General features: G+C 41.2%; 3 protein-coding genes across 4 annotated transcripts in view; 2 read left to right on the forward strand and 1 right to left on the reverse strand.

The window, feature by feature from the left end:
- Nucleotides 1-7,746, forward strand: part of RFTN2 (raftlin family member 2) — a 45,439-nt gene extending 37,693 nt beyond the window's left edge. Inside the window, exons 8-9 of one of the 2 annotated variants that reach the window (XM_089523239.1) lie at nucleotides 762-840; nucleotides 5,300-7,746. In XM_089523239.1, coding sequence (XP_089379365.1) covers nucleotides 762-840; nucleotides 5,300-5,566 — 346 coding nt within the window. In that variant the 3' untranslated portion in view covers nucleotides 5,567-7,746. The remainder of the gene's footprint in view (nucleotides 1-761; nucleotides 841-5,299) is intronic. The other variant, XM_089523240.1, reaches the window with a different exon arrangement.
- Nucleotides 7,747-36,989: 29,243 nt separating this feature from the next.
- On the forward strand, nucleotides 36,990-39,956 carry LOC149313628 (SUN domain-containing protein 3-like). The gene is made up of 4 exons (XM_089523016.1): nucleotides 36,990-37,044; nucleotides 38,096-38,263; nucleotides 38,516-38,611; nucleotides 39,748-39,956. Exons 1-4 carry the CDS (start codon nucleotides 36,994-36,996, stop codon nucleotides 39,847-39,849), a joined length of 417 nt encoding a protein of 138 aa, XP_089379142.1. The 5' UTR covers nucleotides 36,990-36,993; the 3' UTR covers nucleotides 39,850-39,956.
- A 6,922-nt stretch (nucleotides 39,957-46,878) lies between these two features.
- On the reverse strand, nucleotides 46,879-60,259 carry MOB4 (MOB family member 4, phocein). Its single transcript, XM_089519502.1, has 8 exons — nucleotides 60,071-60,259; nucleotides 55,986-56,048; nucleotides 55,177-55,277; nucleotides 52,781-52,823; nucleotides 52,530-52,616; nucleotides 51,245-51,324; nucleotides 50,024-50,135; nucleotides 46,879-49,233 (listed from the first exon to the last, which is right to left on the reverse strand). Exons 1-8 carry the CDS (start codon nucleotides 60,128-60,130, stop codon nucleotides 49,102-49,104), a joined length of 678 nt encoding a protein of 225 aa, XP_089375628.1. The 5' UTR covers nucleotides 60,131-60,259; the 3' UTR covers nucleotides 46,879-49,101.
- Between the last annotated feature and the right edge of the window lie 7,913 nt (nucleotides 60,260-68,172).

The raw sequence follows: 68,172 nt of genomic DNA on the forward strand, positions 1-68,172 counted from the left end.
GAAGGCCCTTCATTCTACTTTCACAAACATTGCTGTGGATTTAGGGCAGCCTTATCCCCTGAAATACACTGGAATTCCCATGGGGACAGTAAATACCTCAGAGGTCACACACTGCAGTTATCTTGCTGTTGCAAATCAGATGATTTTAGTGCCTAGATGGGAGGCTGTAAGAACCCTATAGACCAATGGTTCTAAATACTGAGTTGCTGATGTTGTTGGACTTCAGCTCCAGGTGCCCTAGTGAGTATGGCCAGGTCAGGGACTCTGGGAGCTGCAGTCCAACATTTGGGTGACCCAAGGCTGGGAACCACTGCTACAAATAGTGCCCCACATGATTAAAGAAAAGTAGAGAACCAGCATGGTGTAGTGATTTGAGTGTTAGACTACAACTCCGGAGACCAGGATTCAATTCCCAGCTTGGCCATGAAACCCACTGGGTGACCTTGAGCAAGTCACACTTTCTCAGCCTCCGAGAATAGCAATGGCAAACCTCCTCCAAAGAAATTTGCCAAGAAAACTCCATGACAGGGTCACCTTAGGGCTGCCATAAGTTGGAAATGGCTTGAAGGCACACAAAAAGAATATAAATGTATTAAATGAATGCATAAGTCCTTGTATGTGAATAATATATATGACACATGTCACAGAACATTAGCCTGAATCAGCCTTGCCAATTTCAGTTACAAAGGTAGAACTGTGATAGATGTGTAAAAATAGATACATTCTAAAAAAAAAAAAAAAACAATTCTTAATTTTTCCAGTGAAGGCAATCTGGCCACTAAACAAGTGGTTTTCCTTCAGAGGCCTGTCATGTGGAATCCAGCTACTCAGACACCTGAGGTAAGAATGATGATCTCTTTAAGTATGGAGACACACACAAAACCAAACAGATGTGGAAACATGTCCATTAATTAACTTGCTGCATCATTTGTTCTTAATGGTACTAACTGTAATTGTGCAGAGGTTTCTGAAGAAGTGGAGTTCAAAGCAAAAACCAGAAGGTGGGGTCCAGAGATGGGTGAGTTAGTCTGCAGAGCTTTTCTGAGTCGTCCTTTCCTCCCATTTCAGCACCCTGCTTCCCCAAAAGCCACTCCTGAAGGTCAGAGGACCTTCTCAAATGGTATGTGAGAGGGCAAAGTGAGTGGCGGTGGAAGAGAAAAGTCAGAAAAATCTTGTGCATATCTGCTTTGTACAAGGATAATTTTTTTTTGGCATGTACGAGACGGCTCGGGAACCATCTCAGAGCATTTGATTCAGATAGCCTTGTCTGACTTGTGTATCTTTTCTCCCGCTTTCTTCTGAGAGGAGCTTGCTACTTAACAAACAGGCTAAAATATGCTGGGGAAATTCTCCTTGGTTTGTTTCTAACCATTTGGCTTCCAAAGGTTTTAGTTGGATGTCCTGCAAAACCACTGGAAAAAGGCCCCTGCAGTCCAAGGCAACTGTACAAATTCTGCCTGCCCTGGCTGGGAAAGAAAGGTTTTCATTATCAGCAGAGCAGCCGAATCTCCCCTCCCTCCCCCCCCCCCCCACCTCCACAATAAGGAGCATATTGTGTGAAGTTATGCAACAGCTAGGATGAGCTATCTGACAGACTATTACCCATTTCCTCATGGAGTGAAAAAATACATTAAAAATGAAAGACTCAGAATAGCCTTTGCAGTTGCTGACCTCAGATGATCTTGGAGCCAGCTGGGTGCATTCCCTGTAATTATGATCAGAGCAAAACCCATCCTTACCATTGTGCAGCTGTTTGATCCGGGTGTGAGGCTAAGGCAGCAACAACTGCTTTTGTGGCCTGCAGTAACCCTCCAGACACAGAATCACCACGGGTCAAGTACTGCGTTATTCACATGATCTTTCCAGGGCATCTTTACATGCTACAGTTATGGATCTCTAAAAATACCACCGCTACTTGCAAATTCTCCTTGCTATATTGTTATTTGGCAGCATACTAAACTGGTGTTTCTTGGCTTAAACAGCCAAAATACTTTCAGAAGCATTGGCAAATGAAAAATTCCACAGAGTTTTTGTACAATCGCTCCCTTTCTCTGTCTCTGTCGGCCGTCGATTATTCAACTGCTACCCATTTGAAGTCACAGTGGAGACCTCCCTGGTATTGCCAGTTCACATTACTGGAGAGGTTATCCTTCAGTTTGGCTCTATTGATGAGTTGCAACTAAAAAGGACAACTGAACATAGCTTTCTTGCTCACTGCCTTAGGCTGTGGAACTCACTGCCGAGGGAGATGACAAAAGAGTTTTTTATTCTTGCACATCTTTTTAATTTAAACTGGATTGCTGTGGAAGGAGTGTTTTTCCTCATGTTATTGATCGGTTTTAATTATGTGTTAAATAGTTTTATGGTTTAAGTGAATCAATTTGGTTTTATCTTTGTTAGCTACCTTTGGGGCCACTATTTGAGAGAAAGGCAGAGTATACATCCAATAAATTGTTGCTTGATGTTAACTACCTTCAAGTCAACTTCAACCCATGGCAACACTATGAGTGAGGCCTCCAAGTTACCCTGTCCTCAACTGCCCTGCTCAACTCTTGCAGATTCATGGTTGTGGCTTCTCTGAGTGAGTCTATCCATCTGGAATACAGTCTTCCATTTTTCCTATTGCCCTCTACTTTACCAAGCATTATAGTCTTTTCTATTGAGTCCTTTCTTCCCCTGATATGGTCAAAATATGACCACCTCAGTTTAGTCATCTTTGCTTCCAGGGAGAGTTAAGACCTGATCTTCTCGTAAGACTCATCCATCAGTCTTTTTTGTGGTCACTGGTATTTTCAGAACTCTTCTCCTGGACCATATTTCAAATTATTTTCTTCTTGTCAGCTTTCTTCACTGTCCAGCTCTTCAACCATACATAAAAATGGGAAATACAATGGCATGGACAATCCAAACTTTAGTATTTAATAATGTAGCTGGAAACCTCGTGGATTCCATAATGTCGCACCAGGGTTGTTCCTTAGCAGGTGCACCAGAAATCGATTCACTGCAAAACTGAGAAGTTGTGACTCTGTTTTTTCCAGTCATGCTTGTTCATTTGTTTCCTTGTGCTTGCAACTCAAGCATACAGTATTTAACAGTTTTAGAACTGGGCACCCATTACGTATACTAACTGAATGTCAGTAGCTAGGCTTATATAGCTAGAGACTATGCAAATCAAGTGTTGCATTCATTGCTCTGGAAAACTCTGATGTAATAGCCAGTTTTTGGGCCCACAGCTTTCTTTCTGCCAAATAAAAAATACAGTGGAAAAAACACTGGTATTATGTAGCACAAAGAGCCAGCATGGTGTAGTGGTTTGGATGTTGGACTATGGGCGAACAAGGTTCAACTCCCCACTCAGACACAAAAACCCATTGGGTGTCCTTGGACAAGTCAAACTCTCAGCCTGCAAGGTAGAACTTTATCGTGGCTTTTAAACTGCCATAAAACTGGCAGGACAAACTTCCCCTTCTAGTGTTCTCAACAAAGCTGCTACCTTACTCAACAAGGATGCCATGAAGAAGAAGGACAGGTTGCATACCTGAAACTGTAGTTATTCCAGTGTTCATCTATGAATTCACACAAACCTGCCCATCCACCCATCTGATGTGCCCTGCATCTACCACCCAAAATCTTGCCCAGCTATTCTAGAAAGGCACAGGACCAGCTATGTGAATTCAGATTACATCTCTTTCTCTCTCCCCCTCTCTTTCTACTTCTATTTCTATTTCTTCGTCTTCTAACTTCAGGCTTTTCCTGAAGGCTTACTGATATTATGTGGTCTGACTTTACATTATATCCCTTGGCTGCTTTTGCTACATTTCCTCACTATAAATGCCACCTCATTTCTTCTTAGAATTTTCATTTCCAGAGTAAAACACAGTGTAATTGTCCGATTTAAAATGTCCCACTTACCCTAATGTTTATACATTCCATTTCTTGTTTTACTACATCTACCCTCCCTTTATTCATGCTTCTCACATTCCACATTCCTATAATATGTATTGCACAGCCTCTGATCTCATCAACAGTTGCACACCCCCATGGTTTGAGTTTAGCCACAGTACTACTTGTAGTTATTCTCTGCTGTACCCCAGTAGCTCATTTTGTATTGTCTCATCATAGGTTTTTTGTGGTAAAAGATCTTTCAAAGGATGTTTACCATGCCCCTCTCTGCATGGTACTAACAAGTGTTAGCTATGGTGCCACTACCATTGTCTCTGAGAGATTATCAACCAGTGTCACACAAACACACACACACACGTTGTCCAGTAGCTGTTTAGCATTGTTAATGTGTCTCCTCAGCAAATGTGTTTGACAAAGAAGACCCTGCAGCAGCACTGCTGCCACCAGCAAAGCCTTTTGCCTCACAGCAACATGTAATCTCATCACCATAAAAAGGTTGTTCCATCCATGTCAAACTAGATCCCTTTATAAATTTTGCTGTTCATTGAAATAAGTCATTGTTTTTCAGACAAGGATTTCCTTAATTGACTGTTATAAATGACTTATTAATTGTGCTAATAATAATTTGCCTTAATAATCCAGATAAGAATCTATATGCACATATATCCAAATCAGTTACAGCTTTCTGTTCCTGGCTAAGAATGCCCTCCAAGAATGGAATTATTCTGAACATGTAGTATTTTTAGGTCACTCTAGCTCAAAAATAGGCTTTCAAGCCCAACCTCACAGGGATATGCAGTCTGGTGCCCTCTGGATCCTTTGAGCTACAAATCTCATCACTCCCTCACTGACCATTGCCATGCTGGCTGAGTCTGATGGGAGTTGTAGTCCAAAGCATCTGGAGGTCATTTGACTGGCTATTCTTGTACAGTATAAGACGTCATTAAAGATCCTTTAGCACAAGAGATGGTGTACACTTGTGCTGGAGTGCAAGGTTCAGTGCTTGTTGAATCAGTTGTCGATCTCTACTACAATGTAAGAGTGCTGTACAAAGTTACTTCTTGGCAGAATTCCCTCCAGCTCACTTACTCAACATTGAAAGGCTTTTCAGTCTCCTGGGAACTTGGCTCTATTTGGTGCTGGCCACACATAATTATGAAGACAGGGAGGAACAAGTGCATGCCAGAATTGGATCTGAATTTAGATGCACACAATAAGTAATTATGTTCTTATCATTGCAAAGGAAATGTATAGGATCAGACTGTAAATTCTGCAGATCTTCAACTGGTGTCCATGGTTCTAAAATTCAGCTCATGTTTCATCAGATCCTTGTCCTTGCAAATAAATTTTCTGCAGTTTAACAACTTTCTAATTCAAAGTACCATTTTTATTTCAGAAGAAAAACACCAGGCAAGTCAGAGGAGAAAAAGGCAAAGTTTCAAGCAGAAGTGTTGGATTAGACACTACTACTTCCACACCTGCACAAAACACACACCCCACAGATGAGTTTCTTCTGTCATCACCTACACAATGCTGGGCTAAGGATGAATCTGCCCAATATGGAAGCTTCCATGGATTCAGCAGAAGTGATGGCATGTTAAGGGAACTGGATGATGGACAGTTTGACCAAGAAGATGGAGTCACTCAGGTCACTTGTATGTGATCAGAAACTTGATTAGAGGGACTTGTATATATTTCAGTGACATGTAAAAATAGAATTTACATTTTTATATACATTGGCAGTTTATGAAAACCTTGTACTTCTATTTCGCTCTAAATTTGTGCCCATAGAAGACTCCATTTGTGTAGTGTGTAATGAAGGGTTCAGTTTGAATTAGTCTACTTTATTGCTCCTAGAACAGTACTATAAGCCACTGATAATGATTTCAGCAAGCATCTTTGACAAATGGACAAGAAATAACTGCAGATGGGTACTGGCTTCCACTCTCCTGAAAAACATAACACTTTCTCCAGAGTGTTGAAATAAAATACAGTAATTTTTTTTGTAAAAACAGGCTATTTTAGATTTCATAAAATTTAAAAATAAAGCTGTACCTAAAGATCTTGTGTCCTTTTCAAGTTTCTGGTTTAACCTCACACTGTGTTTGAGTCCAGCACTCAATAATATAAAATTCATACTTAAAAGTCATTGGAGTGGCGCTATGAGACTGTTAGGCAATACACTCTCTGTGTCTAAAGATCATGACCACATTTTAGCCTGACACCTTCATTCACTTTTCATGAGTCATGTGAACTTGTCTTATACTTCAGGTTAATCAAGATGACAACTATAAACTTGAATCTATTGCACAGTAAAATGTGAAATACACCAGCTGATTAGGGGTGGGATAATTATTGGGATCAGAGCAACCATGTGAGAAATTTAACCAATGTGATATCTTCTCAGTGCAAATGGTACCTGTAGAGAGTACCTCAGTACCACAGAAAAAGCTACATCTCCTCTCAATGAGTGTTCCAGTTCATTCCCAGCCCTCCCTCCCATTTGAATTTTTAATAAAACCAACCCTGCATATTAGCATGCGATATGCCAGGTCTATGTCAGGCTATTGGTCTCTTCATCTTACCACTGTTTAGTTCAATGGTCCCTACCCCGGGTCCTACACATTTAAAAAACCTCTAGCCCCTACTGTACCTGATCATTGAGAACGATTGGAACCCCAGACTCTAGCTTCCACAAAATGTCTTTAGTAGCTCTGTCCTCTGTTTGGTATCAACAGCACCTTTGTTTACTTTGAGAATAAAGTAACATCAAGACCTGCATAACTGCTACTATTGAAATACACCACTTCTCATCAGCTTAAAACAGAATATCTTCTATTCTGATTACAAATGCTTAAGTAGGAAGAAATATTTACATATATTTCTGAGGAGCACTGTGTTCAAGGAGAACTATTCCTAAGTAAGAGTACATCTTAGTTCACGTCACTAAATGAAGGAAGCTAAGAGAATGGCAAAACTATATTGCATCCTAAACCTGTATTAGTCAAGCCCAATAGATTAAAGTGTTCTGTTAACTTACAGTAAAGGGGGGGGGGAGAGGATTAAAGTGAGAAGGCAGAAGTTGACATACACGTTCCAGTACTGTTACTAACATCAAAAAGTAAAGGTTTGCAATACTTTACAGTTATCAGCTCAGCAACAGTTCAAACGTGTGTGTGTGTATATATATAATAAATCTTCATCACACTGTTTGAATACTATTTAAGATGTAGTTTTTTTAATATAGGTTAGAACAGATTCTAGTATGCTGTATCCAAATAAAAGGCCTTAGGTTTTTCATAGTTAGAATGTATTGCACAGATCATGTTGTCTTGGTGGACTACTTTGACTTCAAATAAAATTCTCACGAATTGAATGTGGGACAAATCAAATCTCATTTGAGTTCCACCCAGATGCTTTTCACCTTTCAGGTGAAGGGTCTAAGGACCTGCTAAAAGCAAACATGGTGTAGTGGGAATTCAAATCCAGGAGAATTCAAACCCAGGATATCAGGATTTGAATTCCTACCCAGCCATGGAAGCTACTGGTTGTCTCTGGGCAAGTCAGACTCTTTCACACTTACAGAGTAGTAGTAAACCTACTCTGAAAATATCTTGTTGATAAAGCCCTGTCATGGGCTTGACTTAAGCTTGTCATAAGTCAGAAACAACTTGAAAGCATACAACTAAATAGCATCTGTTAAACTTGTCTATTTTGCACATATGGGAAAGGTCAAATAACTTTCCTGTAAGGTTGCACTAGTAATAGTAACTAAGATTTGTTTGAAAACCACTAGTTTATTTACTGTAAGTTTAGTAGCATTTAATGTATTGTTGGACCTAAAAAGGCTCTTTAAATTCTGGGTTTTTTGTTGTTGTTTTTTAATGCTGTATTTAGGCCTGAGCTAAATAAAGAAAAACTGATCCCACTTGTCTTGCTCTTGTCATTCTTAAGAACACTTTCATTTAAGTGTCCTCCCCTGATTAGCAAAGTGGTTCTCGCTAGTTACACTGGATCATTTCAGTAGCATACGAAACATATTCTGAATTCAGTAATCCCATTTCATTCAAAAACTATCTATTACTCAAACAGGGTCTACTCCTTCATACGAAATCCTTCAACTTATTTGCTACACTAGTATGTCCTATTTGTCTTTGACTAATTTTTGTAAGCATATACCAATTTAATGAAATATACTACACTTTTTGATCCCATAACACAGATTCTGTTTCTTCTTTAAGAGCAGATGATCAACTGATGAACAGAATTAAAGTGTTCTCATAATGACAGTGTCTTTTATTGACACCTCACTCAGTACTGCATAGTGGAAACTATACTATCAATGCCACTGCCCACTTTTTCTTTTTTGCTACTTCATATTGTCACACAAGTACATATTTCCTTGTACAGTGCACCCACATTATATGCAGGCACGCTATATGCAGCTTTGAGCATATGCACAAAACCTCGCAGGGTGCAAAGGATGAAGTACGCACTCTTTTCGACGAAGTATGCACTCTTTTGACTGAGGGTGCAATCTCACCTGTTGACTCCTCTGAAACCCCTAGATGTTTCTTTTCCAGATACTTTACAGTTCCCAAGGCCAATGGGGGCATTAGACCAATTTTAGACCTGAGGTCCCTCAACTCCTACTTGGTCTATCGTCGATTCCGCATGGTAACCCTTGCCTCTATTCTGCCCTTGTTGCACCAGGGTCTGTGGTTCGTGACGGTCGACCTGAAGGACGCCTACTTCCACGTGGGGATTCGAGAGAGTCACCAGAGGTTCCTATTGTTTGCCATCGGTCTCAACATGTACCACTACAGCGTCCTCCCCTTCGGCCTCTCCACAGCTCCAAGAGTCTTCACCAAGTGCATGGCTCCAATCATGGCCTACCTACACCAGCAAGGCTCCAGAGTCTTCCCGTACCTGGATGACTGGCTCCTCGCAGCCCCTTCCATGGACGAGTTGCAAAGAGATGTTGGCTTCACCTTGTCACTCCTCTCATCCCTCAGGCTCATAGTGAACTTGGAGAAATCTCATCTCACTCCAGCCAAACAAATCGAGTTCATCGGCACCGTCTTCGACTCTGAAGACTGTGTCACTTATCTCCCTCAGGACTGTTTCCACGCTCTCTGTTCCTCGGTCAGGATTTGCCTCGCCCACAGGCGAGTGAGGGCCAGGGATGTCCAGGTAGTGCTGGGACACATGGCTTCCACGACGTTCGGTTTAGGCCCCTCCAATCATGGTTCCTGTCTACCTTCAACTCAGTGACGGACCTTCCCCCCAAGTGGCTCACTGTCCCGAGACCTGTCGCTTGCTCCCTCCGTTGGTGGCTCGACTCCTGGAACATCTGTGCCGGCATACCTTTTTCTCCTCCTCAGCCTCAGGTCACCCTGACCATGGACGCTTTGATGGAAAGATGGGGCGCCCACATGCCAGGACTCCTCATCAAGGACAAGTGGTCCCCGGATGAACAGTCTCTCCACATCAACGCCCTCGAAATGTTGGTGGTGGAAAAGGCCTTGAGAGCATTCGAGATGAGCCTCTCTGGCAAAGTAGTGCTGCTGTTGACAGATAACACCACAGTCATGTACTACCTCAACAAGCAAAGTGGCACCAAATCACAGACCCTGCTAGACATCACACTCCAGATCCGGGAATGGTGCATCCCGAGAGGGATTCTGCTCCAAGCAATCCACTTGCCAGGAGAGGAGAATGACTTGGCTGACCAGCTCAGCAGGTCTTCCACCATCTGTCATGAGTGGAGACTCCACCCCGAGATGGTCCACGACCTCTTCAATCGGTAGGAACTCCCCAGATCGACCTCTTTGCGACCACTCTCAACAGCCACTGTCCCCAGTTGTGCTCCCAAGCGCACAACAAAAACGGCCTCAGAGACACATTCGGCTTCTCTTGGTCAGGAGAGATGCTCTACACCTTCCCCTGTTTCCTCTGATCACCAGAGTGGTCTCCAAGATGATGAGGGACTGCTCGGATGCCATGCTGATCACTCCCTGGTGGCCCAGACAGCTGTGGTTTCCATCCCTGCTCCACCTCTCCAAGCAGAGAGACTTTCTCCGCCTCGAGTTCCATCAGGACCACCTCACTCTCCAGAATGCACAGAGTTTCTCCACACAGTGCAGAATACTGACTGGCACAAAACAGTACATACACATACATGGCTGTGCAGGGATTCAAACTCTGGTTTCCACAGTTGTAGTCCAATGCCCAGACCACTACATTAAGCGCATTTATGGAAATGTAACTAATACAGTGGACCCTTGGCATCTACTGGGGTTGGGTTTCAGGATCCTCCGTGGATAACAAAATCCGTTGATGCTCAAGTCTCATTAAACACAATGGCATGGTAAAATGGTGTGCCTAATATAGGCAAAATCAAGCTTTCTCTTTGAGAATTTATGTATTTTAAACATTTTCAAGCTGTGGATGGTTGAATCCAATGATAAAGAATTTGTGGATACAGATGACCAACCTTAAATAAATATTGTATGTCCATGCAGAAATAGCACTGGCCAATGTCAGATAGAATTTCGTAGGGGAAGGTGATCTGAGGGTAACCCATGTGGACCTGGGAAAGAAATTATACAACCCTGAAATATAATTAAAGTCCCCCAGAAGATGCCCTACAGTTATGCAGTTTTTATTTTATCCTCCCCCCCTTTCCCCCCAGAGTTACTTTAATGTATTCAAGGAAAGAATGGAAATAGAAATTTACTGAAAGCTTAAATGAAAAAGCTGTAATATGAATTGCAGATATATGTAAACAGAAAGGTCAAACTGGAATAGTTTTGCCCTACTCCATGAAGCAGGGGGGCAGTGTGATACACAGCTCCTCTAGGGCTCCTGAGTGACCCCCTTCATGTGAGGGACCTCATGTAAAAGTTCATTATGAGATCATTCAGGGTGACAGAAGTATATATTTGACTGAAGAGAGTGGGACTCAGGCAGTGGTTTCCAGTCCTACGTCTGGAAAAGAGCTACTCCCCTTGCAACTCATATAGCAATCAGGTATCTTCTATGAATTGTTTGTATTGTTTACCTAGAAGACTCCTTCATTATGTCATTGCTGTGATGTGCCACATAAAGACATAACCTATATGTTGATGGCATGTTATGCACAAAGCTATTTTTAACTTGGTGGCACTTGAGAAATTGCTTTTAAGATCAACTAGTTATGGTTATTGTTCAAAGACAAAAAAAATAGCTTCTTGCCATTATGGTTATAGTTTGGAAAAAGGAATTACAGGTTGAGTCTCCTTTATCCAAAATGCTTGGAACAGAATGATTTTGAATATGGGATTATTATTATTATTATTATTATTATTATTATTATTAGATTTTGGAATATTTGTACATACATAATGAGATATCATGAAAATGGGACCCAAGTCTAAACATGAAATTCACTTATTTTTCATGTACATCTTATACACATCGACTGAAGGTAATTTTATACATCATATTTAAAAATAGTTTTATGCATGAAACCAAGTTTTTGTACATTGAACCATCAGAAAGTAAAGGTGTCATGGGTATCTCATTGTTATATATGCATATATATATATATATATATATATATATAATGGAAAGGTAGAAAAATTTTAGTTTCAAACCTTTACGAAGGAAAAAATGCAAGAGAAACAAGTATATTGTAAGCAATCCACTTATTTTGAATGTAGTTAGGAAGTCAGTAAGTGAAATAAGAACCTTAGGATAAAAGGAAGAATGGAATGCAAAGAAGAAATGTTGAATGCAAATGTAACGTATAATTATGTGTTCATTTTTTATATTCTTTGTTTGTCTGTTTGGTATGGCTGTGTTTCATAAAATCTATTTTAAGAAAGGAAGAAAGTAAAGGTGTCCTTATCTCAGCCGCCCATCTGGAGGATTTCAGATTTTAGAATCCCAGAGAAGGGATACTGAACCTCTCTTTCCCTTTCCATAGAAGTAACTAAAATAGTTATCTTTAGTTCCCCCCCCCCCCATTCCATCTGAATGGAAGGAGGCCGCAGGAGGCACACCATCAGCCAGTACTTGAACCATGAGATATGTCTCCTCCACCAGCCTCCATCATGGTAAAAGTAACAAAAAGGTGACATTTGCACTAAAACAGGAGTGATGGTATTCTTTGGTCAGTTGCAATGGTAATCAAACCTAGGCTGCTGCCACGCTGCAGAATAAATGCAGGTTGGCACTGCTTTATCTGCCCTGGCTCCATCCTGTGGAATTCTGGGATTGGCAGCTTGTTCTGGGCTGAGGAAGAAGGCTAAATCTCTCGCAAAATTACAGATCCCATTGCATTGAGCCACATCACTTAAAGTGGTGCCAAATTGCATTGTGTTATTTGCAGCATGTTCTGTCCAAGCTCTGGTTCATTCCTAAAGAACCTGCTGCCCATAATGCGATTGCTGCCACACTTTAATAATAATCTGGAAAAAGCTGGTGCCTAGAGCGCCCACTGTATGTGAGAAAGGGAGCATAAACCCCAAAGGGCATACCTGCACAAAACAGTACATACACATACACTTCTTTCTTGCATGTGCAAGTAATCCACAATCATTACACAATTTGTGCAATGTATTAGAACAACAACAACAACAAGAAGAGTACAGAGAAGTTTCTTCAGTGGGTGATGGAGTTCCTTTTCTTCAGTGATCCATTAAATCTCAGGGTACAGCCTTCTTACCTGGACTATTTAAAATAAAAAACAGCTGGGTTAAGCAGTTTTAGACAGCTTTGGTTTCTGTGTACCCAGGACCCTCTCCATGTGCTAAATAAAGGCATGGAAGGGGTTGCAGAGGCTAAACTCATTGAGTAGCATTGCTGCATCCTACTCCCATACTCCCTTGAATGTCTATTTGAGATTCCCTCAGAAGGGTTCACTGTATCTACAGATGTTTGAGTGGAGAGCATATATTCAGGTCTCTCCTGGTATGTAGCAGCTCTTCAGGAAAAGAGATTCCACTTCAACTTCCTGACAGTAAGGGCTATTCGACAGTGGAACACACTCCCTTCCTTAGAGGTCTTTAAACAGAGGCTGGATGGCCATCTGTCAATGGGGATGTTTTGACTGAGAGTTCCTGCATGGCAGAATGGGGTTGGACTGGGTGGCCCTTGAGGTCCCTTCCAATTCTACGATTCTATGATTCATATGGCCCTCTACACTGAGAATCATTGTGATGTAGTTGTTAGTGTTAAGAGTAGAACTTAGGAGATCCACATTTTTGTCCTTACCAAGCCATGAAACGCATTGGGTAACCTTGGGTCAGTTTCCCTCTCTCAACCTGATCTATTTCACAGTATTGTTGTGAGGATAACATGAAGAGGAAGAGATGTGTGTTGTTGTTGTTGTTCTTGTTGTTGCCGTTGCCTTCAAGTCCTTTCCAGTTATATTGTGACCCGAAGGCAAACCTATCACACAGTTGTCTTGGCAAAGTCTGTTGCTTTTGTTGCTTGGCTTTGCCTTTCCTTGAGGTTGAGAGAATATGCTTTGCTCAGGGTCACCCAGTAGTATTCCATGGCTGAGCAGGGATTCAAACTCTGGTTTCCACAGTTGTAGTCCAATGCCCAGACCACTACCTTCAGCGCATTTATGGAAATGTACCTAATACAGTGGACCCTTGGCATCCACTGAGGTTGGGTTTCAGGATCCTCCATGGATAACAAAATCCGTTGATGCTCAAGTCTCATTAAACACAATGGCATGGTAAAATGGTGTGCCTAATATAGGCAAGATCAAGCTTTCTCTTTGGGAATTTATGTACTTTCAACATTTTCAAGCTGTGGATGGTTGAATCCGATGATAAAGAATTTGTGGATACAGATGACCAACCTTAAATAAATAATATATGTCCATGCAGAAATAGCACTGGCCAATGTCAGATAGTTTTGTAGGGGAAGGTGATCTGAGGGTAACCCATGTGGACCTGGGGAAGAAATTATACAACCCTGGAATATAATTAAAGTCCCCCAGAAGACGCCCTACAGTTATGCAGTTTTTATTTTATCTCCCCCCCTTCCCCCCCCCCCCAGAGTTACTTTGATGTATTCAAGGAAAGAATGGAAATGGAAGTTTAAAAAACTTTATTGTTTTACTGAATTCAATTCAGTTCAACTTCAATTAAAACGCTCTAATATGAATTGCAGATATATGTAAACAGGAAGGTCAAACTGGAATAGTTTCTGCCTACTCCATGAAGCAGGAGGCAGTGATCCACAGCTCCCTTAGGGCTCCTGAGTGACCTCACTCATGTGAGTGGCTTCATGTAAAATGACTGAAGTCAGTTCATTTATGAGTTCATTTAGCTCCAAGCAACAAAGGTATATATTGCCTGAAGAGGGTGGAATTCAGGCAGTGGTTTCCAGTCAGATGTCTGAAGTGGAGCCACTCCCCTTGCAGTGAGAGCAGAGCAGTCAGGTATCTTCTACGGATTGCTTGTATTCTTTACATACAAGACTGCTTCATTATATCATTGCTGTGATGTGCCAGATAAAGATGTAACCTATATGTTGATGGCATGTTATGCACAAAGTTTAAGTATGTGTGGAGGTTCCAAAGTTATTTTTAACTTGGTGGCACTTGAGAAGTTGCTTTTAAGGTCAACTAGTTATGGTTATTGTTCAAAGACAAACAATAGCTTTTTGCCATTATGATTATAGTTTGAAAAAAGGAATTACAGGTTGAGTCTCCCTTATCCAAAATGCTTGGAACAGAAGGATTTTGAATCTGGGATTATTATTATTATTATTATTATTATTATTATTTATTAGATTTTGGAATATTTGCATATACATAATGAGATGTCATGGAAATGGGAACCAAGTCTAAACATGAAATTCACTTATTTTTCATGTGCATCTTATACACATCGACTGAAGGTAATTTTATACATCATATTTAAAAATAGTTTTATGCATGAAACCAAGTTTTTGTACATTGAACCATCAGAAAGTAAAGGTGTCATGGGTATCTCATTGTTATATATATATATATATATATATATATATATATCACGGAAAGGTAGAAAATTTTAGTTTCAAACCTTTACGAAGGAAAAAATGCAAGAGAAACAAGTATATTGTAAGCAATCCACTTATTTTGAATGTAGTTAGGAGGAAGTCAGTAAGTGAAATAAGAACCTTAGGATAAAAGGAAGAATGGAATGCAAAGAAGAAATGTTGAATGCAAATGTAACGTATAATTATGTGTTCATTTTTTATATTCTTTGTTTGTCTGTTTGGTATGGCTGTGTTTCATAAAATCTATTTTAAGAAAGGAAGAAAGTAAAGGTGTCCTTATCTCAGCCGCCCATCTGGAGGATTTCAGATTTTAGAATCCCAGAGAAGGGATACTGAACCTCTCTTTCCCTTTCCATAGAAGTAACTAAAATAGTTATCTTTAGTTTCCCCCCCCCCCCATTCCATCTGAATGGAAGGAGGCCGCAGGAGGCACACCATCAGCCAGTACTTGAACCATGAGATATGTCTCCTCCACCAGCCTCCATCATGGTAAAAGTAACAAAAAGGTGACATTTGCACTGAAACAGGAGTGATGGTATTCTTTGGTCAGTTGCAATGGTAATCAAACCTAGGCTGCTGCCATGCTGCAGAATAAATGCAGGTTGGCACTGCTTTATCTGCCCTGGCTCCATCCTGTGGAATTCTGGGATTGGCAGCTTGTTCTGGGCTGAGGAAGAAGGCTAAATCTCTCACAGAATAACAAATCCCATTGCATTGAGCCATGTCACTTAAAGTGGTGCCATACTGCATTGGTTCTACAGTGTAGATGCAGCTTTAGTTACACCTTCATTATTGAGAAAATGGGCAAATTACATGAAATGTGTTATTTGCAACATGTTATTTCCAAGCTCTGGTTCATTCCTAAAGAACCAGCTGCCCATACTGTGATTGCTGCCACACTTTAATAATCTGGAAAAAGCTGGTGCCTAGACCATACAATACTAGGAAAATATACCTTCTGCCTCCTTTTGTTATTTCTGCTCTAACTAGGAAATGGTAGACTAGGCTCTTTGAGCTGTTTCAGTCCAACACTTTCAGCATCAAATGCAATATATAAATTGATCTGTAGAAGAAAAATACGAATAACTGTTTTGTCTAATAGTGTTGGAGTTTTGCCTTCCTTTCTGAATGGCACTTAGTCTTCTTATGAAAACTGCAGGGTAGATACTAAAGTTTTTATGGACAATGTTGATCTATTGCATTTGCAGAATGCTTCGCCGCAGCGAACGAATAGCTGCCCTCCAGCCTGTTTGCTACAGGGAAACAAGACTCAAAAGGTACAGGAGATAATTCATTAACCTGATTTATGTAAAAATAATGTCATTTTGCCTCATTGCTTTCATTTCAATGGATGTAGAACTTATTTGTGTAGGGATTTTTCTTCCTACTTGCTCTGCAATAATTTCTGCCTGCAATGTTTGTCTAGGGCCTGAACAGACAGACCAAATTAAAGCTGGTTTGGGTCATTTTGGGGGTATGCTATTTAAATGATGCATGTGTCCTAAGAGGCCAGAAGCCATGCCAAAGCCACGCTCTAGTCCTAAGGACTGGAGCACAGCTTTGGCACAGCTTCTGGCCTCTTAAGATGTGTGTCTCATTTAAACAACATATCTGCAAAGTGACCCGAAGCAGCTTTATTTTGTGTATTCATCCCCCTAGACTTCTGGTCAACTTCAGTTCTTCAGCAAAAACAAAGAAATCTTGCAGAAAGCCTGGGAGAGGATTCTTTGCAAGCTGTTGGACTACAGCATCCCTCAGTACCAACCAGTACAGCCCATGGTGAAGGCTGATGGGATTTACTGCCCAGTGCCATGTGGAGGGCCACAAATTTGCCATCCTGTTTTAGAGCATATCGAGATCCATAACGTTTCTTCATGTACAGGTGCCTTCTCAAGGGTACCTTTCTTTTTTATATACATATAAATTTTATCGATATAAATAATTGAATTACAACGTTAAAATCTCTACACAAAATCTCTACTCAAAACCTTACATATACTATTACTCATAACACAACACATAAAACCATTTAACAAAAGAAAAAATGAAAAAAAAATGAAACGATAACAGAAGCAACCACAACACCACAAAAACAAACCAAATTAATAATAATATATAAACAAACAACAAACAGCGTGACCTCCTATCCTCCCATCTTTCCATTGTGTTTTCTTGTATATTTGTCACATCTCATTATTATCTTTTATCGACCCTACATTCCCATGTAATGATTTTTCCATTATTACTTCCTCTTTTCATCTCTTACATACTCTTACAATAATTAATTAGGTTTTGTTTAAGTAACATAATACAGAAGGTGGTATAATACAAAAAGACAATGAATTTATACATAAATATTTCTAAAATAAATTTTAACTTCTTCTTTTACCAATTTCTTCACTTCTAATTATTTTTCAACATTTATACTATAGTGAAGGGTCATTCCACGGCCCTTTGGAATTAGTCAAGAAGGCTGGGCAACCTCTGGGTTGCTTAAAGAGATGGCACTTAGCCATCAATCATATATAAGTCCAGTTTATTTGTGTCCATTGGGTGATGTAGGCTGCATCTCCAAAGCAGAAATAATGCAGTTTGGCACCACTTTAATTGCCATGACTCAGTGCTATGGAATCCTGGGGTTTGTAGTGGCAGCAGAACTCTCTGACAAAAAAAGGCTAAATAGCTCACAAAACGTTATTGTTCTTAACTGCCCTCGAGTCGGTTCCAGCTCATGGCAACCCCGTGGATGAGACATCTCCAAGAGTCCTTATCCACCACTGCCCTGCCCCGATTCTGCAAATCCTTGCCCACAACCCCCCTGGTTGAGTCTATCCATCTGGTCTGTGGTCTTCTTCTCTTTCTTCTACTCTCCACCTTTCCTAGCATTATTGTTTTTTCTAGCGATCCATGCCTGCTCATTATGTGGCCAAAGTACGATAGTTTCAACTTGATCATCTTTGCTTCCAAGGAGAGCCCCTGGTCTGACCTGTTCAAGAACCCATTTGTTTGTCTTCTTGGCAGTCCATGGTATCAAACAGCTTCATTTATATACCGCTTCATACTGAACTAGCAGTGTCTAAGCAGTTTACAAAGTGTAAGCTAATTGCCCCCCACAATCTGGGTACTCATTTTAGTGACCTCCTCGGAAGGATGCAAGCCTGAGTCAAGCTTGAGCCCCCTTTTGCTGGTCTTGAACTCGCAACCTTGTTGTTTTGAGTGAGTGGCTGCAGTACAGGCATTTAACCAGTGTGCCACCAGGTATGCTAAGTATTCCTCTCCAGCACCATATTTCAAATCAGTTGATTTTCTTTCTGTCTGCTTCCTTCACTGTCCAGTTCTCACATCCGTACATGGTAACTGGGAATACAATGGTCTGAATGATTCTGACTTTAGTGCTCAGTTGTATGTCTTTGCTCTTCAGTATCTTTTCCAGTTCTTTCATAGCGTCCCTTCCCATTCCTAGTCTTTTTCTTCATTCTTGACTGCAGTCTCCATTCTGGTCAATGTTTGATCTTAGATATGGGAATTCTTTAACTATTTCAATTTTCTCATTGTCTAGATTGAATTTGTGTATTTCTTCTGTGGTTGTTATTTTTGTTTTCTTTATGTTCAGCATCAAATCTGCCTTTGCACTTTCATTTTTGATCTTCCTTATTAACTGTTACAATAACATTATAGTGTCATCTGCATAGCTTAGGTTGTTAATGTTGCTTCCTCCTATCTTCACTCCTCCTTTTTCTGATTCTAATTCTGCTTTTCTTAGGATGTTTTCAGCATATAAGTTAAACAAGTAAGGTGATAGGATGCAACCTTGCCTGACCCCTTTGCCTGTTGGGAACCACTCTGTTTCCCCCAATTCTCTTCTAACGGTGGCCTCTTGTCCTTGGCACAGATGCCTCATTAGGACTATCAGATGTAGTGGCATGCCCATGTCTTTGACTACATTCCATAGCTTTTCGTGATCTATCCAATGAAATGCTTTGCTGTAGTCGATAAAACACATACTGATTCTTTTTTAGCATTCTTTGGTGCGCTCCGTTAGCCATCACATGTTTGCAATGTGGTCCTTAGTGCCCCTTCCTTTTGCGAATCCTGCTTGCACCTCTGGAATTCCTTTCTCCATGTATATGGTTGGAGTCTATGCTGCAGAATTTTGAGCATTGTTTTGCTTGCATGGAGAACAGTGCTATTGTCCTATAGTTGCTGCGGTCTTTTGTATCTCCTTTCTTGTGGATTGGTGTGTATATCAAGGCTTCCCAGTCTGTTGGCCACCCCTTTGTTTTCCATATTTGTTGGGATATTTCAGTTAGTACTAAAGTTGCATCTGTCTGTAGGCACTATAGCAGTTCAATTAGGATACCATCTGTTCCCAGTGATTTATTTTTTCCCATTTCCTTTATTGCAGATTCTACTTCACTTCTTAGAATTTGGGGCTCATCTTCATATGGCTCCTCATTCCAAATGTCACTAATTTCGTCATCTCTTCTGTGTATTGCCTCCAATGTCTTTGTGTAAAGTTCTTTTTTCTCCATAGAGCATCCCTGCCCTCAGTTTGAATTTGGCTTTAATTTTTCAGATTATTTTTTTTTATAGAGAGAGAGGTCTCTCAATCTTCTCTTTTTGTTGTTTTCTTCTATTTCTCTGCATTGATCATTGTAGTATTTCTCTTTATCCCTGTATGTCAGATGTTGGACAGTTGTGTTCATACTTCTGGTTTTGTTCCTATCTCCCTTTACTTTTGTTCTTCTTTTATTGCATGGATTGTTTCATCTGTCAACCATTGTTTCTTATCTTTCTTTTTAGCCACTGTTAGTGTTTTCTTGCATTCATCCTTAATTATGTCTTTGACTTCTGTCCACAGTTCTTCAGGTTCCCGGTTGATTATACTCAATAGTTCAAATCTGTTTCTTACATTATCCGTAAATTCATCTGAAATGTTATTCAGGTCATATTTTGGTATAAGGATGGTTTTTGCTTTCTTCTTCAGCTTAACTCTGGTTTTTGTTATGTGCAGTTCATAGTCTGTGCCACAGTAATCTCCTGCCCTGGTTTTGGCCACAAGAATAGAGCTTCTCCCTCTTCTACTTTCAATTTTGTAGTCTATCTGTTTTTTGTGTTTACCATCTGGTGATGTCCAGGTGTATAGTCTCCTATCTGGTTGTATGAAGTAGGTATTTGCAATGAATAGATTGTTGGCCTCACAAAATTCTATTTGACGTTTCCTGTTTTCATTCTTGTTCCTAATCCTAATCTTCCTACTGTTTTTGATACTTCTTTGTTGCCAACTTTAGCATTCAAGTCTCCAATGATTAGTTTGAAATCTTGTGATAATTCCACATCATTGGGCCATGGCAGTTAAAGTGATGTCAAAGTGCATTATTTCTGCCGTGCAGATTCAGCCCAAGGGAAATCCTGCTGTTAATGACTTTACTAGCTCACTTGGCACTATCTACCCATCTTCTGCTCCTCCTGCTCCTGTTCATTTTTGTTGCTTGTCCAATGAGAAAGGAGGCAGTGGCATTTCTTGGTCCTTATTTCACTACATCCAGACCTTGAGGAAGCCTAAGGGCAGGTGAAATAGTGAAGGGTGAAATAGTGAAGAGGATTATAAGCAGGCACAGGGAGTTCTTGTCAGTGGTCATACTGTTGTGGCCCTAGGCACATCCCCTTGCACACTGCCCCTTGAGTATGGCACACTCATCCGATGAGCTGTAGCATCACCATTTTAAAGTGCTGATGTCTTCATTTTACCTTTGTTGATGTGCGGGTACTTATGGTTTTTGAATTAAAGTCCCTTGAAAAAACAGCTCTTCTTCATCCACTCTTCACACCTGAGCTAGTATTGGGGCATCACTATCCGCACCTCTGAATGTCCCCTATATAAAAAAGTCAAGACTGGACTGTCCTAGACAGCTGGCTGGGCAATAAGATCTGGCCCAACAGATACTAACCCAGTCTACTGACCGATGTTTCAGGATGTCCAGGCCATGCTCTGAGTCCCCAGTTTTCATAGGTCAGCACTGGATAGGAAGCAGGAGTTCAAGCTCTCTAGTTTCTGTGGGATCAGTTCTAGACAAGAATATGTTCTAGACAAGAATAAGAATTTTTTTTGCAAATTCTAATTGATTTCTGTTTCCAAATGTCAGTCTTGATTTGGTACAATGCATATGCTATTTCTCTTTTATTGTTAAGATAAATATTTCTCATCCAGACTCCCTATGTAGGCAAGAAGGAATAAACCCCTCATATCACCTTGATCTGGGAAGAGCCCCTTTTGCTAGCTTTTCTGTCTTGATTTCCAAACGTGAAAGTGTGTTTTCTTTGTGTCTGTCTGTGTTTGAATGCCAAGCTGTGAGTAACTGTGGTTGCTGCTTAATACACAACCTCCACAACATCACCAAGGGGCTCTTTGGTTTTGGCCAAATAATCTCAGAGCCTGGGGTGATCCTGAATGTGGGATAGCCAAGCTGAGGCTGCTGCCACACTGCAGAAATAAACCAATTTGACTGACACCACTTTAACTTACACGGCTCAATGCTATGAAATTCTGAGATTTGTAGTTTGGTGGGGTACCAGAGCACTCTGACAGGGAGGGTTAAATATCTCACTAAACTACAAATTCCAGAATTCCATGGCATTGAGTCATGGCAATTAAAGTGGTGTCAAACAGTTTTATTTCTGCTGTGTGGCAGCAGCCTGACTCACAGGCTCCAGGCCTTTACATTTAGGTATGGGAGTCCAGATTGCAACAAACCATAACTCTTGGGTCCATACTATTGTGGAGTGGAGCGCATGGCATTTTACTTGTGGCCGTTGCTTTGAGGTTCTCTTCCCTTAAGGTCATGTTTATGACAGGATTTTGTCTGGAAGCCACCTTCAGTCCTTTAATCCTTCTTCTTGTGAGTTAATGGGTGCTTCCCACCTTTACAATACACCCCACAAGGGCCCTGGAGTTCTCCAGTTTGCTTCAATCAGGTATGGCTGAATGGAAAGAGCTATCTTCGAACAAGGAAAACCAGGTTGCCTGTTGCAAAGCAACATCAGAGCATGGTCCAGATGGCAAAAATTATTCCTGGGGAAGAAGCCACAAGCTAGGAGAGGCTGCAGCAGTTTGCTTGTGCCTGAGCCTACTGAGAAGGACAAGCATTCACCCCATCTCTCCTCCTTACTCCCGAGAGTTAGCTGACTGCAAACTGCTTTTAAACTTTGAACTCAGTTGTCAGCAGTTGCGGTAATCGGGAGACTAAGAGGGAAAGTGGGAGCTAGAGAGAGAAACTGGGATATATTAAAAGCAGCTGAATAAGTAGGATGGAAAGATGATTTTGGGGATTCTCCCTGCCAAATCAGGACAGCTGGAGGGTGTGGAAGAATAAGCAGTAGATGACTTTGAGATACCCTTGGCCATACAAACCAGGATCTTCTTTTCTCAGAGTCTTTAAGAAAATCAGGAGGAAGCACCAGCCTGCCGGTGTGCAAAAAGAAGCAGAGCCCCCTGCACAAACCATACCAGGGCCAACAGTGGAATACCAACGTAAGGAGAAAACACCAGAGAGAAGATGGAACAGGAGCAGAAGAAGTGAATCGGTTGAGTCACAGCAGCCTTGCTGCAGTAAGTGTGTCTTCACTGGCCTTGGGGTGAAGCTGCCCACTCACACCTGTAGCATTGTTTGCTTGCTTTGTAGTAGACAGAGAAAGAGGAGTGGTATATGGTGACGCGCAAGTCAGTTTGGTGGTGAATCTGCTCTGGGTTTAGATTTAAAGGATAGGCTGAACCTATTAGGAGGTTTTAATGATTTATTCAATGTTTTCTACTTATTTTTTTAAAACTTAGTACTAATTGTTGGTTTTGTATAAAAATAAACCAATAAACATTGCCATGTATTTTTCCGAGACTGTAAGATGTGCACAAGGGTTGAGTTAACAACGTGGTCTGTTGCTGTTAGGTAAATATTTAGAAGATCAAACCGATTTACTGCGTCAATATATGCTGGATCATCCTTTGCCAGAACCAGATGCGAACGTCAGAGCACATCAGGCTCCACCACTCCTGGTTGTAGGTATGCTAGACCTCAAATGCCCTTTTCCATGAAAAGAAGACTGAAAGGAGTGAGAAGAACTTTGAGAGGGGGTGCAAGGTTTCTTGAGGAGAGACATGGAGTTCTTTCTAGGAATGGAGAAAATCCTGCCCCAGGCAGAGTCAGAGGCATAGTCTTTTCAGCAGCAGATGTTTCACACTACAACCAGTGGCATCACTAGAGTTGGCATCACCCAATCCGGTAACACATAGTGCCACCTCTCTATTGACTTCTTCCCATGCCACACCATACAGAAGCCTCAGTAATGTTTTTGGGTACTAAGATTTCTCATAAGTCATAATTCCCATATATTACTGAACGTAATGGTAACAGCTGTGACATAAACAAGTAGCAGAATTAAAATTATACCTTTAAATTACAGCCTAAATGTATTTACATGCACGTAGTGTCATGTGGTTAAAGTGAAATTTGATAAGATGTTGTTTTTTAAATGAACATTTCAAAAGAATAAAAAAGATTTTAAAAAATTCTTCAGTCTTTTAAAGGGACACAGGTGAATGCTACAACCCATTTATACCAAAAGGCAGATATTTGGGGATCAGTGCTTTCAAACCCCCGGCTTTATGATGTTGGCGCATCCTGCACCCCCCGCACACACTCCCTAGTGATGCCCCTGACTGCCACTGGGAACATTGTGTTGTCTAGTTGGGCTTCCTGCATAGTGGGATAATAGAGCTTGGGCTCCACCTGAGTTAAAGGGTTATTTGGTTTGTGGGGATGGTAACACCATCTCTAACACAGGCCACTCCAGACCTGTCTGCTCCCTCTGGGTTTATCTGCCATCTTCAAAGCAGCTTGGGCACAGGTTGGGAGAACTGGGTTTTCCCAGCACAAATAGATCGCTGTGAGCTGTCCCTCCTCTAATACAAAGTATTGTGTGGCGGCTTGGCCTTGAATGGGCAATCAAGGTTAAACAGCTTTATATACGGTCTGTTCTTGATGCAGGTGACAACGGCTAAAAATGTTGATGGTGTGGCTCAACATAGCTGCTTGCATGTCTGGACCTTCCTTGAGTTTATAGAAATTGTGAACTGTCATGATGTACCTCTAGACGTCTGCTTCTAACTTTGGGAGCTTATGAGCCTTAACAGGGTTACCTGGCAGTAGATGGCAGAAAGGCAGGGATTCTGAAGCAGGAGAAATACAGGCCTAATATGAAGCTTCCAGGTGCCACATCTTGCCCCCTGCTTGTCTCCTTCCAAAGCTACCACCTGGTATTAGAGGGATGAGTGCGAAACCTGGCCTGCATCTGCACTACAGAAATAATGCTGTTTGACACTGCTTTAATTGCCATGGCTATGGGATTTGTAGTTTTGTGAGATATTTAGCCTTGACTGACAGAGAGCTCTGGTGCTACAACAAACTACAAATCCCATGATTCTGTATCCCCGGCAGTTAAAGTGTATCCATAGCAGTTAAAGTGGTGAAAACTGCATTATTTCTGCAGCAAAGATGCAGCTGTAGTCTTAGGTGTTGCTAACCGAGAACATGTTATCGAAAAAATGTTGTTGGCTGGTTATCATTTTGTTTTCAGACCCAGTACAAAAGGCCTTTGAAATCCTAAACAGTCAAAGATACAGACACCAAAACCAGCCAATTTCTCACATGGCTGACTCTGTGAATATTGGCCTCTTTAAGGAGTAATTTCCATGAACAATGACTAACTCAACCTATATGTTTTAGTAATTCTCACTTGATTTTCTTTCTCTTTTCTCAGAGGCACGCCAAAAGCCTTTGCAGATGAAATGGCTTCTCATATTCATCCTGTGCATCTCTGTCCGTGAGTTCCTAAAAGATCCAGTCTAAACATAATGTTGTTTTACTTAAATAATCTCCATGAGATATATATTATTTGTGTGTGTGAGAGCATATAAAAATATGGATACAATTCCATTAGCTAGTTGGGAACAATCCTGGAAATTCAATCTGAAATTTACTAAAGGCAATACATTGAAAGAAAATTATATAAAAGTACTTCACAGGTGGTATATTACTCCAGCTAGATTAGCCCAAATTAAACCACCTTATGATAATAAATGCTGGAAGTGTAAGGAGAAGGTCGGAACTTACTTCCACCTGTGGTGGCAATGTGAACATGTAAAGAAATATTGGATTACAATTCACAAAAAGATGCAAGTGCTAATGATAAAACTCCCTCTACTTCCTGAAATGTTTCTGCTCAATATACTAGATGGAATACAATCAAAACTGTCACTGAACATGATGAGTGTAATCTTATACATGGTAACTGCTGCACGCATTTGTTTAGCAAAAAATTGGAGATCCAACATAATGCCATCTCTAGAGGAACGGACCGCAAGATTGTATGATTACTATGTAATGGACAGACTGACAATGTTATCGGTAAACAGAACGCTGCAAGAACATGCTAGTAAATGGGAAAACATAACTAAGCTTTGGCAAATTTAGAAGAAGTTTCATAACAGGGAAATATTGGAAAATGAATTAATTAGGTTGATCAACAATACAATAATATATGCCACTCAAACTGTGTAATTTATATGTATACTGTAACATACATTATATATATATATATATATATATATATATATATATATTCCTTCTCTATTCTTATTTTCTTTCTTTTCTTTCTCTGGATCTAAGCTGTATATGTCATGACCAGCACTTTGAATGCCCAGAAATGCACCTGTAGCCAGGGGAGCTGTTTCAACAAGGCAGTTAGATACTCCTTATAAGTGACTCCAGTCAGCATTTTGGCTACTGCACTTTGAACCTGCTGAAGTTTCCAAAAAATGTTACAAAATCAGGCCCAGTGTGTTACAGTTGTCCAAATGTAATGTAATTAAGGCATGTGTCCCTGTGGCCAGATCTGACATCTCAAGGAACAGATGCAGCTGGCACACTAGTTTCAGCTGTGCAAATTCATTCCTGGCCACTACTGAAACCTGGGCATCCAGGCTCAGAGTTGAGTCCAGGAGAATACCCCAGCTGTGTAACTCCATCCAGCACAGGCAAAGTCCCTATTCCCTGATCTGCCTTATTTTCTTGTCTGGATTAAGCTTCAATTTCTTTGTCTTCATCCAGTCCATTACTGACAGCAGACATTGGTTCAGTACAGAGACAGCTTCCTTGGATTCAGATGGAAAGGAGAGATAGATCTGCATATTCAAGCACAACATCCCAAAACTCTGGATGACCTCTCTTAGCCATCTCATGTAGATGTTAAATAACACGAGGGACAAAACAGAACACTGTGGGACTCTCCTGGCCAATGGCCATGGAGTAATTGAGTAAGAGCTTCCCAACACCACTTTCTGAGTTCACCACTCCAAGAAAGACCAGAACCACTACATAACAGTGCCCCCGAGTTTCATGTCAGATGGGTGGCCCAGAGGGATAGTATGGTCAATATCAAAGCCACCAAGTGGTTCAGCAGGACCAAAAGAGACACAATTCCCTCTCCAGTTCCCTGCAAAGGTGATCTACCAAGGTAATCAGAGCTGGTTCTGACCCACAGCCAGGCTTGAAGCCAGACTGAAATGGCTATGGATCTAGATGGTGTATTGTATGGCTGTATGTTAAAAAGAGGGTAATGATGTTTTTCTGTATGTACAACCATAGTTGTGGTTGGAGAGTTGGACTATGACTCTGGAGATCAAGGACTGAATCCTTCTTGGCCATGGAAACCCACTGGATGACCTTGGTCAAGTCACACACTCTCAGCCCCAGAAAAGTCTGGGATAGGTTTGACTTAGAGTCATTGTACATCATAAACAACTTGAAGGCACGCAACAACAACAACAACAACCACAACAACATAAACATTGAAAGAAAGGCACACAATAAGAACCATTGGAGGTCGCTAATATGTTTTTTTATCTTTTTTTCTTCTGTTCTTAATGTCTGTCGTTTTAATAAAAGCATTTTAAAAAACACTCAAAAAGGGACTTGTCACATGTAAGTTGCACATACACATGTATAAATCACTATCAGGCTGTTGATCCATTTGTCTGTACTGTGCATACATTCAAGCCAGCAGATGTGGACTTCAGATCTAGGAGACCACTTTGTGGAATGGTTGCCAAAGAATGGACTGACTCCTAGAATTAAACATGCAGTCATGATATTGTGCTCAAAACCGCCAAAGTACTTGATAAATTTAACTCATGTTCTCGGTTACATTTCAAGATACTCCATAGTCAACCATGAAGTTAAGAGATTTTCCAAATAAATGGGATCTTTGTGATGTTAATTACTGTCCAGGAAATAAATCGTGTACATTAAAGAAGTAGATGTTGTACTGTACAGTTACATAGCAACTGTATGAGTCCAGTGGCAAGACATATTTGCAGTCCTGATCCAGAGTGGAATACAAACAACACAACATTCTCCTTAATAGTCCTCATGGAAAATAAGTACACTCATCCTTCCAAATTTGTGGCTTTGATATTTGCAGATTTGATTATTCACGGATTTGATTAAAATGTTCTCTCTAGGAATCTCTAGGTCTTCCAGTGCAACTCTATGGTCAACTTTAACTAAAAGTTGCACTGAAAGACCTAGAGATTCCTAGAGAGAAGACTGCACCAGGCATTTGTAGCTCCTCCAGCGCAGTTCTTTGGTCAGTGTCTGTCGGACGTTGACCACAGAGTTGCACTGGAGGACCTAGAGATTCCTAGAGAGGTGTCCTCTCAGGTAAAAACATGTTCTTTTTGTTATTTGTGAGTTTCCCATATTCACAGAGGTCTTGTGCCCCTAACCCTAGCGAATATGGAGGGACAAGTGTAAACATATTTTCTGAATTATTGGACTGTCGATAACAAAATTCATCTTTCCTTCTAGGATACATGGTAGACCTTAGGAGCTACCATGATTGTATGAAAGAGCAGGTGGAATTGGAGGCAATGATGCTGAGGTAAAAGAACTATCCAATGAATGTATTGTCATTTTTGCAGGTTGGGTGGGGAAAACATATTAAAATGGCAAGTCTCAATTGTTTGACTTCCACAGGCACCCTGTTACTTAATTTTGCATAATGTCAGCAGAGAAAAAAGACTATGATTGATGAGTGGTTCTTGTATTTCCTATACTCATTGAGTCTGAACTTAAAATGACACAGCTAGAAGAAAGTTTATTTTCGGGAGGTGTTTAAAAACCTCCCGACTTATCGGCCAGCTCTGTTGCTGCGAGAGAGGGAGCCAAGTTTGGAGCCTCTGCTGCCTGGTGGACCCCAACATGCCTTGCGGGGCTTGGCTGGGCAGCCTTGCGGGGCTTCGGGGGCACGGGGTGGTGCTTCCACTCCCCTGGTGCTGGGACTATATTTCCCAGCATCCCTCAGGGAGCGGAGACACCTCCTGATTGGCTGTGCTGCAATGGGCGACACAGCCAATTGGTTGGGAGCCAAGGGGGGGGGAGGTACCTCCTTTCCGCATTGGCTCAGGATTGGATCCCAGCCCTATTTAAGGGCCATGTGGCTCTGTGCTCCGTGCCATTCTTGCTTGGCTCTGAGCAGAGACAAGCGGAGCCAAGTGGAGCGGGGGACTCTCCTAGGGCATGCTTGCCTTGGGCTGGGCAGGCCTGGCTGGTTGGGAGCTGCTTTTTAAGCGTGCGCAGAGCCAGTTTGCCCATGGCATCCTTAGCTCCTTCATCCCCTCCCTGCTTTGGCAGTAGTCACTGTTGGGACTGCGCCTCCTGCCAACCCCTTCTCCTTCCTCCAGTGTGGCCTAGTGCTAGAAGTGTTCTGCTGTGTCCCTGGAGACTGGGGTTCTGTTCCCAACTCGGGCATATTACCTATCGGGCTCTTTGGATGGGTCACACCCTCTCAGCCTCAGGGGAGAAGTTAAGGGGCACGCCCCAGGGTGGGCCAGTGGGCTCCTCCTCCTCCCATTTTGTCTTCTGCTGGCTCTTGTTACTGCCTTGTCTTTCCTGTTTTCCTTTGGCTTGGTACAGTATTTCATGCTGTTGACGGCTTCTCTCTCCCACTGGGTTCCTGGGTGGCTCTTTGACCTGCCACACGACTTTGTGGCATCCTTGGCTGGCTTGGGTGCCATTGCCTTGTCGTCCACTGTTAGGAGAGGGATTTGGCTGAGGATTCCTTTTTGTGAGAGGCTGACTCCCCTGCATTTGATCTAGCCCATCTGCTCCCCACTTGCTAGTGTTGTCTTCTGTTTATCACGATTCCTTTTCATTTTTAGACGTGGGACATTTTCTAGTTATATGCCATTAGCAGGGGCTGGATACCTATTGCTTCCCTTTCTATGCTTGGACAATTATGCCTCTAATAAAATGAGAGCTATCTAGACTTTTCACACACACACACACACACACACACACACACACACACACACACACACACAAAATTAGGATTCCATTCTTCCGAATGCCTGAGTTTTTTAAAGCTTTTCCCCCTTTGTTACAATTTCTTTGTCTCCAGCACAGTATTTATTCTATTTGCTTGCAGGAGTTGACTTATTCTCTGCCATCCTCTGTACATACACCACATATATATTAGGTTCAGAATAAGTCTTTACTATGAGGATTTCTTAGCAATACTATATACTTTTATTTACCACTTTTCAGTGCATTTTGCACTCCCTAAGTGTTTATGTGGTATAAGCTGTTTGCACCCAGCTTCCTGCTGCTTGGAAGGGTTTAGGCCTGTTCCAAGCTTGGCCCAGGCTGAGATTCTTTGCGGCCTCACAGTTTGTGCATTTGCCTACTACATACATGGGCTCTCCACCAGTCAGGTCTTATCCTTCCCTGGAGACATAGGTTGGGGCCAGGTTCAGCCAATGGTTCACCTGGTTCTAGCCACACAACAACAACAAACCCCCATCGCCTACATAATTGACATTAAAATGTAAGTTGTGATCTTCCTGGAAACCACACATCCTTCTTTTGAGAAATATACACTCATGCTAATTATTTTGTTATTTTTTAAACTTACAGCTTTTTAAAATAATAGTTTATTCTATTCCCATAGTTTCTAGATCCACCTGCATCTTTATAATAAAATAAATAGAAATTAAAGAACATCATTTCTTGTTTTGTTCCCCCCCCCCCATCATTCTCTTTTCCTTTCTTAAGAAAATGTTGCCTTTGGACAAGAGAGGAAAATAAATGAAAAAAGGAGGTATTCGTGAGAATTTCTCTTGCATGGATAGGTCATAAAAATCAAGATAGAGTATTTTTACTAATACTTTTATTTTATCCCCAAGTAAAATAGACATCTTTTCCTTTTTCCAAAAAACAGTAAATGGTCTCCATATTTTTTTCACAGGATTCCCATGGATAGCCCTGCACCAAACAGGTAAGCAATCTCAGCAATCTCTAAAATTTTCATTAACCATTTGCTGTAATCAATATCATCATTATTTTTCCAGTTTGACGCATAAATTATCTTGGATGCTGTAGTTAGATAAAAAATCAGCTTTCCATATCTTTTTTCTAGTTCACTATTTGTTACCATGTCTAATAAGTAAAATTCCGGTTCTGTTTGGCCTTTCCTTCCAAGCTATTGTGTGTTGTATTTATTGGTATTTTAATATTTAATATTATAACACAGGCCACCTTTCTGTGGAAAATGAAGGAAGAAAACAAAAGAGATTTATTTTACTTTGTAGCTGAATCCCTTCTTTCTCAGTTCAGGGTTTAAGAGACAGTTTGGAAAGGGAAGTGTTCAGACAGGCAACTGGAATATTAAGCCCTGGGGGCCTCAGATTATTGGGACCAGCAAAAACACCCATTTATGTGTGATACTCTCTGACCTAGAGGTGGAAATGTGGGTACAGATTCCTGTGGTGTATGAGACTGCATTTCCTTCCTCTTCACATACATAGTGCCTCTAGCCACTATATTGTTGTAGCTGATGATGGGTTTCCAGGCTAATCCTCGCATAGAAAAGAATGACAGGGGCTGTGGGGTTAATATGAATGGGCCCACACCATACTTAGCACAGATTTCATCATCTTTGATGAATATGTTACTCAGCTTCTGTGCTGAAAGGAAGTTTGGATATGAAGGAAAACCAGGTACAGCTAGAAAGAGGACAAAAAATTAAACCTAAGGATGCAACCTTATAGACAAGTTGCATCATGTTTACAAATGAAATCCTATGCATCTGGCTTGAAACTCATTAAATTCAAAGAGATCTCATTCCTCAAATATAGATCCACTGACTAGACTGAGAAAAGATGGTCTGACTGGGCCTATGACTATGCTGTAAATGTGTTTTTCAATAGATGCATTATACAAGGAGTGGGTTAGCTAAAAATGCATAATAATATAGTGTTTACTAGGGATGGAATGAATATTTGAAGATTTATGGAAGGGAAGGAGCTTCTTGATCTTTTGGAAACGCTAACTAGTAGAATCATCCTGAAGCACCTCTTGGTCTTTCTCCTAAATCTTTGAATACACTGGAAGACTGGTCCTCCCCCAGCTCAGACCCATCTTTACTCCATCCCCTTTATGTGCCTTGTACTGGCCAGTAGGCGGGAGGCAGGCAACTGAAAACACCACTAGCTACTTTATGAAAGCAGGTGTGTGACAATACAGGCATCATCTGAGACCTCTGGGGCACGTGGTTTGGGAATTCCAGAGATCCTGGAGGATGATCTTCTTGTTTTGGGACCATGCCTAGTAACAATCCTTGGCCATCACCTGTCCTCTCCTTGGCCACTCTGTGGTCATGTCAGGAGGAAAGAAGTGAGGTGCATGTGCCTTCACTGGCTGTATCTGCACTGCAGAAATGAAGCAAATTGATATTATTTTAACTGCCATGGCTCAATGCTGTACAATTCTGGGATTTGTAGTTTTGTGAGATATGCAGCCTTCTCTGTCAGAGGGCTCTGATGCCACAATAAACTACCTTCCCAAGATTCCATAGCCATGGCAGCTAAAGCAGTGAAAACTGCATTATTTCCGTAGTGAAGATGCATTCCCACAGTTATTAGTAGCCAGTTGGTCAAATTACATACACCCACCACATCTTATCTCTCAGAGCAAATCTACACGCTATGTCATCTCTGCTACGGAAACTTAGGCATGCTGTGGATATCTGAAGTTGTTTATTCACCAAGAAGGGATGTCCCAGTAGTTGCAAAACATGCTAACCTTCATGAGATTCTGTTTTGTTTTGTTTTGCCTCTGTATAAATAGATTAGCCGTTTCCCCCTTTTTGCTTATTTAATGAAAAAAAGACATTTTGTGCAAAGTACAAAGTTTTGTTCAGTCTTAAATGATATGTTGGCTGTTTTGACTGCCTTCTCATTTCGTTCTAGAGAGGAGCAGAGGGAGGTTCAGCTGGAAAAATTTCGGCAGCATGTGTATGATCTTAGAAGCGCCCGTGACCAGTGGGACCTTCTAAAGGTGGGGACATGAAATTACCATACTTTTCCTTCTTTCCTTTTTTTAACTACACATGCACTACACATTTTAGGCTGTAATAGCAGAAATAATCTAGTTTGACATCACTTTAACCGCCATGGTTCAGTGCTATGGAATCCTGGGATCTGTAGTTTTGTGAGACATTTAGTCTTTTCTGTCTGAGATCTCTGGTGCCACAACAAACTACAATTCCCAGAATTCCATAGCATTGAGCTGCAACAGTTAAAGCTCTGCCAAACTGGATGTTTTCTGCAGTGCAGATGCAGCCAATGTCTCCATACTACGTAACATTTTCTTTCAGTAGCCACGCAGAACTTATTTTATAATATTGGCATTATGTATTACGATCCCTCTAACTGCCCTGGCAACCACCTAAGGAATCCTGGGATTGACTTTTGGTCCCTAGGAGCTTCTTGGCTGAAGGTTTCAAAGGCCTGATGCCAGGACTCCTAAGAGGGTTGCCATGGCAGTTAAAGTGGAATCATAGCATCACAATAGTGCAAAAGGATTCCTTGTGGAAATGGGTGAAACAATAAGTTTAGGTTTCTGGCAAATGCTCACCTACTGCTTTATCACACTGGGGGGCAAACAGGATTTAAACAGGAGTTAAACGAGAGTTAAACAGGAAATGTTGTGTGATAAACATCAGGCATTTCCGGTTTAACTCTCGTTTAACTCTCATTTAAATCCTGTTTACCCCCTAGTGTTACTTTCAAGGGCTGTCAATCGAGCTTATCACATGGATATTGAAATCATCTTACCTCAATCCAGTTTAACCCTTAATTTGGGCAGTATCCTGATATTACTTCAAGGTATTTGGCTCCAATTTTGCTGCCTGAATACATCCCGGGCCCATCCTCACTTCCTGGAAGGCTCCGGTGGCCATTTTTTCAAGCCGGAAAACTCATGGATCCAAAAAGAGCCACCAGGAGCGGCTCTGGAAGCAGGGATGGACCTGGGATGTATCTGGGCAGCAAAACTGGAGCCAAAAACCTTGTGATAATATTAAGATGCCACCTGTATTAAGGGTTAACCTGGATTGAGGTAAAATGATTTAACTATCCATGCGATAAACTCCAATCAGTCAGGTAATGGCTGAAGAAGGGGTTTGGAAAATAGAAATAGCCATTTCTGGGACTCACCAGAAGAATAAGTGTACTGAAAAATATTTATCTTGGCCACTCAGAAAATGCTATTAAAAATAATACTACTGTGAAGAATGTTCAAGATGTATAATTTATTCTGACTAAACAGACTGAATTGATGTTCCTAGCCTATCAGGATCTGCAAACAGTCAGGGACCACAAAAGGAACATTTGGGGACATGTTTTTTTAAAGTGACTTGTCTTTTGGCTTTCATTCTGTTGCTGGTTCCACTTGTCCCACTTAGTACATTTTTGTAGGAGGACATAATGTAATAAATTTCTGCAGCCTTTTTCACAATGATCTCTGAAAGATTATCCAAAAGGATTCCCATAAAAGGTTTCTGCAGCATGCTTCTCCTTTCTGAGTCCTACAAGGAGCGGCCTTCTAGTCGGCTCTGAATTTTCAGCTTGGGCAAAATGCTGTTTGCCTTTTGAAGGGGGTCAGATGGAGGTGGTGGTGGGGAGATCTATCCAACCTATTCTACAGCAATTCTGCCATTATTGGCTAGCTTCTTGGACCAATTCAAGGTGCTCAAAAGTATTTCAACTTATGCAGCTTAGCACCATGGTATCACTACCACAGGGACTGAGTACATAGGGATTTGAAGTTATATATTCGAGATATATTTAAGGCCTGTTTGGTGATAGGACTAAAGACTTGAGGTAGAGGAAGAAATTATTTCTCTGCATGGTATTTGCTGGCATGTGTTGGCATAGAATTACTTAGGCCTTGGCTAACAACGGTTTTGTATTTTGGCAATAGGATCTCTTCCTACACATAAAATACACCTTAAAGGAAGACTTTGCCTTGAAGGCTAAAGGTAAGCTGAGGAGGAAGCATCTCATTTAAAATGAATTGTCTCTTCTTTCTTTACCTGAGGAATATCCCATAGAAAGTTGCTGCTGCTACAATTTCAATTTTTGAGACACTGTCTTATCTTAGGGATTTTTCTTCAAAGCAAATTGAAATTCTTTAATTGCATCCAGTAGTTCACTAGTTTTCACTTGTTTTTCTTCTTCTGCTTCCACTCCTTTTTTTTTTGGGGGGGGGGGGGTGTTAGGGCACTCCTTATGACAGGGGTAGGCAACCTGCGGCCCGCGGGCTGGATGCAGCCCAGCGAGGCCCCCAGCCCGGTCCTGCCGCCGATTGCCACCGGGGCCTTTGGCCTCTCGCACGCAGGGGCAAGGGGGGCAATTGTCTATAGACACTTCAGAAACATGCATTTATATTAACATTTTTTAAAAATCAGCAAAATTTTTTGCATATCCTCCACTTTTTTAAAAAAAGTGTCCACCATTTGAAAATGTTGTCCTACATTTATCCCGGTTTATTTATTTATTTAATTTTAAAAAAAATTATTTAAATTTTTTTTTTTTTTTTTTTTTTTTTTTTTTTTTTTTTGGCTTCGGCCCCCCAGTTGTCTGAGGGACAGCAACCCAGCCCCCGGCTCAAAAAGGTTGCCTACCCCTGCCTTATGACATCCTTTGCAGTATCCCAAAGCGCCCCATCAGAAACATCATTATTAATATTGATCTGAAAGAACTGTTCTAATTCTTTCTTACATGTTGAGACTGTTTATTCTTGGTGTGATAGGGTTTGCTCAATCTCCATCTTATTTGCATAGGTCTCAATCTAAGCAAGACGATTATTGGCTTGTGATTTATGAAAGATCTACGTAGTATATTGGCCTTATCTAGCCTTGTAGCTAAGTCCTTAGACACCCAAATCATGTTGATCCTGAATGAGGAATGATATCTGTTGGAGAAGAATATAAATTCTTTAGTATTAGGTTCTTTCTACTTCCAGGCATCGATTAATTGCAATTCTACCATAAGTTGAAAAAATTCTTTAGGGAGTTTACTATGATACACAATGTCTTAAAGGTACCACTATATTTCCCCACCAGCCTTTACTTTTTACATTAAAACAGACTAACACTGCTGTGTCTTTGAAAAATTTGAAAGTGTGACCACTCAGCAATCTGCTACTGAGTTACAGAGGCCCCATACAGACAGGCCAAAATAAAGCTGCTTTGAGTCACTTTGGACGCATGCTGTTTAAATGATGCATACGTCCTAAGAGTCCAGAAGCTACACCAAAGCCACGCTCCAGATCCTAAGGAAGGGAGTGTGGCTTTTGCATGGCTTCTGGACTGTTAAGAGGCATGCATCATTTAAACAGCATGCCTCCAAAGTGACTCGAAGCAGCTTTATTTTGGCATGTTTGTATGGGCCCTAAATTAAGCTATTTTAAAAATGCGGAAAGGGAAGAACAAACCAACTCATATTTGGGGTTATTTGAACCATGAAACTAATAGTCCATTCCCACTTGCAGTTTAACCCGGTTTATAATTCGGCTTTGCTCCATGTTGTCAATCGATTCCAAAAGGTCTCTCATTCCCAGTATGAAAACGGATCTTTTCAATATGTCAGTGTAACCACTTTTTCTTGGCATGATTGTCGTCCCCATTAGTTTGTGCTGCTTGGAAATAAATGTCATTTATCACAACAGCCTGGGCTCTCTGGGTGGTAAGGAAGGAAGAGGCCCAGGAGGAAGAAGGAAGGAAGGAAGGAAGGAAGGAAGGAAGGAAGGAAGGGACCCAGCAAGAAGGGGAAGGAAGGAAGGAAGGAACACAGGAGGAGGAGGAGGAGGAAGGAAGGAAGGAAGGAAGGAAGGAAGGAAGAAAGGGGCCCAGCAAGAAGGAGGAAGGAACCCAGGAGGAGGAAGAAGGAAGGGACCCAGGAAGAGGAGGAAGGAAGGGACCCGGGAGGAGGAGGAGGATGGGGAACACAGCATGTTTTTTTAAACTAAAATTAATCGATTTATCGATAGATTGGTTTAACAGCTACTTGCCTTTGCAAGTAGTTGCGAAATCAATCTATCGAGTCATCGATTAATTTTATTTTTAAACCCCCCCCCACCAAAAGCACCCATAACAAATAAAAAGGCAGCACTGGTGTGTGTGTGAATTCTCCCAAAAATGGGGAAGGGATGGTAAACACCCCTCTGCCATTCGTCCCTCCCCTCCAGAATGATGCGATTCTGATCTGTCTTTCCCACTTGTTGAACACTCTTCAGAACTGATTCTTTTCAAAAGAACCGCTTGACAACTAGTGTCAGGTAAAATCAGGTTTGTTTTTTTTAGTTTGCCTGGCTTTGTCACAAAAGGAATCAATCACATTGTGACAAGAACTGGTTTAAAATGGGAACAAGGATCATTTAAACCGATCAGCAATTCGATTCATTTTGTAATGGGAACGCAGCCTAAGCTGCATCAATGCTTGCTAACAATTTAGCTCCTGCCAACTCCAAGTCTCTCAGTCTGTTTGGTTCTATCTGTCTCCTACAAATTCTGAAGAGGAAAATCTCTCTTATTTCTGCAGGTGCTTCGATTGTAAAATGGAGCAGAAGCTTTAAAAGCGGCTACAAATCGTGCATGTTCTGGACCTGCTGGGATTATGAACGCTCTCCAGATATAGTTCTAGAGGTAGGCATTCTTATTTATTTAAAATTTATACAGTCCATTTTTCCTGCCCATGACCAAGTTCCTTATTCTTCTTTCTCATCTCCTTTAAATTCCTTGTTGAGAAATTCAGTCCCATTGACCTCAGTTAGCAACTGAATGAATCAGAGAGCTGACTGGAGTTGCCAGTGACTGAATTTCAAAATCTGATCTGGAGAATTATGAGTTGCCCAGGTAAACATTTGATAGAGCAGTGCCAATGGTTGGCCACATACACTATGATGAGCCCAGACACGACTTGGGCGGGTGCTTATCTTGGCAGAGAGGTACAAGGAGAGGGCAGAGGTCCCACCTCCTCAATCAAAGAATCTGGGTTCACAACCATGTTCTCTGTGTGTATGCATAGAAGGAATGTGAGTGTATATATGCAAAATTTACAATGTTTGCCCCAAAATGTGTGCTTTTAGAAACCCCCTTTTGTGCACATTTATTGGATTTCTATCCCGCCTTTCTCCCCAAATGGGATTACCACTAGTGCAACATGGTTTAAGTTGTTCAGACATTAGCAACTGGGTCCAAAACCATGGATAATGTAGTGATAACTTCCACTCTGTCCCACTGAAATTAAGAAGAATAACTTAATAACTTACTATTTTAGGGTGTATCCACACTGCAGAAATAAAAGTTTAACACCACTTTTATTTCCATGATTATCCTACATAATCCTGGAATTTGTAGTTCAGTGAGGCAGCACAGGTCTCTGACAGACAAGGCCGACCACCTCACCAAACTATAAATCCCAGGATGTCACAGGATGGAACCATGATAGTTAAAGTGGTATGAAACTGCTTTATTTCTGCACTGTGGATTCGATCTCAGTCTGTATTCAGCATTTTGAATTTTAGTTTGTACTTAGCTGACTGCCAAAGTATTCACAACCTTTCCCCCCCCCCCCCCCATCTTCCTTACCAAGCTGGGTCTTAAAGAATTATTGGGTTTTGCCATATCAAAGTAAGGGTTTCTTAACACTTCAAGCAGGCTTTCTTTCTAAGTCATAGAGTATTTTGGTTTTCAGACGGACAACCATCCTGGCAACTGCTGGGCGATGGATGGCAATAAAGGTTATATAGTGGTGAAGTTGGGGAAACCCCTGAGACCAAACTCTGTGGCCGTGTTCCACATTTCAAAAGCAATGTCTCCAACAAATGACATCCGGAGTGCGCCACAGAAGTTTTCAATCTACGTGAGTAACTCCATTATCTTTATCAGACTCCTGTTTCCTCCTCCTTTTTTAATTTTATTTTTTTGCACTGAAAAGTGATTTCATAGCTGGATGAAATTTAAAAAAGATTTTAAAAGACTCCAAGCAAAATATACACATTGATGTTTGTCTAACAGCATCAGTTCTTTTTTCCTTTTAAAATAAGGTGGTTTTTTTCTCCTTTTAAAATAAGGCTTATAATCTATACCACCCTCCATTACTGTCTATTTTCAGGGCTACAAGGATGATTTGGAGAAGGAGGAAGGACAATTTTTAGGGTCATTTGTCTATAGAATGGATAATAACCCAAAGCAGTTTTTCCAGTTGGAGGTAAGCTGTTTAGTACAGAAAAAAGATCACATAAAATATAATAAGAGTGACAGGCATGCAGCCAATACACAGTGAAGTCTCCTGGGAGAGAGCTAGATAGTCTCTGAGTTACTGTTTGGATCCACTTTCTCATGTAGAATGGCATTATCAAAACTCTCAAAAATATAACAATTAAAATTAGTTTACATTTAACTGTCCAGACACAGTCAGATTTCCCCCCACAATGTCATCATCTTGTTTTAGAAATCCTTCCCTGATAGTTCTGGCGCAGGATTTCTACCTCTCTGGAGACAGCTGAAAGCCAAAATGGCTGGGAAGAGATGTGTGCCCGTTCCTTCTCTTCCCCACCCTCTGCGTGCCCTGAATAATGACCTTGCATGCCATCTCTGGCACATGGGCCATAGGTTCGCCACCACGGCTCTAAAGTCTTCAGAAAGTCTTTTGAAGGGTAGGTTAGGGGGTGAGATATTGGTCTTTGATATAGAGTGATGTGTTTAGCTGTCTATTGGAGTGTTACGCTGTAACTGTGACCAACCTTTATATATGTATATAAACTCAAATATCACAAAAGCCCATAAGTCTCAGGTGTCCCAATGGGATCCAGATTTGGGTAACTTGCCCTAGAACATGCATGCTGGTTGATGAGGTAGATTTATTAACTATATTAGTAGAACACTATTTTTAGTGTGTGACATATACTGGGGTTGTAGACCCGTCCTTCCTAAAGCTATAAGATTCTCTAGGACTTTGCAGTCCAGACAAGTCACTTCCCAGCTTAGCCTCTGCTCTAGAGGGTCTCCTTGCAATTTAGAGCAGATATTTGAGGGTGCATGGGATCTGTGTGAAGGAAGGAAATCAGCTCATCTGAGATTTGGGTTTTATTTGTCAGTGCAAAAGGCCCCTGGCCATGTTGGGGGGGGGGGGGGAGACCTGCAAGAGAGAGCTGAGTCCTGCAGAAAGAGAGATGGAGACAGAGCATAATTACACTTTGGTGGAACTTTATGCTCTGCCTTCTTTTGCAGGATCTTGGCCCTGACTAATCTTTTCATCTTGCTGATTTGACTGGGATTACAGTATGTCTGGGGAGAGAACAAACAGTAACTTACCCTTTATGTGCTCTTCTTTTTTATTTTAAGGGAGAAAATTTGGATACTTTTCAATACCTGCTCCTGCAGATATCATCAAACTGGAACCATCCCAACTACACCTGCGTGTACAAATTTTATGTATATAATTAATGTCTTCTGATGAACAGAAACATTCACTATACAGTCATCCCTCCTAATTCGCGGTGGATCCGTTCCAGGGAAATTTCACAGATAGTCACATTCCCTCCTTCATCCATCTTCCTACTCCTTTCCATCCTGTCTCTACCTTTCCTCCTTGCTTCCTTCTTTTACACTCCCTGCCTAGATTTGCCTTGGGGACTAGCAACAAGAAGCCTTCCTTCAGACAGGTGCAGGGGCTCTCAGGGCCCGTAATTCTCTCCCTGCCAGCAAGCCGCCATGGTGATCTTCCTTCCTCCCGGGCACACAGCCCACCCCCTCCACCATAGGCAATGGCTGCTTGCTTGCTTCCCCCCTCTCCCCCTTGCCCTAGAGCTGGATCAGATGAGCCTGTTCCAAGGCAATGGGGCTGAGAGAGAAAGCAGAGCCCTCCTTGCTCCCTCTCTCTGCCCCATCGCCATGGGGCAGGATCAGCTGAATCTGTTCCAAGGCAATGGGGCTGAGAGAGTAAGCAGAGCCCTCCTTGCTCCCTCTCTCTGCCCCATCGCCATGGGGCAGGATCAGCTGAACCTGTTCCAAAGCAATGAGGCTGAGAGAGTAAGCAGAGCCCTGCACTTGCTCTCTCTCTTCATCATCACCATGAGGCTGGGTCAGCTAAGTCTGTTCCAAGGCAATGGGGCTGAGAGACAAAGCTGAGCCCCACCCTTGCTCTCTCTCTCTCTCTCTCTCTCTCATCGCCATGAGTCTGGATCAGCTGAGCCTGCTTCAAGGCAATGGAGCTCTACTCTTGCTATCTCTCTCTCTGTCCCATCATAATGTGACTGGATCAGCTGAATCTGCTCCAACAATGGAGGAGGGGAAGATGGTGGCTTTCCTACTTCCTTCCCATCTCAGCTGATCCAGCCCCAGGGTGAGGCTGAGAGGGGAAGAAAAGCCCCCCCCCCTGCTTTCTCTCTCAGCCCCACTGCCTTGGAGCAGGCTCAGCTAATCCAACTCTAGGGCAAGGGGGAGAGAGGGGGAGCAAGTGGGCAGCCACTGGCTGTGGCAGAGGGAGGTGGGGCGTGCGCCCAGTGGGAAAGGAGGTCACCATGGCAGTTTGCTGGCAGGGAGAGGATTACAGGCCCTGGCAGCCCCTGCACCCTGGTTCAGTGCCCTGGGCTGGGGTAAAGCCCATTGCTAGCCCTTGAGGCAAAGCTAAGCAGGGGTGCAAAAGAAGGAGACAAGGAGGGAAGGTAGGGAAAGGAATGGGGGGAGGAGGGGGAGCTGGCAAACTCATAAATAATCAACATTTTGAGTTCCAAAACCGCAATTTCGGAGGGATGACTGGAATATGTATGTATTTCATTTATGTATCCAAATTCTGTTTTATGGTATAATCTCATATTAAAAAATGTATTCACACTTAGAAAGAGGTATTCAAAACAATCATTGCGTTGGTTACAATGCTTATCATATTTGCTGATGGGATCTTTATTCTCGCAGTTTTAGGAAAGTACTAGCTGCATAGGGACAGTATGTTGAACTACTGCTACATTTGGTAGACACTACTCTTCCTTGAATTCAACTGAAATGCAAATACATGCACACGGTACATGGTTGTTATTTGTTATTTGTTCTTGTAATCACGAACCAGCGTGATCTCGTGGTTAGAGCATTGGACTGAGACTCTGGATTCCCCACTCAGCCATGGAAACCCACTTAGTGACCTTAAGCAAATTGCACACTCTTGGCCCCAGAAAACCCCATGAGAAGTTCACCTTAGGGTTGCCATAAGTCAGAAATGACTTGGAGCACACAAGAACAAGAACAGTCAGGAGCCAATTTTATGAGATGAATCACATGGATTTTTAAGTAGATAGTGATAGGTGAACAGAAGAGGAGGGATGTGGGGCGGGGGGATGTAGATTGTGTGACCAAAAGGAAAGTGGTAACACAACATATAGGTCCCTGATCTGGATTGGGATATAGAGGAGCAGAGGTTTAAACTCACAAGGGGGTCTTGATCAAGATTGATCAAGATTGTTCTACCCCTACATTAGAACTTGTGTGCGTGTGTGTGTGTGCATGTGTGGCAATCTCACTATCAGAGTGTTGGGGGGAATCTGTAGTGGACAATGCAGCAGAGATAAAATGTGGTTTTGGGCTGTGTATGTGTGTGTGTGTATGTATATGCCTTCAAGTCACTGCCAACCTATTGTGACTCCATGAATTTCACAGGGTTTTCCTAGGCAAGGATACTTGGAGGTGGTTTTGCCAGTTCCTTCCTCTGAAATATAGCCTATAGGACTTGGTCTTAATTGGTATATAAAGGTCATTTCTACATTAGAGAAAGTAAAAACAAATCTCTTTTCATGGCACAAAATCTGTTGTATGTAAGACACTCACAGAGTTTAGAAACATTACTTTTATAGATACATCCCCCAGAATTTTCCAGTCATGGCAACTGGCCATGCTGGTTGAGGGATTCCAGGGGCTGTAATCCCAAAATGTATCTTTTTCACACTCTGGCCACTTGCAGTTATCAGAACATGTGCTTTTATTCTATCAGATCAGACCCTATTAAACCAATTATTTCCCCGTATCTGTGTTTATGTGCAGTGTGCTGTAGTAGTTTGAGTGCTAGACTAGGACTCCAAGAAACCAGGATCTGAATTCCCCACTCAGCCATGGAAACCCAATGGGTTACCTTGGGCATGTCATACTTTATCAACCTCAGTGGAAGGTTTTTCAGCAAACCAGGAGATGGCACCCTTGGAAAAGCAGAGGGGAAAATAATGTAAAGTAGTTACTCTGGGGAAATGTGCAAAGCTGTTGCATTGACAAAGTGAGCTCTTGTCCATGAAAACCTGCTAGAGCAGATTTGTTACAACCTATTTCTGTGTAGGTTTACTTGTAAGGAAGTCCCATGGTGTTTTCTGGGACTCTTTCCTGGCCTGGTCTCAGAGGCAATACAAAGCTATTCGTTTTGTTAACTAGACTAACGGAGCTGCAGCTTCAGTCCTGCAGAAACAAACGTATGCTATCTTCATTCTATGAAGTGTTTCACTGGGTTTATCGATGCAATGTCAGGTGTAGAAATTTACACTGAGAACATTACACATGCAATTATTTGTGCTGAACAGAATTTGGTGTGAGGAGAGGGAATACTATTTTAAATGCTTTCTTTCGGAAGGAATGTGTACCATAAACATAAAAACAGACCCACACATATATGTTATCTGTGAGAAGCAGTGCTATGGCAGTCACTTCAGTATAAGCCCTTTAAGCTCACTAGGCCTTACTTCTGGAGCAGTCTGCATACAACCAGATTTTACCCAGAGCTTGGAGAAATTATTTATTTGGATGACACCACCCAGAATCCCTTTGGCCATGCCAGTTTTGCAAACTCAGGTTCCACTTTTTTTAAAAAAAGGAATCTTAATTTACCTTCTGAGCTGGCATTATTTGTGGTGTTCATTCTAAAATCTGACACCTAAAAAAAGTATAGGCAGAATCTGCTTAATTTTCTCTCTCGATAAACAGGGGGGCTGAAAAGAGCTTAGGTTTGGCTGAATCATGAACTCTTTCCTAGTTGTGCTTCTGATGGGAATGAGGATGAGGAGGATGTGAGAACATGAGTTCAGACCCTGCTGTAATGGGACTGAGGAATCATTTCACCCATCTGGGAAAAGAAGAGTATTTCAACCAAAGAGCTTCTAATATAATTGAGAACCAACAAATGCCACATGCACAGATTTGACCTTTGATTATTTAACCGGTCACTGAAAGCCATGTATAAATATCCTTCCCCAGAGGTGTATTCTTTGAGTTGAAGAACCTATACCTCAGGCTCTGCCCGGACAAAACCCACCACGATAAAAGGAATGGCAGCAACAGGAAAATAATTAATCTACCTTTCTAAGACCAAATGATGCATGTGTTTATATGACCCAGTCAATAAACAAACAAACAAACAAACAAACTGCCTGACAGGAAAATGCCCTCTAGGTATTTTACAGTCATCCCAGATTCCTTCTCACCTCTTAATGGAAAGCTACAATGTTGTCAATATTTTTGAAAGTCAATCCCTAACTATTTGGACTGGTTTTTATCTCCCCTGGCATGCCAAAACACCATCTTGCACATCCGGACAACATTCCTGGAAAGAAGCAATACACATTACCAAACCATCCCACTTTTGCACAATGAAGAATATTTTCAAATCAATGATGTATGGTCTGCTTTTTGAACACAGATCATAGCTGGCACCAAAGAAATCAAATGAGTATCTAAACAATAATGGCACAAACCAGCAAAAAGGAAGCACTTTTAAGTCTTGAGAAGCTTAAGCCCCCAGTGAAATCTATTTGACTTAAAAAGTGCAAAACATTATCTGGATTGTGGCCCAATATTTAAGGATTGTAAGGCTGTGTAATCCTCTACACAGTCACCCTGGGAGTAAATGTCAGTGAATTCAGTGAGATTTATGGGAACAGACCAGTTCTGTACATTTTTATGTATGATTCTGCTGGTGAGTGAAAGGAAGATGCTGCTTCCTTGAAAAATCACTTTAAAATATCCTGTGCATCTTTTTGTATGGGGGCGGGGGGAGTATTCATTTATAACATTTATACTATTTCTCCTTCAAAGAGAAGATTTTAAAAATTAAACAAATAAATAGTTTTTTTGGTTTCTGTTTTTCTCTCTCTCTCTCACTCTGTGTGTGTGTGTTTGGGTGTGTTTAATGGCAAATACCCTGATTCAGCTTTCTGGGATCTCATAATAACAGATAGACCGTGAGACTGTTTACTGTTCTTGGCCACAAACTTCCTGTTAGTAAACTCCTATTTTATTCCTGAAGCAGAAAAATTACAAAGGACTATCCCAACTGATTGCTGCTTACTGACGAATCAATGCCAGAGAAGCTCTTTATAAATAGTAGGCATTCTAAAGATGATCACTTCTTGCTGTAATATTATCTGGGCCCAAATTCCACAATGTACAAAATACAGGCTGAAAATGTTCAATGCCCATATGGCGAAAATGATGACTTTAGCTGTAGTTTGCATTGAGGTCACTGGAAAAAAATGTAGACATTTCCTGCAACCTGAAGTGAGAAGATGCACAGCAGTCCCCCCTTATTGCTATCTCAGATCCAGCCATCCCCCTTTCCTGGCTGCTCCTATCCTGCCAATCCTCCTTCTTCTTCAGCTGCCTCTCTCCTTGGCTTGTTTTGACCCCAGATGCTGTCCACTGAAAGGAGTTAGAGCAAGGCGTTGTGGGTGGCATGCCCATGGAGGCTGCTGCTGCTGTGGCATGCATAATCTCCTTAGTGAGCCTTGGTGGTGACTAGTGACTTCCATGGCAATGGGGCACAAATCCAGGTTTAAAAGGCGTGATCCAAGGTTCTGAATGGTAGTTGGAAAATAATTCCAGCACCATGGATAGTTTCTTCAAACCTCGCCAAAACATGGAGTGATTGACTCCACAGCGATATGTCCTCACCAAGATTAGCGATGAGGCTTACTCCATTGAGAGCTGGATAATCACCTCTGCTCACCACTCTACTGATTTGAAGCAGCAGGTTTGGCTCCGTTCATCGGATCTGAATCCGAGCACGAAGGCCACCATCGAGGACATGCCATTCGACGATGCTGGCCTGTTCAATAGGGAGACTGATGAGTGCCTCAACTTTAAATACCATATGAAGGTGGTATCCAAGAAACATGGTATGTCTGCTCCTTCCCAGACCCCATTTAGAAAATGCCAGCGACAGTCTTATGGCCAGGGTCAGTGGCCTTTCCAACAAGACCACCTCTACCAGCAACAGGAGCACCCAAGGCAGCGCTACCCTTCTCAGTTTTTTTATTCTGGCAGCCGCCAGGCCCCTGCCCAGTACTGAAAGAACCGTCAACAGGATACCGACCAGGGAAAGAAGAGATCTTGAAGAGTTCCTGCATGCTCCATCGCCTCCTCCAGCTCCTTCTGTGACATTCTGAGGCCCTTGTTTAACACCTGGGCCTCTGTGACCTCCGACTCTTGGGTCCTTGACATCGTCTGTAGGGGATATGCCCTCGAGTTCGAAGAGCTCCCTCCAACTGGACCTGTCGTTTCCACCACCCCCTCAGACGCATGCACAAGCCCCATTCACTTGTAAGCCAAGGGCGCACTGTATATACATGTTGAAAACAACTCTGCACTTTTGGGTCAGGCGAGCTGAGGCTTCAGTTTCCTAAATCCAAACGCATAAAACCCTCAGGTTCCCCAGCAGTAATTCTGTCTCTTGAATTAGCAATGATTTAATATTTTTAGACTCAAAAGAAATTAAAACGTGACAGATGTGACAGGACAAATATTTATTACCTAACAAAGCTATTTATGAGTAAGAACAGATGTGAAAAGAAGAGGGCAAAAACCCCAAAATCAAGATGGGCCTGCCTTCATTCCTGAGAGAATGGTCATACAGCAATGCTATAATTTTGTTTAAAAATACAGCTGCATGTAAAAGCTGACATTAGTGTTTGGCACACAGGAAGAACATGACTACAGAAGGGGGTCTGCCGTCATTGTATGGAATATGGAAGCTAAACCAGAACACAGAACAGAAAATGGAAGTATGAAGTACCAGAAAACCTTTTTGTTTGATGACCATTTTGTTTAATGCCTTATTGACAAATGATTCGGAAATAAAGGGTATATTTTCTTCTACAACAGTTTCCCCCCAGAATAGGTAGGAAGACTGTTTTGAGAAGATTCAACTTCAATAAGGGAGTATGAGTGTACAATTCAGATCTCCTACTTTTATTACTCACACAACTTATCCTCATATATTTTATCTGCTTTGGCATCAACATCTCTAGATATTTAAAACCATCCTTTACACCAAATAAAACAGCTTAACTTTAACATTCTTCAAGTATAGAAGGAGTAGTGTCCTTTCTTTTTTGGTTAAAGAAGTTTAGGGCCGGGAGAGGAAAAAACTTGAGATATACAGCTTATATTTTGAGGGGGGATCTAAAATGAGAATAATTTAATAAAAAAAAACAATTTAGCAAAACAGACTGGTATGGAAAAAGAAACAGATTTAATTGCAACCTCTACTTTTTACAATGTAATTCAAAGACAAACATAGCTCAGTTTCCCTATAATGCAGAATGCACATTAAAACCTTCAATATAGTTAACCATACAAAGTCAATAGTTCACTTACTCTCACTGAAGTTTTATAGTATCAGGCAGGCACATGTGCACACACATTATCAGAGGTACTTGAATCAACAGCATTAAGGAAAGTTACAAGCAGTATCCTATTTAGGTTATTCACTTAACTTCCATCATATGAAGTCAAGTTTACAGTGCAGCAGAAATGGAATTATTTGTTGAGAATAACTGTTTCAGAGGCATGTACTAGTACAAGGAGGCATGTTAAGATTTTCTTGCAGCCTCAAACACCACACAATTTCACAAAAATGCTATATGACACCATTCATATTCTGAGTGAGGTAAAGTATGCTAACATTGCCAAATATATCCTGGTACCTCTGAAATGAAATTCCTCATCTACAAGCTCTGAGATTTCAGCCAGATCTATATTGCCCAATGTAGGCCTCAATTACATGTGGGCACAATGACATAATTGCTGTTGCTAAAAACCCTCTGATGTGATGACCCTGTTAACCTTCAAACCCATTTTAAAATACACAATAAGAGGCAGAACTGTGTTAATCCACTGAAGAACGTCCAGCCTAGTCCTCCAAAACTGTGCCACCAGCCTCTTTCAACTACAGTGGGGCTTGTGCCACAACCCACTGAAGATGCTGTTTCTCTCTCCAGTCTCCAATTTTTGGATTCCCTTTATATCATGGGGGCAATCTTGCAATGAGATGAGTCCAGTTTGACATGTCTTATATGCAATTAAGGCAGGTCTAATGTGTACTCCAAAAGGAAATAATGACTATTAGGAAATAAAAACTTTCATGTTCATTCCCAGTGAAATGAGTAATCTTGAGAATGAAGCAGGTTAAATAAAGCTTGCTTGGCCACATAAAAGCCATGGCATATATATTTCTGGAAAAAAATGGACACCAGTTTATGTTTTCAATAGGAAAGGACCATACCCCAACTTCAAAAAGTTAAAATCTCATCAAGTTTGACCTAATAACAGTGCTAGCGCTTGTAGATATCTGCATTCACATACATCCAGCATAACAAAGCCTTCCATAGTTGTTTTTTTAAAAAATATTTACTTCTACAGCATTCAAAATAGTTCAAACTCCATTAAATAGTTCTCATGGAACCTTAGCTCTAATGCAAACCTGAAAATTCTATTTAACAAGCATACATTTAGATTTGGAGAAATATGGGTTGTGTTCAATTACTGAAACATAAAAGCTGGTATTTTTTGGATGGATGAAAGGTAGGAACTAGCTATACATGACTGTTAAGATTCAAAATTCCTAGTACGTGGAATCCCTTTGCTACAAGATTATTTTGGCACACTCTGCTGTAGCGTAACATTAATGTTTAATGCGAGGTATAATCTGTAAGCAATTACTATAAATATGCACAGGTATAAGCCACAGAGTACTTTACTGTAGGCAAGAGGAAATGCACAATGTTTTTATCCATTAGTGAACAATGTAGATATGGAAAATATGGAGGGGAATCTTTGCCTTGAAGTGACTGAATATATGACTTGTTGTGATGCACACAAGCCTCCGGTGATACATAAAGGCAAATCCAGAAAGAAACAGATAGCTCCAGAATACATTATGACAGCATAATAAAAATTATCCTTTTGGTATTAATACTGTAATAATGAATATTTGGATACACACATACTACAATAGTTTAGAACATTATAAGTGCACACCCAAAAGCAAAACTCGGGAATAATGGGGCTTTTTATAAAATAGAACAAGATTTAGAATTAAATGGATTTGTAAATTTGCAAATTTCATTAGTACAAGAAGCTTTAGGTTTAAATTGGACAAAGTTTGAAGATTGTGATCCAATGATTGTTTAGCAGCAATTTTACAGAACTGTCAATTCTTTTATTAACAGGCAGTATAAACAGATAATTCTAATTGTATTTAAAAACCATGAGTGCCACATTGAAGAATATACAGCTCTTGAATAACTTAAACCATATCCCATATTAAGAGGCAATGCACACAGCATACAAAAAGTATTCTAAACCAAAGCTCTAAGGATACATGATTGAAGTTTCTAAAATGATATATACAGTACATGTTAATTACGTGTTCATTTCAGTCCACGATACTCATCATGCTTCACTTTCACCAGAAACTGAATTCTGTACCTCCTCTTCTAAAATTGGTACGATCAGGTTGTCCTTGGACATCAAGTTGTATTTCATCACAAACTTGGTGAATCGGTGACACAAGAAGGTTTCATTCTAAGGGGGGGGAAGGGAATAGCACAGATGACATATGCAAAAAAGGAATAATTATTGCAAGTTTATCAGGATTGTTTTAAGTTACAATTTCCTATACAGAGCTCTTTGTTTCTGAAACAAATAAATTGTAGTACACTGTACTTTATATTGTGACCTACCATGATGCCCAACAAACCACTCTTAAATACTCTTTTTTGGTAGGTTGGTATGGACAAGCAACCCTAAGAACTTAAGTGGAGCAGTGCATGTCTTAAAAACAAACACCAAAATTTTATATACAGAATTACATACAGACAGTTGCATTGCGTACAGGAGAGATCTTTGTCAACTTATTATCTAAATGATTGCTTATGTGTAAATGTAGATGCTGACCCTCAACTAGTTTGCTGAATGGTTAAGTCACTTATTAAACTCCATTTATTCAAAAGGTCAACTCTAAAGTGGGGTTGGCAACTAGATTTAGGCTTTGTATATTAAAACATTGGGTGACTTATATACAAACTTATGATCAGCCTAAAGCACCTATACGTGGCTCCAAAATCAATGCATGCTTCAGCATATATTTTACACTCCAAGTAGCAATCCCACTATTTTATGGAAACAAAAACTGAGACTCAGCCATAAAAGCTCTTTACAAGTAGATTTTAGAAACAAAACATTTTCTTAAAAGTACTGCAATTCAAGATACCCACAGTGCAAGCCTATCTTAGAAGTAAGTCACGCTGAATTCAGTGGTCTTAGTTCCAGGTAAGAAGGCACAGGATTGCAGCTGCAATATCAGACTACTTACCTCATATTCATCAAATATTTGACGATGATGAAAATATGCATGTGAAAATATTCTATAAATCCTACGACAGACTGATCCTAGTTTGGCTACGGATGATTCCTTTATGCTAACTCTGAAAAAATAAAAGGCAAACATTACAATCAGGTCAGACTTATTATTGCTGTGCTAAATGTTTAAGCATGTACAATCGATAATACAGTCGCCCCTCCGTTTTCACAGGGGATCCATTCCAGACACTCCCCCCCAGCACGAAAACTAAAAAGCGCAAATATTTAAGCACCACTGGCTTGAATGGCTGTGCACTCTTGTGTGTGGCCCTGTGTATGCATCCCGGGCACATGCACACCATTTTCTCTCTCGGCGCCTGCTGTTCGCGAAAAACCAAAGGACACAAACAGCAAGATCGCAAATGCCAAGGGACAAGTGTATAATTAATTATCATTATGTCAAGAATGGTTTTTATGTAATATGTTGAATTATGGTAACCATTTCATATGCCGTCTTACTGAGAGGTGTTTGTTATAGATATAAACTTAATTATTCAGAAATACATTTTGTTGACTATTAGTAATATTAATCTCTTCATAATCATGATCATCAACACTATTATTAGTATTATCAATATTATTGCTATGCTTATTTTAGTTACCGTATATACTTGACTATAAATTGACCTCATGTCTAAGTTTTGGGGCCAAAATTATGGATTTTGCCATGACCTATGGATAAGTCGAGGGTAAAACTTAGGTGCGTGTAACAAAGGATCTAAAGGATGAAGGAAAGGAAAACAATGCTAAAGAACTTAGAAAATTCTGGCAGACATTACTGCTCATATTAAAGACTGGATAGATGAGAAAATTGAGGGTATCAGTGCTTCTATGATAGATTATGTTCTTGCCTTTCACAAGGGGACAGTTCCTTTTTTTAAATAAGAGTTAAAGTATAGTACTTACATTGACCCATGGATACATCGACCCAGGTTTTTTGGGTCAGTTTTTGACCAAAGTTTCTAGACTTACACATGGGTATATACAGTAGATAGCAAGTTATTGTTTATAAAAAAGTTATTTGAGACTTGCATTAATATCTGTTTTAGATAAAAAATAAAAATATGTGTGTAGGAACAGTTTCTGGTGATAATTTGTTCACCCAAATCTGAGCATTCCTTGAGTACCAAATAAAAATATTTAAAAATACAAGAAGATACCAGCAGAAATTTACCTGCTTGGGAAATATTTATTGCTATTCAGAAGACATGCAGCTCCATCCAATGTGTGTCTGGTGTAGTCAATGGCAGGACACTAAAAAAATAAGACGAAAAGATGATATTGGAATATCAACAATGGAATGTCCATGACAATAATTTTTCTTTCAGACTGACATTGAAGATTTTGTCATGTGAAATATGAACACCATATTTCAAATGGCACATCAGTTTCAAGTTCTAGAACAAAACCTGTTTCACAAATATGCATACCCTACTCACACCCATTCCTAAACATAGATACTTGGAAGCAAGCCCTGTTGCTTTCCCCAGAAATCATATATATCTCAATAGGAAGTAAATTTCCTCTCATGTAAAAAGAAGTCAAACTTGGATTAGCAATATTCACTATGAGTGTTCTAACTAATTTTCAGCAAGATGAGCACAATTAGTGCTGCTTCTTATACACACTTTTGTTCTAGATCTGCAGAACCAGTGACTGACATGCTAGGACTGAAAATAAAGAGCTTGACAGTCCAATTAATTTTCAGAAATTCTCATTCATTGTTGCTAATAAGTCTAATAAGTCATCTTAAACAAATTTACTTTTCATACTGTTTCAGATTGCTTTGTATTGGCTCTCTTGCCTTTGGTTAGTCTTGACCCCATCACATATATCTATGCCAGCATGTCTATTTCTATGGAGAAGAGGTAGGGTGATTTTCAGGAAAATCTGCGTAAGGAATAGTCTTACTTAGTGTCAAGAATACAACATAACTAGAACAAGAAAGTTAATCATCAGCACAAGAAAACCGAGACCATGAGCCAGGCAAGCCAAAATCTATCTTTATGGCTGGTTCTTCATTATTCCAGGCCAAAAAAAACAAAAACAAAAACAACAGGTTTCATGTCTCAAATAATGTCAAGAGCATTCTTCCCAAGCAATGTGGATCTCCAAGGTGAGAGGAAAGGCTGGAACAAATAATATTAAACCAAGAATGTCAAATGGCTGGTGTGCTACTTTTTACACAATCCTGCCATGACATGAGGGTAAGAAATCTGTAAGTACTCAGTTTAAAGGTGCGCAGTAACCCACAGCAGCCGACAGATGCAATCATGAACTGAGCCTTATGCACATTCTCTAATACGCATGGGAGCTTGCCACCAAACAGAGCATCTCAAAGACAAGGAACAGAAACTGATACAAGTGGCTTATTTCTGTGCTATATAAACAGATGTGTGAAGATAACAGTCTCAAAGCAATACAGAGGAATTAACTTAATATGCCTTTTCCCTACTTACTTCTTTGGGAGTTTTATGGGCTGCACAAAGAAAAATCCACTGTTCTGTTGCTGTCATTTGTGTGCATGTATCTGGATGGCATTCAGTCTGTTGAAAAATTTGTACAATACGTAAGAGTAAGCTGAGGAGAAAATTACTCTTCAAATAACTTTCTTTCTATATACCTTAGCTACAAAAAACAAATTGCTGAAAAATAATATTAAGCATTTAACAAAGAATGCATTGTTTATGCTTAAAACAAAGGAGCTTACCTGAAGTTTAACTGCAAGACCATTAAGCTCAAGACAGAATTGCCTAAAAGTTTAGAAGAAAAAAATTGTTAGATAAAGACTAAAGCTGGTGGCAATAGCTAAAATTATTTAATGCAAGCAGAGTCAAACTCACCATAGTGGCTAATAATAATAAGAAAACTTCTAAATCTTTTAATAAAGTATGTCTCCATATTTTGGGGGAAGTCAAATGATTTATGGAACACATGTATTAGTGCTCGGAACCAATGTAAATAATATATAGCCTATGTACGGAGGTCACAGAAAACCATGATCCATATTTGGTGTTTCATGGAACAGGCATGACATTTTAGAAGCCTTTACCTGCCATACTTTCTCATGTCTATGAAGCATTTACTGTATATGGCAATGATGAATATTCTGAACATGGCAGTCACCTACACATGGACTATATAGGAAAGGCAACTTCAATATGTCAGGCCACAAATTTTCTGCTGAGCTGCTGAAATTTACTGACAAATCACCCCAACAAATCTAGATGGCAAACCAAAGAAATCCTTAAAACAAAAGGACTTTTTAAAAATTGGTTTTCCTGCTTTGCTACTGAAATCAGTAAACAGTAGGGAGGAGATTCCTGCAGCACACATGTGGTCTGTGGACATGTTATCCCCTTGTGACATAGGACAATAGCCTCTCAAATCTTATCAGCACTTACATGGATCAACACTCTTGAAGCCCCCTCAAAGAACCTCTTGAGCTCTGAAATCACCCCTAAGAAAAAAAGTTTAAATGGCCTTTCATTTGAACAGTCCTTAGTAAAAAAAAATAGTGAGGCATTACCAGAAATACTAATACTGAGATTGGAAGTACACTGATTCTAACATTTAGAATTGGGGTGAAGTGTATATATGGCCAAATACATATATCTGAGATAAAATATAGTAGTCTTTTTTGTCCAGCTATATAACAGAGCATATCATTTTAAAAAACTGAGCTTCTGCAAAGGGGCTTTGGTAATGGCAGAAAAATTCATTTTTACCATCAGATTCTGATTATTATTTTTGCGGTTTGGAATACCATAATTATAACACAGAATGACCAGCTCATCCAGCCCCCCCCCCCCAAAAAAAAAACCTCCAAGAGAAGGGATGGAAGGAAAAGAGTCATGACTGCAAGTGAAAGGAAATGGACAGAAAAACTTTCTCCTTCAGGTCATCAACACACTCAACCAAAAGTATAGGTTTAATTAAAACAAGGGGCATGTTTTATCTAGCATCCATTCCTCCTTACCAACACATATCCCAATTCCTGAGAAGTGCAGACTACTAGGGAGTGTTGGAGTGTAGCATGTGTGGTCTCCATGTTCTTAAGGAAAATGATTTCTTCTCTCAACATCCTTAGACTTTTACAAACAGATTAATAAACATCATTATTATTATTATTAGGGAGCCATCAGGCAGACCCAGCAACATCTTGGACTGCCTGAAGGAAGAGGCCCCTCCCTCCTCAACTGTCATCTCGGCCTCAGAGGGAGCCATCAAGCAGACCAGCAACATCAGGGACTGCCTGAAGGAAGAGGCCCCTCCCTCTTCAACTGTCATCTCGGCCTCAGAGGGAGCCATCAGGCAGACCCAGCAACATCTTGGACTGCCTGAAGGAAGAGGCCCCTCCCTCTTTAACTGTCATCTCGGCCTCAGAGGGAGCCATCAGGCAGACCCAGCAACATCTTGGACTGCCTGAAGGAAGAGGCCCCTCCCTCTTCAACTGTCATCTCGGCCTCAGAGGGAGCCATCAGGCAGACCCAGCAACATCTTGGACTGCCTGAAGGAAGAGGCCCCTCCCTCCTCAACTGTCATCTCGGCCTCAGAGGGAGCCATCAGGCAGACCAGCAACATCAGGGACTGCCTGAAGGAAGAGGCCCCTCCCTCTTCAACTGTCATCTCGGCCTCAGAGGGAGCCATCAGGCAGACCCAGCAACATCTTGGACTGCCTGAAGGAAGAGGCCCCTCCCTCTTTAACTGTCATCTCGGCCTCAGAGGGAGCCATCAGGCAGACCCAGCAACATCTTGGACTGCCTGAAGGAAGAGGCCCCTCCCTCTTCAACTGTCATCTCGGCCTCAGAGGGAGCCATCAGGCAGACCCAGCAACATCTTGGACTGCCTGAAGGAAGAGGCCCCTCCCTCCTCAACTGTCATCTCGGCCTCAGAGGGAGCCATCAGGCAGACCAGCAACATCTTGGACTGCCTGAAGGATGAGACTTCTCCCTCCTTTAACTGTATTTTTATTGTATTAACGATTTTACTGTACACCGCTATGATCATCGCGGAATAGCGGTCTATAAATAAAACATATTATTATTATTATTATTATTATTTCAGATAAATTACTTGCTTTTTTAAAAGCTTTAACATAGTTACCTTAAATGTTCATACTTCCAAACACCTTCATCCTGTCCTTCTGGAGGTTCAAGAATTTTGTCAATGTTTGAACAGTCTGCTCTTATGTTTTGCTGGATATACTAGAGAGAAAATATTTAAATATATGTGTTTTTCCTGGTAAGATCAACAAACCATCTTCATCACTATCATCACCACCAATGCTATGCTTAGCTAGCTGAGGCCTATAGCTAAATTTGTAACCAAAATTTCTCACCCATACCTTAGCCATTACAGTATAGTTCAGACTCATGCGTAGCCTCCTAAGCTCCAAAATAACAAACTCAACTGTTAATGCACGCACAGTACTTAATACTAGTTATACAACAAAAAGAATTTTGACTCTGTAATCCAAAAAGCATTACTCTGTAGTCTGTCAGGAAACAAATGGAATGAATATAACTGTAAGAAAAAAACCTAGACTACAGTATGCAGTGTGGGGCACCGATATTTTCCTGTTGTGATAATAATGGCACATCATACAACCTGCTCTTTGCCCACAAAAAGTAAAAAAATATATTTGAATCTATACTAATACAGATATATCCTAGGTACTTCTAATGGCAAAACCCATAATTATAGAACAAGAGAGTATATATCAACTAAAGTGTACCAGGTATGTGTTTAAAACACATTTTTAAATTTTGTATGTTTTTGTAATTTTATACTTTTTTAGATAGTTTAATTGTCTTTTACATTTTTATTATAGACATTTTCAATGGTTTTATTTGTGAGCCGCCTTGAGTCTCTTTCTGAAAGAAAGGCAGCATAGAAATGAAATGAATAAATACCTGTTGAACTGCCAGTGTGCTGTCCATTTCTTCAAATGATTCATCAGGCCAATTATAAAAATCCTAAGGTAAGAGAAACAAATACTTAAATCAACCAAACTGAAGGAAAATGAAGCTATCTTAAAATTTTAATTCCTGCAAATGTACTTCAGCTTCTTTGCACTAAAAGAGCCAGAGCAGCATCCTGTGCTGGACAATATCATATTCTATGTTGTCTGTTGGGTTTCAACCCTATTCAAATATCAGATATATCCAGCTGCAGGGATATAGTGGGTGCCTTTGTGAATGAAAAGCCTCTTGGACTGATATCCCAAATCCTGCCATTTCTGTCCAATTCTGTTAACTGTGTAGAACACAGTTAGCTGTATACTGGATCTAATGAGAGATGTTGTTGTCAATGGAGCACTATAAAACCCACGTTAGTAACAGCACACTGTAAATCAGATACTGATAGGATTACACACTCAGGCCAAGACATTGCATCAATGTGCCAGTATACTACCCTGAATACTCTGATTTTATTTGATTTTGGCAGCTAAGCAGGTTCAGGGCTGGTAATGCTTGGCTGGGAGATCCCCAGGTAATACTGTAGTAAGGATTATCATGTAGGGTTAGGAAAGAATCCTGCCTGAAACCCTGGGGCACTTCTGCCAAAGTTGGCAGTACTGGGCTAGATAGCTCAATGATCTGACCCAGTGTAAGTCAGCTTTCCATCTGTCTATTTATTTATATTGATATAGCAGTTTTACTACTCCACACATTTCCATGCAAAGGCAGCCTGGGGAGGACAGGACACACAGTCATCTACAGCATTCTATTTTTTTCACTAGGGGCATGAAAAGAAAATGTTAGTTATACTGATTTTGAGATACCTTTGCCAAAACATAATCCAAATCTCTACTGCTACAAAATTTCCACTACAATCCTATATATGCACTTACAGGTGCTTATGTACTATATATACACTTAACTGGGAGTAAGTACTACATACTGTTCTTGTTGTGTGCCTTCAAGTGGTTTCTGACTTATGGCAACTCTAAGCCAAACCTTCTGTGGGGTTTAATTGGCATGATTTGTTTAGAGAAGGTTTACCATTGCCTTCCTGAGGCTGAGAGAGTGTGACTTGCCCAAGGTCACTCAGTCAGTTTCATGGCCAAGCCGGGAACATCAGAGGAAATTACCTGACAGTATACAGTCCTAAAATGTAAAGATTTACAACGGAGCACTAAAGTTAGAATCATCCAAGCCATCACCCTGTACAGAGGTGAGAGCTGGACAGTGAAGAAAGTAGATAGGAAGAAAATGAACTCAATTGAGATGTGCTGAGGATATTGTGGATGGCCAAAAAGACAAACAAATGGGTGCTAGAACAGATCATGCCAGAAATCTCCCTGGAAACCAAGATGACCAAAATGAGGCTGTTGTACAGTACTTGAGACACATTGTGAGAAGGCATGACTCATTAGAAAAGACAATAATGCTAGGATAGGTAGAAGGTAGTAGAAAGCGAGGAAGACGATACACCAGATGTCTGGACTCAATCAGGGAAGTTATAGGCCTGAATCTGCAAGACGTAGCAGAGCAGTAGTGGATGGGGAGTTGTGGCTATCTCATCCACAGGGTTGCCATGGGTCAGGGTCAACTGAAAATAACAACAAATACATGCACAGGGCTAGACTAACACTGGGTGATTCAAAAAGAATGGTACAAAACCAAATAAGAACAGCTTTATTTTTGCACCATTCTTTTTAAATACTAAATTAAATAAATACTGCACCTCTATGTATGCAAACCTTAGAAATGTGTCCTCTTGAAATTGATAGGAATGTTTCCAAACAGAAGACTCTGGGGTTGCAACACAAAGTACATTTCTAGCATCTATTTTTGAGCACCATTCAACTTGCCTTTTGTGATGGGCACCATGACTCTGTATGAAATACTTCTGTTTAAATAAAGTGTTTAACAACAACAATGTCATTGGCCTACAACAGTCCTAAGCTGAAAGCCTGTGCTGATTTCTACAGTGTGTTTCAATCACGGAACATACTCAAACATGTTTGCAATCAAATTTGAAAAGATATATGCATGCGTATTAGGCTAATGCACATCCACCCACACCATTTTTATCTCAGCAGGTATATCTCCTAAAGCTATCTCATGAGGATGATGCATCATTCCTTTCAACTGGAAAAAAGGTCCTGTGCAGAAAAGAGCAAACACACAGATCAATAGAGAAGACGCTGAGAACAACTAGCTACAGTCTGCCTATCTTTATATGAAAAGGTGCCTATCTATAGCAATGAAATAATTTGAAATCACAAGAAGTGTCACGACTGCATGTTCAGGAAACAGCGTCTTATTATGTTAACATCTGCTTTGAAAGGCTACTTAGAGAATTTGGTGTGGCTCCTCTTAACTAAGAGAAGTCAGGTTTACTGTCAGTATCCATCTCTGCCCAATGAGATCACTTTTCCCGCATGCAATTAGATAAACAATCTCAAAGCCTGAACAATACAGGATAGGTCACTTTTGTTGGCCACTGCCCTGCAACTCCACCCTTCCCTGGGTGAATACACAACACTACTGCCACCTTCAATGTGTCCTTTCTCAGATATATCCACTGGATATATCACTACAATATTGTACTATGACTGGATCCCATGCCATTCAGCTGAACCTTGGCTCTAAACTATCACCAGACTCTGCCTTACAGCCAACATTTCAACCCTCTTTCTCAGACTGGGGATGATGGGAATTGCCACTCAACTGGTTTTGAGGGTGCCAGTCTGGAATAGGCCACTCTAGTCCTCCTTCACACTCACACTCCCCAAGACACCCCTAACCATATACATGTGTGTGTGTGTGTGTGTTTGCATAGCTTCACACTCATATCCTCCTCACTGACAGATGCCACAGTCCTCCCCAGTTAGCCAGAAGAACCTCTGGGTCGCCTGGCAGAGCAAAGGAGCCCACATACTCCCAAAACGCATCAAGGAAGAGAGGTCGCTGCCACCCACCCACCCTGCCCTGGCCGTCCTATCGAGGGTGACCGGACGTCCTCACTACAAAGGAGGACAAGGCACCGCAAAAATGCAGGACAAATGGAGGACATGGCCAAATAACAAGGCTAAAAACATTTAATATGGATGTAGATCCATGCTGAAAATGGAGGGAGTTTTGGAATTCCTCCCGGAAAGAAGGTTGGAATGTAGGGCAGGTGCTGGGAAAGGAGGACGTGTCTGGTCACCCTGCGGAAGCAGCACACACACACACACTCTCTCACGGGAAAACACATGCCCTGCCAGTTGCCAGTGGGTTTCTTAGGGAAAAGGTGAACAGCAAAAGATGTTATTCAGTGGGCTTCTTTGAACTGCTCCAAGTGGAGGGCATTTTGGAATCCCTCCTGGACAGAAGAAGGATGAAATGGAGGACAAGTCCTAGAAAAGGAGGGCATTTGTTCACCCTCTTATGAGTCAGGCTCAAAATGGAGGACGTTTCTGGATTCCTCCTGGGCAGAAGGATGGAATGGAGGACAGCTCTTGGAAAAAGAGGGGTGTGTGGTCCCCTCGCTCTTGGAGGACTCCTAGTCCCCCTGCTTCTTAGCCAGGCTCAAAATGGAGGGCATTTCTGGATTCCTCTTTGACAGAAGCCTGAAATGGAGGACAGGGAAAGGAATGGAGGACTCCTAGTCCCCCTGCTTCTTAATCCCTCACAAGTGGAGGACATTTCATCATTCCTCCTGGGCACAAGGCTTGCAATGGAGGAGAGGAGGCCCTCTGGTCCTCTGCTTCTTAGCCAGGCTCAAAATGGAGGACGTTTCTGGGTTCCTCCCGGGCAGGAGGCTGAAATGGAGAGCAGGCGCTGGGAAAGGAGGGCCAGGTCTGGCTCCCCACCAACACCCCCCTCGGAGCGGATGGGGGGAGAAGAGGGAGGGAAGCGGAGGAGGCGACTAGGCCGCGCTGCTTCCCTCCCTCCCTCCTTCCCAGCATCCTCGGCGCCCATCCCCGCCCAGGCCTCCCGCTCGGCCCGAGCCCCGGAGGGTGTCGGTGGTGGGAGCGTGGGGCGCCGGCGCCCGTGGGGCTCACCTGGGCCTTGGTGCCCGGCCTGTTCCGCCTCAGCACAGCCGTCCCCTCCGCCATGACCATAGTGACAGCGAGCGGCGCCAGGACCCGGATGCGGCGGCGGCGGCGGCAACAGCGACTGCCAGGCGAATGGGGGGGAGCGGGAGGAAGAGGAAGGGGCGCGCATGCGCGGGAGACGGCGTCGACGATGACGACGTCAACGTCGTGACGTAAATTCCTCCCCCCAAGGGACCGAAGGAGAAGCGGAGGACAGGAAGCGACGCGTCACAGTTGCGTCACAGTGACGTTCATCCTGAAGAGGAGGGAGGGGCGTCGGAGGATGGAACAGCGTCCAGAGCTCGAGGGGCGGGGGGAGGGAACTAAAACGGAACAGCCTGGGAGGAGGAAAACCATTGGCTGAGCCAAATTAGGAAGGAAAGAATGGAACGGCGGTGACGTTAACGGTGTAGGTGGGAGGAGCTTAGGGTGGCTCGAGTCGAGAGCGTCCACGCTAGCGGGGGGTGGTCGCGCATGCGCATTTGTGATCGAGGCTCGCGCTACAAGGACTGGCGCCTTTACTTTGAGGATTCCTATTAATGCAGTTTGACCGCGCTTTAACTGCCACGCGTCAGTGTTGTGGAATTATGGGATTTGTAGTTTGTTGTGGCGCCAGATTAGCGCTCTCTCTCTGACAGAGAAGGATAAATGCCTCACAAAAACTACACATCTCAGAATTCCCTAGCACTGGGCCAGGGCAGTTAAAGCGATCTCAAACTGGATTATTTCTCCAGTGTGTTTTGGACCAAATGTATTTCAGCCTAAACATGTCAAGAATTAAAATGGAAAAGAAATAAATAGTAGTAGTAGTAGTAAGGTCACAAAGAGAGGAAATAAAGAAGGCCAAGAACATAATAAGGAAATAGAGATTTAAAAAGTGGTAACAACGAGGAAGTCAAGCATAAGGGCTTTATGCTTTCTTACTCTACAAAGGGCTTGGAAGTGATACTTTGCACTCATTTTTGTGCCTTTTTTGACTGGCCTAGCAAATTATGCCCCTATGATTTTAATGTTATGCTGCTGTCTTAAGGAGAAGTTGCCATTTCATTAGGTTTTTAAGAAGGGACAGCGGACGACAAAAAAGATGGCAGTTGAGATGAAGAAGCAAGCCAAAAAATGAAAAATTCAAAGGAAAGTTGCTTTGGGAGAAAAAGGAATAAATGAAGAAGTCCTTCTTTAGTGTCACTTTTCTTGTATACATTTGTATAACATTCATACCACACTTTGTGTTTCAAGTTACACAAAATAAGTGACAAACATTAAGCACACGTGACCAAAAAACAAACAAGCCCAAATACAGGGAGCAATACCCTATAAATATCCCACCACCAATTTCAAATTGACTTCCCACTCTCCTCTGACTACAGCAAACTAAAAGACGTAGCCGTGTTTGTCTGGGAAATCAGTATGCAAAGGCACTGCAGGATCACATTGCATACAGTAAATGAGCTTGTACATATATAGAGAGACTGGGAAAGGCGCTGTTGTAACCAAACTGGTTCCAGTTTTCAGTAGGTGAACATAACAAGGCAATAATGGCAGCCCTGTTCTGAAGACCTAGAGCTGTTTGAGGGAGGCCAGTCTTCACTTGAGGCAACTACTGGGGCCTACAGAGCAACATGGGCTGCGTCCATACTGCAGAAATAATCCATTTTGAGACTGCTTTAACTGCTGTGGCTCAATGTTGTGGAATTCTAGGAAATGTAATTTTGTGAGACGTTTAGCCTCCTCTGTCAGAGAGCTCTGGTGCCAGAATAAACCACAATTCCCAGGATTTCCTAGCACTGACCCAAGGCAGTTAAAGTGGTGTCAAACTGGGTTATTTCTGCAGTGGGGATGCAGCCTGCAGCCAGCCTGCTATAGAAAGATCCCTCCCCTCCCTTCATGTTAGCTCCAAAAAAGCCATCAAAACATACAACAAATCCCAAACACCTAAAATGAATACATTATCTCTGCCCCCTTTATATTTTTCTACCTACTCAAAGAATCCCCTTATTATTTTATTAACTTTCTTTGACCTGTTCTTGACCTATAGCAATTAACTAGGGTCCCACCTGCCATCCTAACCAGACATGTCTCCATTGAAATTTATGGGGGTCCTTCTAGCTTTTAGTATATTTACCCAGAGCCAAGGATGCTACATATCATCTGGAGAATGTTTTTTTCCTATCAAAAGATAAATCCAATCTGCCTATTCCGTGTCTTAATGAGCAATTTTCTATGTGTGGAAAATGTGTCCAGTTCTCTACCCCTTGGGTTCATATAGAGTTCAAAAACTCTCTATTTTCTACCTCTAATAACTAACTAACTAACTAACCAACCATATACATATATATATATATATATATCTCCATACATACATGTGTGGCCAATTTCACATAGATATATATTTATGTTACTAACTCCCTTTGTCACAGAGCAGGGTGACCAGATGTCCTAATAACTGCAAAGGAGGACAAGGTGCCACAAAATGAAGGAAATTCTAGAAAAATGTAGAGCCTGATCAAATAAAAGCTCAAAACACTCATATAAATAGAGAGACCCCTGAATGTGAGGGGTGCATACTTTGAGGGTGGGGAAAGAATCCACCATTTATTTTGCAGCAGAGCCAGCGTGGGAGAGTGGTTTGAGCACTGGACTGCAAATTTAGGCCAGTGTTTGACTCTCCACTGGGCCATGACTGGGTCGCCCTTGGACAGGTCACACTCTCGCAGCCTCAAAGGAAGGCAAAGGCAAACCCTCTCCAAATTCTTGCCAAGAAAGCCCCATAATAGGGCCATCTAAGGGTCGCCATAAGTAGGAAACAACTTGAAGGCACACAACAGAATTACCATCTCTAAATGTGCCATTTCCTTAAGATAACTTGGTGGAGTGGCAAGGACATTTATTTTTATCTTGAAAGAGAGAGCTTCCTGATTATGACAGTACATAACATGTGGTATTTAAAAGCTGGGTTTAGGATGCATTTAAACCATATGTCCTTGTACATCCTGGACAATTTGTCTGTGCTTCAACGTTTCACACAGATAAGGAACTGAGATTTAAAAACCTAACTTTAGTGGAGGCCCCTTCAGCTTCATTTTAGAAGGAAACGGTGACCTTAAAATATTGCTTAGATTCGAACTTTTCCTTGCATATGTGGTGGGTGCAAAGATGCTGTATATGTATATGTAGTTTGTGCCTGACTATCCCACAGCTATTTGAGAAATGCTTTGCCCTTTCTGACATTCACTGGGAGCTGGGACCTTGAAGCAAATCAGAGCACTGAGCTTTGCCCCCTATGCAGCAATGCTCTGCTGGGTCCTTTTATCTCCATCTGTTTTCTTCTCCCCCACTTCTCAGACCAGGCTCAGCAAAACAAGCAGAATTAATTATCCTTGAGAAACCTCTGTAAAAGAAAGAAGACTGTCACTTGTAGGAGACACAGCCTAGAGCTAACAGCCTTGTAGATATCCCTCATCAGTACTTGGCAAGGTTGCTCATTACTTGGCTTTCTTTCCTCCATTGGAATTAAACCACCTTCCCAAAAGATAAAAGTGAGATTCTAAAAGACATTTGTTTTTGTTTTGTTTTGTTACATTTGTTTTGCTCTCATTTCAAGCATACTTGCATTTTGCAAATGCAATGAATGAAGCATAGCAACAACAAAGAAATACATGACCAGATTCTTAAGTAACTGAATATATATATATATATACACACACACAGACACACATACATACATACACACATACAAACATGTACACATGATACACACCATGACCATGAAAGTATTATAATATCTATTATTTCCCATTAAATATTTGTTAAAATAGTAAGTGCCACTGAAAGACATTAAAGTGTTTTGATCTGTTTTCCCGTATGAATGATCAAATCTGCAAAAATAATCATCTGATATGCTGAACAGTTATATTTAAAATCTACACATGCTCTTTGCTTGGAACAAGACAGTTAAGAGTGTGATTGCTACATTAGTTGTGGTGTGTGTGTTGCATCTCATTGCAGATCAAACCTCTATACAATTTTGACTGATTGGGCTTAGCCTGATTTTAAAAAGCCTGAATCAGACTTTCTTCACTGTTATGCATTACTTGAATGGGAAAATGTTTTGTCTCTTTCCCTGGTGTTTATCCTTTTTAAAATTATTGTTTAATGTTAACTATAATATTTAACATTGCATATGGTTATGCGTTCCCATCATATTGAAGCACTTTAGTTGTATGAATTTGCTTTGTTCTTTAATAACAAGTACTAAAAAAAAATAAAGAAAGAAAAATCTGATTTCAAGCCAGGTACAAAAACTGATTCATCTCCATCTGAGGCAGACAAGTGTCAAGAAGAGCAGAACTTGTTAAAGGACAGATTTGTTTGATCACTTCAGATTGCAGTACCATCTACAATGTCAAGAAGAAAATGAAATAAACATATTTCTAATTTTATTTTGCTATTATATTTGCCCCTTGATGTAGGATAATTTAAACTATGGACACCAAACTTTCAATGCCACCTATGCCAAAACAAAACAAAAACGTCAGAAGCTTGTAGCTAAATTCATTTAAACTCAGCAATGGCATAAGCTAAAATAATAATATAAACACCCCTAAGATGGCATTGGCAGAGGAATAATATCCACGGTGATTAAAACAAAACCCTAGATTTTTTTTCTTTTAGCGGTACTAATCAAACAGACTATTTGTAGTGCATCTTTTTTTGAAAAGTGTTATGTATGGGCAGGTGCAACAAGGGATATACCAACATGGCTAATTGCCTGGTCTCTGTGGTGAGGTTATTATTATTATATTAACCCTAGACCCCATCATACTGAAGAACTATTGGGCAGTCTCCAATTTTTGTTTTTTTGTTCTAGAGTGTATGGTGGCCTCCAAGCTTCAGGTGTTCTTGGATGGGATGGATTATCTAGATCCATTTCAGTCTGGATTCAGGCTTGGCTATTGGATAGGGACAGCACAGGAGCCTGTGAAAGTAGAAAAAGCACAAATAATAAAAAAAAAACAATTTATTTTACCTGAAAGAACACTTCTCTAGGAATCTCTAGGTTCTCCAGCGCAACTCTGTGGTCAATATCTGTCAGACATTGACATAGAATTGCAAAGGAAGATGTAGAAATGACTACAGAGGTGTTCCCTCTAGGAATGTCTAGGTCCTCTAGCATGTTGTCTGGCAGATGTTGACCACAGAGTCATGCTGGAAAACCTAGAGATTGCTAGAGATAGCATATTAATCAAATCTGTGAATAATCAAATCTGCAAAAGTCAAAACTGCAAATGTGGAGGACCGGCTGTACGAGGGAGCTTGACAAGGGGAATGTGTCCCTGTTGGTTCTGCTGGACCTCTCAGCAACTTTCAGTACCATTGACCATGGTATCCTGAGCTTCCTCTCTGCGATGAGGTTCAGGGGTGCTATTTCACAATAGCTCCAGTCCTTCTTGGGAGGGGCAGACCCAGAAAGTGTTACTGGAGTATACTTGCTCAACACCTTGACTAGTAGCCTGTGGTGTCTCTCAAGGCTCAGTTCTCTTCCAAGGAAGCTGTACTAAACCAGTGTCAGTAATGGACTGGATATGGGTGGACAAATTGTAACTTAATCCAGACAAGACAGAGGTGCTTCTGGTCAGTTGGAAGGCAGATCAGGGAAGAGGAATTCAGCTTGTGCTGGATGGGGTTACACTCTCCTTGAAATCTTAGGTTTGGATCTGAGCCTGGATGCCTAGATTTCAGTAGTGTGCATTTGGACACTTAAAACTGGTGTATCAGTTGCACACATTCACTGAGAAGTCAGATCGGACTGTGGTGACATGTGTCTTGGTTACATCCCATTTGGACTACTGCAATATACTCTACCTGTGGCTTCCATTGGAAACTATTTGGAAAATTCAGTGGGACCAAAATACTGTGACCAGTTTGTTGACAGGAGCTGGTTTCAGGGATCATGTGAGACACACATACACTCCCACACATTAAAATATGTTTACTGGATACTGGTTTGTTTCCAGGCAAAATTAAAAGGAGCTTTCATGACGGACAAAGCCCAACATGGCTTGGGACCAGACTATCTGAAGGACTGTATATATACAAACCAGTGCATGTTTTTTCAGCAGAAGGCTTTCTCTTTGCTCCAAAACCTTCACAGGCATATTTGGTGAGCACTCAAGAGAGAGCCTTCTCTGTGGCTGCTCCCAGGCTGTGGAACTGCCTTTCCCCAAGAGATCAATTTGGCCCCTTCTCTTCCCTCTTTCCATCAGCATCTCAAGACAGTTTAATTCAGGCAGGCTTTCCCATTTTTATTATGCAGCGTTAATATGTGTGTTTGTGAAATGGTGTGTGGAGTTTTTTTAAATGTTTCATTGGAAATTTTGTTTTAAATATGCTTTAATAATATTAACTTTTTATCATGCTTTTAAAATAATGTTATTGTTTAATCCTTTTTTAACTATTGTAAACTAATATTTTAGTTCAATCTTTTTAAAATTATAGTAAGCCACCCTGAATCCCATCTCAGGAGAAAGGCGGGATATAAATTCAACAAATCAATCAATACAAGCACTTGAGGAGGAAAAGAAATACTGCAGGACAGAGTAAAGGTGGCCTGTTCTTTCTCCTCTTAAAAAAATTGTCAAATAGTAAGAGGATAAAAGTATAAGCATACTACTTTGTTGTTTTTGTTTACCACCCGAGTCAATCTTGACCCATAGAGACTCTGTAAGACATGTCCTCCACTTCTCTGCTTGGGTTCTACAAATTCATACCAGTGACCTCTTTAATAGAGTCCATCCATCTAACATTCAGCCTTCCTTTTACTACTTCCCTCCACCTTTCTATCCTCTTACTACTGTATTGTGGCACGGAGATTGGCTACAAGTGCCATATAGTATCCTCTAAGCTATCCCTCAGAGTCCTAATGCATATTATGCTTTACATTTTATCTGGTAAAGCTGAAACAACCGTTCCTCTCTGTTTGCTAAAGGAGCAGGCCTTCTGCAGTTCTGAACACTGCTGCTTTTAAAGGAAAGGAAAAAGAAAACCTTGTTGGTTGAAATCCATGATTAAAGAGAATTATGGTTAGCATGTCCTTCCTGCAGCTGGCCTGTTGACTGGAACCGTGATAAGCCAAAGTTGCAAACAAACAAGACTGTCCTTGTTCCTAGTGATATAGCCTTGCAGTGAAAGAGCAATTGAATATTTTCAGCTGTTCCCCCCACACAACATCCTGCTTAGCCTTTGCATGATGTCTGCCCCCAACAACAATTTGCAGAGAAGAAAGTCTTGAATTTTGACAGCACTCAAATACTACAGCCTGGTCTGACCAAAAACATTTTGCTGCCTGATGTCAACAAGATGGCACACCTCATCCATGTACAATGGCTGTCTGAGCTGAATAAGCTGTTGACTTTTACTTTAATATTGTAGTGGTGAAAATATAGTGGCCTCCATCCTACGACAGCAGCATTTTATTTAACCTGGGAGCGGCTGTATCTCACATGATTCAGGAGGTGCGTGAGCCCCATTCAAGCCTATGAATATTGAATAAGCGCAAGCCTCCATTTTCACAAGGGAGTCTGGAATGGATCTTCCATGACAACGGAGGACCAACGGTACTTCAAAACATAAATGTTTTCAGGACCAACATTTGTCCATTTTAAAAGGGTGTTTAAGCCAAACTCAAACTGTATGGTGAATTGTCCTCTGAAAATATGTTTGTTACCTCCAAAACGCACATGCTTGCTTTCAGTGTCTGTACAGCTTCAGCAAGTATAGGCTCAAGAGGCTGCAGTTTTGGGCTCCTTTTACTCTAAAATTGCTGCAAGTCAAACCTGTAGCACTTTCAAAATACAGCAGCTTATCTGAAAACCTTTCTACAGGATAGGTTTTTTGTTGTTACTGTGTGCCTTCAAGATGCGCTTTCTTTTCTCACTTCTGGGGCTGAGTCCACCAAATCAAACCCAGGTCTCCAGAGCCATAGTTCAAACCATGCTCAAACTACACCACACCAGCTCAGGTTATCTCCCCCCACCTCAAGAAATGGTGTTACCTTCCACAATAATATCTCA

Source organism: Sceloporus occidentalis, unplaced genomic scaffold (assembly GCF_023333645.1).
Source record: "Sceloporus occidentalis isolate IW3139 unplaced genomic scaffold, rSceOcc1.0.p SCAF_4, whole genome shotgun sequence".
Classification (NCBI taxonomy): domain Eukaryota; kingdom Metazoa; phylum Chordata; class Lepidosauria; order Squamata; family Phrynosomatidae; genus Sceloporus; species Sceloporus occidentalis.

Excerpts from the sequence above, each read along its gene's own strand:
- LOC149313628 (XM_089523016.1), top strand. The coding sequence starts at position 36,994 with ATGTTCTGGACCTGCTGGGATTATGAACGCTCTCCAGATATAGTTCTA. Across the intron at positions 37,045-38,095 it reads CTCCAGATATAGTTCTAGAG|ACGGACAACCATCCTGGCAA; the intron begins GTAGGCATTCTT and ends TTTGGTTTTCAG. Across the intron at positions 38,264-38,515 it reads CACAGAAGTTTTCAATCTAC|GGCTACAAGGATGATTTGGA; the intron begins GTGAGTAACTCC and ends GTCTATTTTCAG.
- MOB4 (XM_089519502.1), bottom strand. The coding sequence starts at position 60,130 with ATGGTCATGGCGGAGGGGACGGCTGTGCTGAGGCGGAACAGGCCGGGC. Across the intron at positions 51,325-52,529 it reads CCCATAAAACTCCCAAAGAA|TGTCCTGCCATTGACTACAC; the intron begins GTAAGTAGGGAA and ends TTATTTTTTTAG. Across the intron at positions 50,136-51,244 it reads AATAAATATTTCCCAAGCAG|AGTTAGCATAAAGGAATCAT; the intron begins GTAAATTTCTGC and ends TTATTTTTTCAG.